Source organism: Carassius auratus, chromosome 32 (assembly GCF_003368295.1).
Source record: "Carassius auratus strain Wakin chromosome 32, ASM336829v1, whole genome shotgun sequence".
Lineage (NCBI taxonomy): Eukaryota > Metazoa > Chordata > Actinopteri > Cypriniformes > Cyprinidae > Carassius > Carassius auratus.
In genome coordinates, this window is record NC_039274.1 from 19,992,786 (window position 1) to 20,064,874 (window position 72,089).

Here is a 72,089-nt window from a genome sequence, read left to right on the forward strand (position 1 = left end):
CAGCCTACTTAATGCCCTGTCCTTCGTCTCTTGTTTGTCAGATCGTTGTTTGAGGTCCTCCGTGCTTCTTGTCTGTGTTCCCCCAGCTCTGCTTCATTTGTGTCTTGTTCCTGTTCGGTCGCTATTGGATTTACCAGTCATCACACGGATTCCTCACCACCACCACCTGTGCACTCAATCACCTCCTCAACTGTCGGTGCTGCCATCGAGGTCCCTGCGTCACCCACCATCATCCAGCCTGACGATACTTCTCTTAATAAACATCAATTACTTGCAACTGTCCTTACTACTGCCGTGACAGAAAGATCTGACCACCCATGGAAGCAGCGAGTAACCCATCATCGGCATTGGAAGAGTTCCTCAGTGCCAGTGCTCGAAGGATGGACTCCCAGGATGGAATCTTAACAACACTGGTCGCACTGTTCAGGTTTTGGTGGCGCAGGTGTCCGAGCTCACCCAGCAACTACAGCTTCTGCAAGCTCCCACTGCGGCGCTCACACCGCCCGTTCCTCCCTCACCACTGGAGACCCCCTCTCATCCGGAACCACACCTTCCCATTCCGGAGACCTACTCGGGTGAGCCAAATTTCTGTAGAGCTTTCTTAACACGATGCAATGTGCACTTCTCTCTTCAACCCAGGACTTTCTCCAATGAACAAGCCAAGGTGGCATTTGTGTTAACCCGGCTCACTGGGAGGGCGGCATAATGGGGAACAGCGGTGTGGGAGAATCAAGATCCATGCTGTGCCTCGTTCCAGACACTCTCCGGCGAAATGAAGTGGGTCTTTGATCAGGCCGTCACCGGGAGAGAGGTGGCTAGGATGCTAGCTGAATTACGTCAGGGAGAGAGATCCGTTTCAGATTTTTCCATCGAGTTCCGCACCCTGGCAGTAGAGTGTCGATGGAACGAGGAGGCGCAGTGGGACATGTTCCTGCATGGGCTGGCTGACCGTGTCCAGAAGGAGATCTATGCCTTGGACCTTCTGACCTCACTCAATGGGCTCATTGAGCTGGCAGTGAGGGTAGATGCACGACTGACATGAGTAGATCGACGGAACCTGCCCAATTCCACACCAAGAGCTCATACGGACATTCGAGTCAGCGGCGGGGATGCGGCCAGCCCCTCCTACGATCACGAGCCCATGCAGGTAGGGAGAGCTCAGCTGGGAGGAGAAGGAGAGGCGGAGGTCCCTGGGTCTGTTCCTCTACTGCGGGGGGACCGATCATCACGCCTACATCTGTCCAGTAAAAGGCCAAGCCCGGTAGTAAGTATGAGGCTACAATCGGGTGGGATCTCCGACGAGAAGACCTCATCATCATCTACGCTCCTCCCGGTAAGACTAAGATGGTCAGCACAAGTTCACGACTGTCAAGCACTAATTTCATGGACTATGCACTAGCACGCAGACTTCAAATTCCCCTCAGACCCCTCACTCACCACATCACGGTTCACGCCCTCAATGGACAGAGACTGCCGGTCATCTCACACATCACTGAAAATATAACCCTCATCACATCAGGCAACCACTCAGAAATCATCTCCTTCTACATCCTTGACTCTCCTCTTGCACCCATACTCGCTCATCCCTGGCTCCTCCTGCACAACCCCAAAATAGACTGGCAATTAAATTCCATCCTGGCCTGGAGTAACAAGTGTCAGGAGTTGTGTCTAGTGTCTGCTTGTCCGTCTGTTTCTATGTCTGTGTTTCAGGAGGAGGCAGTGAATTTGTCTAACATGGCCGCGGAGTACATCCACCTGAAGGAAGTGTTCAGTAAGTCTCGTGCTGCTTCTCTTCCTCCGCATCGTCCCTATGACTGTGCCATAGATTTACTGTCAGGTAAGTCTCCGCCTAAAGGCAAATTATATTCACTTTCTGTCCCAGAAAGGGAGGCTATGGAGAAATATATTTCTGATTCTCTAGCTTCGAAGTTCATCCGCCCTTCCTCTTCTCCTGCGGGGGTGGGGTTCTTTTTTGTGGGGAAGAAGGACAGATCGCTGTGACCTTGTATTGATTAGCGGGGACTGAACAACATCACTGTAAAGAATACTTACCCTTTGCCGTTGAAGTCTTCAGCCTTCGAGAGGTTGCAGGGAGAGTTGATTTTCACGAAATTGGACTTACGTAATGCTTATCACTTGGTCCGTATCAGGGTGGCGGATGAATGGAAGACCGCTTTTAACACCCCCAGGGGGCACTTTGAATACTTGATCATGCCCTTTGGGCTGTCCAACTCCCCAGCGGTCTTCCAGGCATTCGGCAATGACATGCTGCGAGATATGACCGTATCAATTTATATGTCTACCTGGACGACATATTGATTTTTTTCCTCCTCTCTCCAGGAACACGTGCAGTACGTTCGACGAGGGCTTCAGAGGTTGCTAGAGAATGGGCTTTTTGTCAAGGTGGAGAAATGCATGTTTCATGCACCATCTGTTCCATTTCTTGGGTATATTGTGTCGACTGAGGGAATACGCATGGATCCCGAGAGAGCCAACCAAGATTTGGAAAGGGTGTTACGATGTTTGGTTTCCAAGAATCCTTCCTCCTGGAGCCAACAACTGTCAATGGTGGAGTACGCCCATAATACATTACCAATATCAGCTACGGGCCTATCTCCGTTTGAGTGTAGTGTAGGTTACCAGCCACCTATTTTTCCCAGTCTGGAATCCGAAGTCGCGGTCCCCTTCTTTCACGCCTTTGTCCAGAGGTATCACCGCACATGGACTAGAGCCCACGAGACTTTACTCCAAGTGGGGGCGCGCACCAAGGCTAAAGCCGATCGCCACCGGTCTAGGCCTCCCGTATACGTAGTGGGTCAAAAAGTGTGGCTTTCTACCAAGAACGTTCCTCTCCATTCCATCTCTAATAAACTGGCTCCCAAATTTATTGGCCCGTTCACTGTCACCAAGATCATTCGTCCGGTGGCAGTCAGCCTTAAACTTCCTCCAGCGTACAGGAGAATTCATCCCGCCTTTCATGTAGCTAAAATAAAGCCTGTATTTCATTCTCCGATTAATCCGCCTGCCCCGGCTCCCCATACACCGCGACTCGTAGAAGGGGAACCCACGTATTCGGTCAATCGTATTCTGGACTCAAGACGGAGGATTTCAGTACTTGGTGGACTGGGAGGGTTATGGTCCAGAGGAGAGAAGTTGGGAGCCTGCTAGAGACATCCTGGATCACTCCCTTATTGATGATTACAATCGACAGGTAAGGGAGTCTGGGGATGCCAGGAGGCGTGTTTAGGAGGAGGGGTACTATCACGGTTCATGAATGCACCGTCTCCTGCTCGTCTCATGTTACGTCATGTTGATTGTTCCATGTGGGTGTTAACACTGATCATCTGATCAGTGGCAGCTGCAGCTCATTCCACCAGCCTACTTAATGCCCTGTCTTTTGTCTCTTGTTTTTCAGATCGTTGTTCGAGGTCCTCCGTGCTTCTTATCTGTGTTCCCCCAGCTCTGCTTCATTTGTGTCTCGCTATTGAATTTTCCAGTCATCACAGATTCTTCACCACCACCACCTGTGCACCTCCTCACCTGTCGGTGCTGCCATCAAGGTCCCAACGTCACCCATCATCATCCAGCCTGACAATACTTCTTTTAATAAACATCAATTACTTGCAACTGCTTCCTGTCCTTACTACTGCCGTGACAAAACCCTGACAAATTTATGGAGTGTTTTAAACTGCACGTTTATGTAAAAATGCTAAATGAAACAGTAGGGAAGAAACATTATTCAGCATTGAAAGATTAAGCCATTAAAGACTGTTTTGAAAAAAAAGATATATATATATATATATTTATATATATATATATATATATATATATATATATATATATATATATATATATATATATGCAGCTATGTATGTATGATATGTATTAGTCATAATGGATGGTCGAGTATGTGCTTTGCATTTTAGGATAAAATACCCAGTGCATTGTAGCAAATAATTGTCCCGATCATTAGATGGAGTGCCCATGAACTTCAGTAGAGGGCACTCCACTCAGGACCATTCCACCCATCAACCACCAGAGGTCACTTGGACACTATCACCTCTCATACTGTTGCACCACACCCGAACTACATTCCCCATGAGTCACTGCACCACAATCACCCTGCCACACCTGCACCTCATTCATCAGCCAATTTCCTTGCAACACCTGCACCTCATTTACACACACATAAAAGCAGCACTCTCACTCACTGCAAAGTCTTGTATAGCCTGTCTAGCATTTCCGAGTGTTTTCCCTTGTGTTTGTTTTTCCCATGTCTGATCTTGGATTGTGTAACCGACTCTGATTCTCTGCTGCCTGCCCCGATCTCTCCTTGTTACCGTTAATGATTCTGGATATCCGTAACACACCTGACACCGTTCCTGATTTCTGCCTGTATGACCATTCTCTTAAAAAAATTCTGCACATGGATCTGACCAGCCTCTGACTCCTCGTTACAGAAGACTTCGCCAAACCAGGATCCAGCAGCCCGGTATACTCTCGTTACTGAGATGTCTGTTCCCACTTCAAGGTCAGCATATCAACTCTCCCACTCTATCGTTGACCCAGTAGATCAGCTATTGCACCTTTGTCAAGGAGCCCTATCTACTGAAGATTATGTTCAACAGTTCTGTGAGCTATCATATCAAGTACAGTACTATGATGAAGTTTTGTTTAAGGACCGTTTTGGACTCAGTAAACCAACTAAATCATTGTTACCTGGAGGGGATTTTAAGGGCAGTTTAAGGGACATCATGGACTATACACTGATATTATGTGACTATCCGTTCACTGTGGGAGAGGCGGAGGACACCATTGAAGGCCCAAAGTCTCTACACAAGATGGCCGCCAGCCCAGCGCCGCTGCACAAGATGGCCACCAGCCCAGCCGCAGTTGATCTTCCAGAGTCAAGTCAGGTCCCCCTCGACCTTCCAGAGTCTAGTCAGGTCACCATTGATCAGGTCCCTGTTGATTTCCCGGAGTCTAGTCAGGTCACCGTTGACCATCCAGAGTCAGGTCAAGTCTCCGCTGACCATCCAGAGTCAGGTCAAGTCACCATTAACACCCAAGAGTCAAGTGAAACAACAGTTAAACTTCATGAGTCTAGTCAGGTCACCGTTGATCAGGTCCCTGTTGATTTCCCTGAGTCTAGTCAGGTCACCGTTGACCATTCAGAGTCAGGTCAAGTCTCCGCTGACCATCCAAAGTCAGGTCAAGTCACCATTAACACCCATGAGTCAAGTAAAACCACAGTTAAACTTCATGAGTCAAAGCAAGTCACTGATGATCATCATGGGCAAAGTCAAGTCACCATTAACCTATGTGAACTAAGTAAAGTCACAGTTGATCTTCAGGAAACAAGTCAAGTCATAGTTGAACTTCAGGAACCAAGTCAAGTCACAGTTGATCCTCAGGAACCAAGTCAAGTCCCAGTTGATTCTCATGAGCACAGTCAAGTCACCAATGATCTTCATGAGCAAAGTCAAGTCACCAATGATCTTTATGAGCAAAGTCAAGTTATCATTAACCTCTGTGAACTAAGTCAAGTCACACTTGATCCTCAGGAACCAAGTCAAGTCACCAACGATCTTCATGAGGACAGTCAAGTCACCAATGATCTTCATGAGCAAATTCAAGTCACCAATAATCTTCATGAGCAAAGTCAAGTCACCATTAACCTCCGTGAACTTAGTCAAGTCACAGTTGATCCTCAGGAACCATGTCAAGTCACCAACGATCTTCATGAGCACAGTCAAGTCACAGTTGATCTTCATAAACTTAGTCAATTCACAGTTGATCTTCATGAACCCAGTCAAATCACCACAGATCTACCAGAGCCTCATCACATCTCAGCCAAACTCCCATAGCCTCGTCACATCTCAGAGCTCTCGTCCTATCCTGTCACGGCCATGGAGGCCGTCTATGAGATCTCATTCATTCCGGACAGGGCTACGTATACCATCCACCAACTCTCTGTCTGTCCTGTCATTGCCACGGAGGTCCTCCATGAACTCACCGCCTACCCTGTCATGCCCACGGAGGCCAGCTACGATCTCATCAAGGCCAAGGAGGCCGCTATTAACCTGTTTATGTTCTCTTTTTCAGTCCCACCTCAGCAGACTTGCTCTCCTGTGCCATCGACTCCACTGTGGTGGTCCTCTGCTCCGCCCTGGTGGGCTTCTGTCCCCTCTGCTCAGCTGTGGTGGTCCTCTGCACCGCCCTGGTGGGCTTCTGTCTCATCTGCTCAACTATGGTGGTCCTCTGCTCCACCCTGGTAGGATTCTGTCCGGTCTTCTCGGCTATAGTGGTCCTCTGCTCCACCCTGGTGGGCTTCTGTCCCATCATCTCGGCTGTGGTGGTCCTCTACTACTCCCTGGTGGGCTACAGCTCCACCTGCTCCACTCTGGTGGGCTCCCACGCCACCTGCTCTGCCTTGGTGGACCCTTGTTCCCGAGTTAGGCCCATGACAGGCCCCTGTTTCCAAGTTAGGCCCATGGCGTCCCCTGTTCCCGAGTTAGTATGTCACGATCATTAGATGGAATGCCCATGAACTTCAGTAGAGGGCACTCCACTGAGGACCATTCCACCCATCAACCACCAGATGACACTTGGACACTAGCAGCTCTCATACTGTTGCACCACACCCGAACTACATTGCCCATGAGTCACTGCACCACAATCACCCTGCCACACCTGCACCTCATTCATCAGCCAATTTCCTTGCCACACCTGCACCTCATTTACACACACATAAAAGAAGCACTCTCGCTCACTGTGAAGTCTTGTATAGCCTGTCTAGCATTTCCGAGTGTTTTCCCTTGTGTTTGTTTTTTCCCGTGTCTGATCTTGGATTGTGTAACTGACTCTGATTCTCTGCTGCCTGCCCCGATCTCTGCTTGTTACTGTTAATGATTCTGGATATCCGTAACACACCTGACGCCGTTCCTGATTTCTGCCTGTATGACCATTCTCTTAATAAAATTCTGCACATGGATCCAAACGCCTCCGACTCCTCGTTACAATAATAGGTCTTCCAGATAATTTATGCATATAGATAATGTGCACAATACGCACAGTATACATACCATATGCTTCAAATGGAGTAAGAATAGTATGGTAGTATGCTATTCTGCACAAAGCAAAACTCACAGCTCACCTGCTGACAACAATTTGGAGTTCAGAATGAATTCATCTAATTTAGAAATTCCTTTTGGCAGGCAGCAAACTCTAGCATGCTGTCACTTTGCCACATGGCGATAAATAGTCGCCCTTGCCACCCATCCCTTCCACCCCTTCAGTGTTTTCTTCATATCCTCTATATGACCCTATTCATGAGGCCTTGTTTTTTCTTGCCCATAGCGGAGTGACCCTCTCAATCTGCTTTCACAAATGAAATAGGGACTCTAATGTGATTGAGTGAGCTGCTCTCTCTCTCTCTCTTTGTGTCCTGGTGGAAGAGGAGGCATCCATAGACTGCCTTGGCTAATTTAATAGAAACCCTATCAGGCTAATGGAGCTATGTGGCCTGATCACCTTCCTCTCCACCTCATTCCACTATCTCCAGTGCATTGTGGGAATCCATTCACATTTATCAGCCTTTTTACTCTCTGCAAACTTATCAAACGTGCCAGAACAGAGAGGGATGGACAGAGTAAGATGTGAAAAACCACACAGAATGACAGTATTTCATAAGCATAGTACCATACTCTGTTTAGAATGCTATGCCGTATACTGTGCATAGTATGTGAATTATCAATATGCTGCCCACATTTCAGAATGATCATATTTATGAGATGGGCACACATGAATACCATCACAATGTTGTAATTACAATACCTGGAGAAAGCTATCCATTAGCATTCACATTCATCTCAATGGCAGTTGGTTGGCTGCTGCATGCAACTCTAGAATTATACATATGCTGCCCTCTGCTTCATGTACATTAAGTTGACATTAATTTCCAGACAATATTTTTTTTAAGGCTGAGCTGCAACTACCAATCTACCAAAAGCTTACCAGTCAAACATTCACTCTTAAAAATAAAGGTTATTTATTGCTATCTGGTTCTATGAAGAACCTTAGATAAAAGAGGTATAGTTAACCCATAAATAAAAAAATTTCATTAAAAAAAAAACAACAACAACAACAACAACAAAAAAAAACCTTAGAAGTACTTATCCTCAGTCCACCCAAGATGTAGATGGGTTTGTATTTTTTACATCAAAACAGATTTGCCGAAATGTAGTGTTACATCGTTCACTAATGGATTCTCTGAAGTGAATGGGTGCCATTTGAATCAGAATCCAAACAGCTGATAAAAAACATTACAATAATCTAGTAATGCACACAACTCCAGTCATTAATTAACAGTAGACTGTCAATTAACAGAATTACATTAGAATGCTAGTATTAGTATTCCAAAAACAAAACAAAACGTTAGCTTTTGGAGTAAATTTTTCCAATGAAATTTAAAGAAAACAAACAAGTCTAATGAGAAAGCATATCTATTTCACATTTGGTGTATTGGTGTTGAATTCAGATGATTTGATCCATACACAAATCTTCTCTACTTCTGTACTTTCACAATCACATGGTAAAAAGATGTGGTGAAATTTGAGCTACTGCAAAGATGTGAATTGAGGACATCTCCTTGGACAGCTTTATGCAGTTGTTTCAGGTTTCAGTTTTCCTCTTTAGCATCAGAGTCTCTCAAATTACAAGAATGTTTATCTTATTTTGGTTTCCTTCCCTGGTCTATACTTTGTACAGTTCTTGCATAAAATTGTGGTATCTTTACTGTAGGTTATTATGACGAGTCTGTGTGGTAAATGATCCTAATGGATCACTGACTGAACTATAATGAGATAAGAATAAATGCAGTGAAGTCAGAGCAAATGTCCTGAATGTTACTGCTGTGCAGCTTGTCATGAAGAGCAGGTTGGGGTAGTGAAGTGCTCGGATCTACAGGTCAGCTTAACCAGTAGGTGAGATCTTGTCTTTTCCATGTGGATAAAGGGTAGAAGGTTAATTCTGCCCTTTAAGGAGGTCATGTCCTACATTTTATACCATTTTATTGTGTCCCTTAAGTCCACTTATAATAAGCCATGGTTTCATGCACAAAGATCAGTAATAATTTAGTTTTATATTAACACCATACCCCAACTAAACCTAAGATTTAAAGGGCTAGTTCACCCAAAACTAAAATACAAATATACATACATACATACATATATATATATATATATACACACACACACACACACACACACACACACACACACACACACACACACATATATATATATATATAACAAAAATATTAAAGAAATATCAGGAATGAAAATTAAAACAAAAATGTGTCAAACATAAAAATAAAAACTAATTCAAAATATTGAAGTGGGAACAGTTTCTTTGAAACCACAATCAATATGACCTTCCCCTGTCCCTGACATTTTGGAGTGGCCAAATAATACTCAGATTTTGCAAACTGCATGAAATAATTTCTTGTTGGTCTCGTGGAATTAAACCCACTGTTTAAAGCAAAGCAAGGCAAGGCAAGTTTATTTATATAGCACATTTCGTACACAATGGTAATTCAAAGTGCTTTACATAAAAGAAAGTAAAATAATCAAAGATTATTTTTAAGATTATGTGGAAAGAGCTGAGTCTTTACAAATATTATATGCAGCTGAATGAGGGGAACACAAAACAACATGGAGAAAGTGAATGCTGGCCACACAGGTGACAGACAGACAGCCTCCCCCTGCTGCTGGTGACCAGAGCAACATTCAGCTGTATCTCCACCCTGCAGTACATTTCCATTGCCTTTTTGTGCCTGAGAGCCTCTTCACTGGTCATTATTGCACGAATTTGTTTGTTAGGATATGAGTGACCCTGGTAACAATCTGTCCTGGTTACAGCAAACTCGCTGCCAGGATTTGAGCAAACTAAGCAGCACAAAGACAGTTACTTAGCATATCATATGCTATGCCCATGAAATGTCCTAGATTCTGCCTAGGAAATGTCATACATACATTTTTATTGTTTTTATATACCCTAGCAAAAATAAGTAATTATTAGGGAAATTATGAATGTGAATGGCAAAAGTGTGAACGGAATGTAATGTTTTCAGATGCATACAAGTATTTTAATTGCAATGTCTTATAGTTTGTATTATATTAGATTCAAAAAGCTGAACTTAAGAGTGCTTTTTTGACTTACATAAGTTGACAAGCATTTACAGTAAATTGAACAAAAAATACTTTAATATAAAAATATCATTTTAATATTTTTTCTATTTAATATTCTATTTCTTTTAAACTCGCATGTCATATATTTAAATATATTTGCAATAACAATTTAGTACACTAATAGTAATCATTTTAAATCTAAATACATACTACAGTTAAAATTATAGTTAAGTGCTTCACTTAACACAAGTCAAAACAACAAAATAAGTGTACTTATTTAAAACATTACAAAAGATTTTTAAAACAATAATTTAAAATGTACTTTAAACTTTACTCAAGTGACCTTTTATTTTATTATTTTATAACAAAATAATATATTTAAAACAAATAATATATATCTTATAAGATTTGAAGTACTACACTTTAGTGCACATTTAATACAATTAAGTCCACCTTTTATAACAAGGGCAACGTTATTATATTGTACTATGTAATTTGAATAGGCTAAAAGGTGAAAAAAATAAGAATTGTTTTTCCAAATGAGGATATCCTTGAATTTTGTGCAAATTATAGCTAAATATATGCCTAACACAAAGACAAATCCACACCTCCCTATCCTCTCTGCTTGGCTTATTGTTGGTAATAGAGGTAACTAGTAAACAGACTGAGAGATGCCACAATAGCAACTGTCAAAGCCTCACGTGGAACACATTTTACAGCAATAAAAATACTCCATTGGAACTCAGAGTGATGGAACACAAAGCTTATAACTTCCACACTGTACAGTATGCAATATACATGTAGCCTATAATACAGTGCTATGCTAGAGCTGTTATGTAAAGAAAGAAAGTGAAGTGACATTCAGCCAAGTATGGTGACCCATACTCGGAATTTGTGCTCTGCATTTAACCCATCCGAAATGCACACACACAGAACAGTGAACACACACACACACACGGAGCAGTGGGCAGCCATTTATGCTGCGGCGCCCAGGGAGCAGTTGGGGGTTCGATGCCTTGCTCAAGGGCACCTAAGTCATGGTATTGAAGGTGGAGAGAGAACTGTTCATACACTCCCCCCACCCACAATTCCGTCCGGTCCGAGACTAGAACCCACAACCCTTCGATTGGGAGTCCAACCCTCTAACCATTAGGCCACGACTAAACAGGTTGCATACTGTGTTCATCCAATCAGTGTCATGGACACTATAAATTTAAAGGCAAATATTTAAACCTCGAAAATAAATAGTTACTTTCCTTAAACTCTTGTTATTTTCCATTCTTTTATTGGTCACTTGTTATCTGTAAAATTATTATATAATTTTAACTTTAGATGATTCTAAGCATTTATTAATGTTGATCCAAACCAGAGCAAGGATTGAGACCACTAAGCCAGTCATTTTGAAATCTATTTAGATCCTCTAACTACTTTACTTCAATATGTTTCCTGCCCCTCATTCACACATGTAAACCCATGGGTACTGAGCTCACTCAGTCAAGAGTCACCATGGCAACTGAAGAGGAAGCCAGGCCTGTATAAAGCACTGATGTAGGTGATGATGACAATGGCGAGGAAGGTTTGTGTGAACGGAGAAGGCTGAGTCAGGAGAATAAGGCTAGGGTGGGAGGAGGGGTTTAGTCCAGGTTATGGATTTGTAATGGGCCCCTAGCATGTAAGTTTTATTGGTTTGGCTTAAGTCAAAGAGCGTTAAGCAAATGGGACTTTACAGCATGAACGTCATTGTTTTAACAGCATTTTCTCTTATAGTACTCTCTGGGTAATGGGCAGACATGATTAGGTTTGCAATTATTGATGCTGATTGTACAAATCTTTCTGCGGTGCATTTAAGTTTATTTGATTGTTAACTTGGATTCCATTTATGTTTTATTCTGGGTTAAAAAGAATGTGTCTTTGTAATTTTGTGCCCATTTGTGACTACATGTGCACTTTTTCTTTTATATTTTTAGGGTGGACTTTATCTCTAGTTGGGAATAGTAATAGTTCTTATTCAGGGAAAAAGTAAATGGAATTAAATGGTGTTTAGGTTTCTGTTAATGATTTTGGCATCTTTTTTTGCTGACAGAACGTTCTATTAAAACACTCTGAACACTGTTATAGTACAACATTACCAGAGCAACTGATTCTTACGAACTGTTTTATTTCATAATTAAAAAACACAAAGTAACCATACTAGTTTGACTCCTTTAGTGTCATTTTGACAATTTGTAGTGAATAAAAAAGCTATTCCTGTGAGTCGGTTTGTTATAGTGAATTAAAACAAGTGGTTGCAAAATGATCTCTAGGGTTTTCTAGGTTTCATTTAACACTAGGCTTTCAATAATGATCAAGTATAACTAAATTATCTGATTCAACTGAACTTTGAAAGAGTCAGAGACATCAGAGAACCTTCCCTTTTATGCAATGCTTTAACCCTATTATGGACTGCTCTGTGTTCCTATGGACACAGTTTGGATCACAGCCAAAGTTTGCTATTCTGGGATGTGAGGTTTAAAGACAAGCCCAACTGACCTTTCTGTCTGCTTTCCTTGCCAACCGCGACAAGCGGTTGGCCTCAGTCTGAGCTACATTTTCTCTTGCCAGCCCATGCGGACAGCTGACCATTGGCATTACACCCACACAACCCTTCCCAACAGCCCCCTTTCATTCCTGTGCAAACATGTCTATCAGTCACCATCGCAACTGCCAGCCCATGTCCCTCAGGAATCTCTCCACCTGTTCCCATCAGAGAGAGAAAGAGCGATCGATGGGGTGTGAGATATAGAAGGAATGATAAAGTGTGTGCGGTATGGAAAAAGACAGAAATACTCCAACTCCCACTGACCGCACCCTGAACGTGACCCTCTGTTTAATGCAAAAATGAATGTCAAGAGTAACTCCTTCATATCCAGACATGCCCCACACATACATCCATATTAGAATCAGCGGTGCTTGAATGTGTCGTTTACAAAGGGTTACAGAGGGAACATTTTATATGAACATATGTTATGGAATGTGTGTGGTGTATATGAATGTCAATTACAATATGTACCATTATGTTTTTTTGGACATAACAACATGGCAATACCAGTTTGGACAGAACCATGATTTATTTGCTCTTATGATAGCCATATGAAACTAATTTTTTAAATAATAGATTACAATATTTTGTTGGCTGCTTATCTATCTATCTTATACATAAATATTTATATACATGCATATCATGTCCTCTGTTGCAGTAATCTAAATATGTGTGTGTGTGTGTGTGTGTGTTTATGTACATTTTGTGTGACAGCGAATTACAAGATTTTTTTTTTTTTATTAGGATTAAATATGACATGTATTACTCCACCATGGTGAAAGAAGCTTACAGTCACCTGTTTGCATGATTTATTTCCACAGATGAGGGTGACAGTGCATCAGCCAAAAGTGTGATCCACTGTATCCTACAATCCTCGAAGATAGAGCCAGAGTCTTTATCCAAGGACCGCTCAACAGATTCCGCATTCCTCACAGATACCATCTATTATCGTCTGACATCATCTCTGGTTTACTGACCCACTAACATTCCATGCTAAATGCCTCTGACATAAAACACTCGACTAGTTACTGGTCATCTAGCAGATGCTTTTTCATGCAGAATTTTTTTCAGTGAACTATTTGTAGGGACAGTCTGCCTGGAGCAACTCAGGGGGTTAAGAGCCTCACTCATTACACATAATGAGGTCTCAGGAACTCTCCTATTCTTGGGAAACACCAGATTAAATGAGCAATCAATATATATATAATGTAGTACAGTAGACCGAAGACAAATTTATAAAATGTCCTCCCAGATGTGGAACTGGTAGCATGACAATACAAATACAAAATGAATGTGAATCATACACTGAATACATATAAAAATTTCATGAACTGAAAATGCTTTTACCATAGAGCATAATTTGTAGACTAGTAATACATTTTGATGTACATCACATAACCAGCTCCATATATGGATTTTCTGATGGAGTAAACTTTCTGAGCACCTAATCTGGTAGCTACAGAATTGCACTTGCGATGCACTGAAAGAAAGTGTGTTGGATTTACATGATTTAAACTTGTAGCCTATGCATCAGTTAAGTAAAACAAACATAATTTGTTCACGAAACTTCAACTTCGCTTGACCAAATTAAGTAGTCTCAATGTGATTTTGCATGGATCCCAGGATTTAATTCATTCAATTTTGTATGCATTTTGTCACATAACTGAATTATAATACTAGCTAACAAACTGTTTGTGAGCAACAGCACTAATTAGCATGCTAAATGCTAAGTCTGCTCCCTAAGTAAAGCAGCAAAACACCAGTCCTCCACCAGTGCAATACAAGTCCTCACTCTACACAAAAGCTCCACTCTTCATCACAACGGTTTGGGAACTATAGGGAACTATAATTTCAGGGAACTAGTTAGAGCTAGATTTAGAGCTAGAGCTAGTTGCTTAGAACCAGTACACGCTGTGCAACATACAGTACAACTAATGTAAAAAACAAAACAACCTTTCCAGATTCACGTTCATCTGTTTCAGATGAAATTGAAAATGCTTTTAGTGCACTCACTGGGCATTTCAATTTGAAAATATCATGAAATGTGGAAAATTGGTTTTGAAGAGAAATCAAACAGTTTGATTAGGTAAGTTTGAGTTCATATTGAAATATCGGATGTTTGATGACAAGACTCTAGTATCTTTAATTTCATAGCCATCAATGAGAAGCAGTAGAGATGTTACACATAGACTGTCCTCTGCTGTCCACGGGGCCTATAGGGTCTCATTGTGATGTGTATTATTGTTTAATACAGGGCAGCACAGCTCTATTGACCTTTGGGGGTCATGGTGTCAGGATTGTTTAGTCTGCCTTTTTCTAACCATCCATCAAGAGCCAGACGCAGAACTCGCAACTGACAAAAGCACAGAGAGACAGAGGACAAAGCATGATGGAAAAGTGGGAGCATGTAAACGCCACTTGTCAGCCTTCGAGTAAGGCTTTGTCACACATGAATACTGCAGTGGTGAAGATGGAGGATGTGTTGACATCTCAAGGTTACATAAAAGCCACCACACAATGCTTTCTCTTACAGCTATCTGTGTGGGAAAATTTCTAAAGCGTGTACACAAAACAATTTTTATTGATCACTTCTTTCTTCTATTTCTCCCTGAAATTAAGCTAACCCACTCATAAGGAAACTCCCACACACGGAGAACCCAACCCTAGTTTTCTCCCTTTTCTTTATTTGCTTTCTAAAAGATAACCTTTGCTCAATGCAATTTGTAGGTCAGATAGAAACAATGAAATGAAGTTCAATGTAAGACAGTGAATCTTCTGTAGTATTGATGGTAACTGCATTCTCATTTGGTCAGTCATATATTTATTGCATTTCATCTGAAAATGTCTAGGGTAGTACAATTCCAGAATCCAGATAAACACTAGGCAGTTCATGCTATGTGGTTGTTATAGTGTTATGGGTGTCAAGTTCTTATGATAATCTGAACTCTATGAATCAGGAACCTCCTTCAAATATGGCATATGTCTTCAAGAAGGTTCAGAATTGTTCAAATCCTTAAAGATGAAGCTTGCATTAGACAGCACCACTCAGTGCTCAGTTATGTGTGCTTTTGTCCATGTATACTAATGTCCTCTGCTCATCAAAGACATCCAGCAATCACCGCAAGCAATACAAAAACGGACATCTACTTCACTGAATAGTTTCTGTCTTCCCTTCTCTCCGAAGCCCATTCATTAACCTCTTGACAGCCATTTTGCATTCTGTAATGGCTTCTTTATTGTTCTGCATTAGCTGTGTAATTAAAACAAAAGTGGGAAATCAATGCAAATCTAATTACCTTAACTTGTTTATGTCCATTATAGTCAGTGTGAAGAATCTCATCATGTGGCTTAGTCCTTTTATATTCCACAAGTGAACATTAAAACACTGAATTTATGACATGTACCACAGCTCAGTATTTTGATATGCCCAGCTTATGTGATTTCTTGCCACATATACATTAGGACATTTACATATAGTTCAATGTTTAAATGGACATTATTCGAGTAACTGTGCTGTACTGCTCACACTGTTCTTAACTGAAAGAAAGCTTAAGGTTCATTATCCAAATCATCATGTTTAGCAGAAGAAATGTGGTTTATATAGGAGAGAATGGAACAATGCACATTTACTCTATGCATCTTGGTGTGTGTTTTATCCATGTAAATGCAGGTGGAATGTTGTTTTTGGGATAATAACCCTCAAACAAGGAATTATCAAGCTCAAGATGATGGTTCAGCAAACAAAATTGATAATTTGCTTGCGAAAGATTTCAGTGGAACAGTATATGTGTACTTGTTTCATGTATATTTATGTAAAAACAATAGGCAAGATCAACTAAATACTTGTGTTTTTATGTGTTCTTATGCTAGGCTGGTTACTGTTCTAAATGAAAAACTCTTACTCCACCTGCTGCTGGTGGTGTAACATTATCCTTTAACTGAGGATGTGTACTTTAGCACAGTATTTGGTAGTTTTTTTTTTTTTTTTTTTTTTTTTGCACATTTCCTTCCTTTACTTTATTTAATTAAATAATTAACTTGAATTATATTATACAATTAATTTGATTTAAGTCAAATTTATGTCCCAAAGAGATTAAACTACTGTACCACAAAAAAGTTTTTCTTGCATTACAAATATTTTAACGATTTTTAGCTTTACATACCTTAATATCGCCAGGAGAACAAGAAGAGACAAAGTGGGAAACTTTTATTTCAGTAGTTTGGCTGGTAGAAAAATATAAATATGATAAGCTGTATTCTGAGCAATTCTGGATTTACAGACGTTTTTCTGTGTACATCCTGAACAATAATGAGTGATATTCTCTATACAATAAGATTTCCTGCCTATTGAAAACAACAACAACAACAAACAGATTTAGGCAGAAACATTAAGACTTGAGTTCATCACAGTATCTTAGCTTTTTTAATGTCCTTATGTAGTGCTGTGCACTGTGTCACCTTAATAAGCTTGTATTTATATATTAATGTAAAGTACATCTACCCTCACACTTGCTAAAAGGAAAGATAATCTTTGTAAAGGGTGCCATTCACACACCCATAGAAGATTAAAAGACAACTGTGTGTGTGTATGTATGTATATATATATATATATATATATATATATATATAGCAGCCACAAAAAAATATATAAAAGGTAGACTGCTTTTCTATATATGACTGAAAAGCAGTCTGGAATTTGGTGGAAACCTCTAGAAGATGTTAGGTAGCAAACGGTAGGGCACGGCTGTGGTGTATCGCTCCCAGTCCTTGCCGTACTTGTTGCTACAGCGGTGCTCATCACGAATGCAGCGGTGCACCAGCAGGATGGTCATGTAGACGATGTAAAAATAAGGCAGCAAGTGCCCACCACAGCAGGCCAAGCAGTACGCCAGAGAGCCCATCAGGTCGCCCGTGTAGTTCATGTGACGAGCCACCCCCCAAAACCCAGAGGTCATCAGTTTGCTCTTGTGAATCCCGCCATCGGCCGATCGGTATGAACACTCGATGAAGGTGGGCTTCTTACCCCAGATTTTGCAGTTACCCTCTGTACGACGGAAAAAGTCTTTCTGGTAGTTGGTTGAGCGGAAGATGTAGTAGCCCACCAGACCCAGGATGAGGACACCTGCAGCATGAGGTGTAGAAAGCTGGATGGGGTTGTAAACCAAGTAAAGGCCCTAAAGAACAAGAACATGACATCAACAGCATTTCTCCTACTGAAATCAATGAAGCTGTGTATGCGGTAAAATAGTGAGTCCAGGACTGTAGATGCCACATCCAACACAAATCAAGGCCAGGAAATACTGCTCAGATACACACCTGTAGTGTGTAGAGGAAAGGAAGCCACACACAGTCTCCCCAGCCCAGGTACCAGCCAAAGTGATCATGGCAGATGTCTATAGTCTTGAGGTACCAGGCTTCGTTCCAGAAGAAGTCTAACACATAGATGGCCTTAGAGAAGAAAAGGGTCAAAGTTGTGATAAGAAGTAGTGATGGAAATAATATGGATGAAATGAAAAACACTATATGAATTAAATACAGTTGCTGAATCTAGACAGTATGAGCAATAGCACTAATAAGCTGTTTTATAGTGCCACCAAGTGACTACATGACTCACTTGCAAAACATTGACCAGGATCATAGAGTTTGTCACATATCCATACAACTCCTGCTGTTTAGCAGCGTAGGATAAGTTAATCAGGGTCCACTGTCAGGGTTTGGTAAGGGAGGAACTCAAGTGCAGACAGGAATCGGGTTACACAGAGGGTTTATTTACACAAAGGGGAAAACAAAACCCACGAGGGGGAAAACACTGACTAAGGTAGCTACAAAATAACCAAACAGGACTGGGCTGACAAGATAAAGACTCTAAACACTAACTATAAACAAACACTCACGGTAATACAAAGACTTCTTCAGGGATGACAAGGATTAACTCTCTCACGAGGCTGACAGGTAGAAACAATATATGTGAACACTCACAAGTAGGAACAATCACAAATGTGGAACAATGAACCGACGAAAGACAGAGCACACTAGGAGATCTAAATAGGGGAACTAATTAAGACACGACAGGTGGCACAGATAGGACACTCACGACAAGACTAGGATAAGGGGGGGCGGGGCAAGGGAACGAGACAACACAAACACATGACCCAAAGACAAGGCCATGTGCTTGCACACAAAACACGGGTCTGTCATGATCCTGCCTCAAGACTAGGGAAAAATCAAGGACACGAGGGCAGAATCATGACATCCACGCCACGATACCCGGCCGGCCGTTGAAGAAAAGCTTAAAGTCAAATAATTTTCCTATACGAGGGTTGAACTCAATTCCCATCATGTAGTTGTAGAAGATGTTGCCTGTGAATTTGCTGCAAATAAAGCAAGAGTAAGACAGAACCTATTTAGTGTGTGCATGTTTTTTTGTTGTTGTACGCCCTTCACCAACCCTAACCCTAACCCTCACAGGAAACTTTGTGCATTTTTAATTTCTAAAAAAAAAAAACTAATTCTCTATGATTTATAAGCGTTTTGAAAAATGGGGACATGGGTTATGTCTCATAAGTCACCCTCTCCTTGTAATACCTGTGTCATACCCATGTCATTATACAGAGTTGTGTCCTGATATGTCACAAAAACAAGAGCACACACACACACACACAAACACACGCACACACACATATAGTTTTCCAACACACCTCTTCCAACTCAAAACCAAGTTTGAGATGTAAATTGAATGGGCCTTACCTCTGTTATTACTATAGTGGGTATTTAAAGTGAACATTCTCCTATTACAATTAAACCATTTTGAGATGCAAAAAAATATATCTCGTCAGATCTTTTCCACATTTAAAGTAACATTGAAACCAGAAAAATGTATGTAATAAACAGATTTTCTTTAGAAAAAAGAAAATAAAAACCTAAAATTACCTGGTTGCATAAGTGTTTATGTAGCATGGTACTCTGTTTTTGAATTAATCAATCACATTGATTAATAATTGAACACAAAAATAATTGAAATCCTGTGTTTTTTTTTTGGGATGAAGCCATGGGGTGCACAGAGCTTATAAAGGATGTGTGTGTTGGTCTTGTTTGAATTCTGTTGATTTCAATATTACATTCAATATTACATTTCAAAGCTTCAGTTAAACAGAGATGTGAAGACTTTTTTATGTACCCATACGCACAGTAAATAATACAAATATGTTTTCGTACCAATCCTCTGGGTTGGTAGGGAACAAATGCGCCTTAATGAAAGCCAAAGTGGACACAGCATAGCCGAGGATGTTGGTGCACCATAAGAGAGGGATCCAGTTATCAATGATGACGGTTGGTGAAAACCAGCGGAATTATTGAGCATTAGCCACTCATAAAACATGAGTGATTATCCAGCACTGCAGACCGTTGACTTCATACTTATTAATAAGACCTGAGAGAAAGCAACATTATAAGCACATTATATTAGATGAATTTAATATGGTACATTTTACCACGCAAACCAATAGCGAAGGAGTCAATTACATGAATACATATGCATCTCGTAAAATATATATATATATATATATATATATATATATATATATATATATATATTACAACTTTGGAACATAATATATGCAAATTTATCATTATGGCAAATGACTGATGTCTTTTTTTACCTGCTACACATGGTGTGTTCGAGCACCATCCTGCACTCCTCCCACATAACCTGGAAGAATCTTATGCATGATATCTGGCACACACATGTACAGCACCACCTAGTGTAGACACAACCAAATCACACAAAATTCTAGTCCAAAACCATTCAAATATGTCTCACTACAAATGTTATTTCGTATTTATTCTTATGCAGTTCTGCACCTTAAATGTGACCCAGATTGCGTAGATCTCGGCAGCAGCTCATGTGAAAGAAGGGGCACGGTTCCAGATGGTGAGCAGGGTGGTGTCGCCGTTGTAGAGGTCCAGTAACGGGTGGCTGATGGAGCACTGGTACGTCACATGCCATGATGAAGAAAAAGACGATGAAGGGGGCAAAGCACAGCAGCAGAATCACACCTGTCAGAGAGAACCAATCCACCTCCCTACACAGATCAACAGATTGGTAATATGAGTCAAAATAGGATATTTGGAGTTGCAAATGGCTGTTGTCATTCTTAACTGTCATTAGATTACAACTTTGGAACATAATTTATGCATCTTATTTCTGTTTTTCAATTATTACAAAATAAAATAAGAAACACAATTAATAAATACCATTAACAAAGATTCTTGCATTATTCGTTAGTTTACTAATTATTATACAGTTAATTAATTAATTTATATACTATTTGTCACGAAACTTTGATACATATAATTTTGTATGTGAATCTACAGTTCATGTGTGCCTGGTCTGTTTAGCAATAGCTCATAAAAAAATAATAATATTAATAATTTACGAATGTCTTTTAAAATCTGTACAACTTTGCTCCCTCTTTGCAACACAAAAGGATGTATTTACAGCAGAATGTCCAAGGAGCTTTTTGTCAAAACAGTAAAAGTGAATGATGAGAACAGCTGTCAATCAAGATTTTTCATGAATACTGTCTTCGTTTCTGTTTATTCTTCACACAAAGCTATTTTATAGTTTTAGAAAACTTGGAATAATGTCATATGGACTACTTTCTACTTTCACAACTTTGGATTTTTTATTTTTTGGTTGGAGTGGGGGCTTCTTAATGATGCTATACATCACTTTATTTTTAAAGTGTCGAAAGCAAGACCCATTTCAGATGGTTTATATATAACAAAATAATAACAGTGGTTATATATAAACATATTTTGAATGTATAATCACAATTATTGTTAGTGGCTGTACAGTCAGAGCAGATGTTTACCATGCTCTTCCCCACTGCACTGGCTCCTCTGCATGGTCTTTCACCCCAGCCCGGGCTCCATTGGAGCTGCCCTTATGGTGTTTTCTCACAGCGTCGGCTGCTTCATGATGTCTGAGGGAGTGAGATTTAAAAAGCACAGAGAAAGAGAAAAAGAGCATAAAAATAACCCCTGAGATGGTAAACAAGTCTCTAGCATGAGCGTATAAGAGGAGAAGAAAGTGCACTGCAGATAACAGATAACAAACAGAAGATCTAGGTGTTATATAAGTTCATGGTTTTAATTAATGATTATAACATAACTTATCACATATAATCTCAGAACCAGGCCTGGGTTGTTTCCTTAAGTATGATGTTAAGTATGAAGTATATAATGTTATCTTTCCAACTGTGAGGTTGTTAATTTTGTGCTTATGTTATGCAAGCAAAGACAGATGCTCTGCATGAATCTATTTTCAGTTTATGGATTTTCAGTCCACTGAAAACTCTTCTTGTCTCTTATTATAGGCACATTAACAAATATGCATATGAATAACACCAAGATACAGTAAATGTTCCACTCAGCATTATATGGTTTAAAATATGCAATATCATAATAATTTATGCAACAAAAGAGCATACAGTATAACAGCATCAATAATAAGGTGCATAGGACAATGCTGACTAAACATGCTGAAAAAAATGATGATCTAAACAAAATCTATTTCAGTTACAACATAATTTTCACTAGAAAAATTATCCTAATATATATTTTTAAAAAGTGTCCTTGTTTACCAAGAAGACAACATTATCACTAAAGATAGTGTTTGAGATGAAATATCAGGCACCAAGGTAAATATTCTTATCGTACTTCATTAACAATCAAGCTCTAATTTTATCAAATCCAAATAAAATTTTATTTGAAGGTATTTAGGGTACATTAAATGCTAGTTAGTTATGCAATATATATATATATATATATATATATATATATATATATATATATATATATATATATATATATATATATATATATATATATATATATATATATTACACAATACATATACAATACATTACTTGATAAAAAAAGTAGTATTTAGTAGTAAAAAAAAATTCGAAATGGTGTGTGTACATACAGCGCTCGAGAAAATATGTGTATAGTTCACAATGCCGTCATGCCACACTTCAAATCATCATTATATTCAGTTGATAAAGCTGCATCTTGTAGGGAAGTGCACAATAATTGCATAGGTTTTAATAAACTGCACATGCAATGCATAATGCTGGAAATATTCACTTAAAATAAATGTAACATTATAATAAGTGATAAAAAGTAATGCATAAAAGCAACTGTATCTAAAAAGTGAGATATCACAAAACGCTTACAGTTATAGAGGCTGATGCTGCGCCGCTTCACGCTGCCCAGGTGTTCACAGTGACGTAACGCGCAAAGTGGAGCTCTGGCCGAGCTCTAACTCCACCCACAAGTTACGTAATGACCATACATCCAATCAGAGACAGAAGGAATCCATACTCGTGTCTGGACTGGACTTTGAAGGCAACTTGACAAGAATACTTAAAAGTAGGTTCGGTTTCTTCACCTGCGATTTGTAAACAGTAAATAACATTACTAAAAGTTTTATGATCTTAAAGTGATCTCGTATCATTTTAGTTCTACTTTATTGTCCAAAACAGGCATTGAGATTGCCAAACGGAGAGGAGCCAAGTAAAGACTGGGACCAGAGCTAGAAATCTGGTAATGTCACTCACAGACTAGATATTTAACGAATATGACATGCATTTGTACAATGGAGAATGCATGCATGCATATATATATATATATATATATATATATATATATATATATATATATATATATATATATATATATATATATATATATATATAATATAATATAATATTTATATTTGTATTTATATTTATATTTATATTTATATTTATATTTATATTGATTTATATATAATAATTTTTTGTGTTCCTTCACAAATCTTTCATATATATCAGTGGTTATGGCTGTGCAGATCATTTCTACGAGTCCGACACCCTGCTCCATTGTCGCTCTTGGAGTCTCCTTTGACCTAAGACATCATCTGTGATTTGGGAATGTAGGTGAAATTGTTTAAAACATTAGGAAATATAAAAAAAGTATATGGTTTCTAATGCATGTAACTTCACTTTCATTTGCTCTTTCCACAGGCCTGTTATGCAATGTTCGATACAACTGCAGAGTCATTTTCTTGAACAAGTAAGATATTACTGTAGTACAGCATTAAAAAGCATTTGCATTACTGCTTATGATCAGATAATTACAATAATGCAATATATATAATTATATCTTATATATATTTTTATATTTGACAGAAAGATACTGTTAATTCGTCCTAAAATGCTCTTAATGCTAATAATGGCAACAACAGGGAATTTCGATGGTTTTCACCTTGGAGTCGACCCAGGTGTATTCCATGATATATTGGTTAAATCTTCGGGTCATTTGCCTTGCAACATCTTTAATAATCTTTGATAAATGATAGATCACAAATGAAATAAATTGCGTTGCAGATATGTTGAGGAGCACTTTTTACCCAGAATGATACAAGATCTGACAGGGCAGGTATTAATAATATTTTCTTGTATTCTCTAATTATAAAGCTCAATTATTATTGGTATTTAATTTTTAATAATGGTTCTTAATATTAACTTGCTGATTTGGTGCTCATGAAACCAGCTAAACAAACTATATCTAAAAAAATTATTTTAATTGTGATGATTTTGGCTAACATTTAACAAAATCCCATCAATCTCAACAAATTAGAATACTTCATTAGACCAATAAAATAATAATAAGTTTGTCCTTCCACTCAACTTTTTGTTAACATGTTTAGATACAGCACTCTGTGAACAGCCAGTCAGCTTCTTTGGCAGTGAATGTTTGTGTCTTACCCTCCTTGTGAAGGGTGTCAATGATTGTCTTCTGGACAACTGTCAGATCAGCAGTCTTCTCCATGATTGTGTAGCCTAGTGAACCAAACTGAGAGACCATTTTGAAGGCTCAGGAAACTTTTACAGGTGTTTTGAGTTGATTAGCCGATTGGCATGTGACCATACTCTAAATTATTGAGATCATTATTATTGAGTGAATTGGTGGGTTTTTGTCACATGTGAGCCAAAATCATCACAATTCAAATGACTTCAACTACTTCAGTCTGTGTGCATTGAATTTATCTAATACACGAGTTTCATAATTTGAATTACTGAAATAAATGAACTTTTCTACGACATTCTAATTTATTGAGAAGCACCTGCACAGCCATTCAAAAGTTTGGCAAAAGAATGGGGCAGCAGTGACTCAGTGGTTCATGTAGGTTGTCTACAAACCGGAAGGTTGGTGTTTGTATCCCCGGCTCAACCTGACTAAGTGTTGAGGTGTCCTTGAGCAAGACACCTAACCCCAACTGATCCCGACGAGCTGGATGGCGCCTTGAATGGCTGACACTGCAGTCGGTGTGTGAATTAATGTGTGAATGGGTGAATGTGAGGCAAATTGTAAAGCGCTTTGGATGGCCATGTGGTCTGTTGAAAGCGCTATATAAATGCAGTCCATTCCATTCCATTCCATTCCATAAGTAAGATAGAAATAAGGAATAAAATAATAAAATAAATAAATGAATACTTTTATTCAGAAAGGATGCGTTACACTGATCAAAAGTAACAGTAAATACATTTTTGTAATGTTAGAAAAGACTTTATTTCAAATAAATTTTGTTCTTTTACATTTCTGTTCATGAAAGAATCCTAACAGAGAAGGAATCCAGAAATATTTAGCAACAAAAACTGTTTTCAATATTGATAAAAATAAGAACAATTATTAATAACTACGTACCAGAAATAGTCATACTCTTAATTATTCTTATTCTATATATGTATATTTGCAACAACACATTATTTGCCATAAATGGTAATCTCAGCTGTCCTCACTGATAGACCACAGTGCCGTTTGGAGATGTGATACTGTGCAAACAATGATCTCATCAATACTGTATGAATGCCAGATTATTATTTTTTAATTAATTACTACTATACTGTTCTTTAAATCCTTTCTTAACCTCCTGCAGAGAACATTTAGACATGTTTTTTTATGTTGTGCTATAATCTGGTGAAATAAAACATGCATGCAGTTCCATAATTGCTTTTCTTTTAAAAGTTTAACTAACTTTTACTTCTTCCTTTAGTCCACATGTTGACATGGGTTTAGATGGTATTGAGATCTTTACCAATTCCTCTGCAAGCTACCATGAGCTACGTAAGGCCTGACCACAGGGTGAATTTGGTCAAATCTGCCACCACTAAGGTAAACTGATTATATATATGTATATTAATATTTCAGAATGACTTAAATCATGTTAACATGTAATAACATTTTACAATACCACTGTAAGTACTGTATTTATGATCAAATAAATAGGCTACAGCGGTTTTTCAAAAACATCTTTCAACAACTTCAGTACATATTATTAATGAATCCAATTATAAGTGGCCTTTGGAAAGCTAGTGTTGACAATGAGCCTTATATATAGAATGTGTTTGTTTCAGAGTGGAGGGATCTATCCATTTGCCAATCAGAAGGGCTGTGATGGAGACCGTCTGTACTACGACGGGTGTGCTATGATTGCCATCAATGGAGATATTGTTGCCAGAGGAGCGCAGTTCTCACTTGAGGATGTAGTATGTGGCAGTTCACACTTACTTGAATACTGAGACTCACCCAAGTGACTGTGATTGATCAGATAGATTTCTTCTGACTTGCAGGAGTTTGTCACAGCCACTCTTGATCTGGAAGATGTTTGCAGCTATCGAGGAGAGAGGTGTCACCCACACATGGTGAGCAACATTAAAAGACATCAGAGTCTAAAGTGACAAAACATGCTTTAAATATTTTTCTTACTGCGCAGGAATATGAGCACAGTGTAATGATAAACTTCCTAATCATCCGGAAGAAGGAGGTGGGAACCGGTGCACAATCAAAATGAAACTTTAATATTCAAAATAAACACAAAACAGCGCGTCAGCCCCTCACGGACGACTGGTGCGCATAAATAAAAAGCAAAACATAAAATATGGTCCAGGCCTGGTCCTCTCTCGTCCTTCACTATAGTCGCTCCAGTTTTATATCCTTCCATCTCCTACGTGGGACTCGTTACCGGCAGTGGGGCGCAGGTGCAGCTCATCTCCAATCACTACACTTGGCCTCACTCCTCGTTCCCACGCCTCTCGGCCCCGCCCCACTCGCCACACACAGACCTTATCAGAGGATCAAAACGGACTTCTCTCTGTCTGATTGTGGTGACGGGTGTCTTCCCACACACCAGCCTGTGGAGTGGATTTTCCACACGCCAGAAGAAGAGATCAGGTAACTTAAATGGGGGGTTCACCAACACAAAACCTAGATGGATACACTTAAAGGAATAGTTCACCCAGAAATTCTTATTTGCTGACAAGTTACTCTCCCTCAGGACATCCAAGATGTAGATGAGTTTGTTTCTTCATTAGAACAGATTTGAAGAAATGTTGCATTACATCACTTGCTCATCAAAGGATCCTCTGGAGTGAATGGGTGCCGTCAGATTAAGAGTTCAATCATCTTATAAAAGCATCACAATAATCCACAAGTAATCCACACAACTCCAGTCCATCAGTTAATGCGTTGTGAAGTGAAAAACTGCATGTTTGTAATAAACAAATCCAACATTAAGGCCTTTTAACTTTCAAACATTTAACTGTAAATACTTAAAGTTTACACTTCCTCCAATTAAAAAAGTCTGTTACTATTAAAAAAGCTGTATGGATTCTTATTCTGATGGCACACATTGGTGAGCAAGAGATGTAATGCTTAATTTCTCCAAATCTGTAACGATGAAGAATCAAATCAAAATTTTCAGAAATTCTACTTTCATATAAAAAACCTTTGTAAATGTGCACACATAATGGGGTACAAATGACGAAGACCACACTTAAATGTTTTATGTTTTTGTCCCCCTGAAATAAACAGAACGTTTAATGATTTTTGAACACTTTAAAACATTATATAGTATAGATATATAAAGAATAAAAATCTTTTTTTATATATATATATATATATATATATATTTTAATTTTAATTTCACTTTTTTTTTTTCAAATTGTTCCATGAATATAATTTGCTGTAAGTTTTTTTAAATAATTACTTAAAAAAAAAAAAAATACAAACTAGAAGCATTTTCACTTGTGGATAACTCTTTATTTTCATATTGCAGTAACAAATATGTTTTGCTTCTCTCTAGTGGAGCTGTACAGTAATACACCATCAAACGCCCATTTGTGTAAACATTAATCGCATAAACCCAATTATGACTTAAAGCGCAGTCAGTTATTACAACTGCAAATATATTTACTTTTTGGTATATTTTATTGGTGCAGCATTCATAAAATCAATTATTACATGTTTATTTTGGGTGTTCTTTCAGTCTTGGTCCTGCCTGTTGGTTATGGGACTACTTAAGAAGGAGTGGACAGGTGTGTTTTTTTATTCTATTGTGCAGGTAAATATCATATAATATAATAATATGTTCATATTGTGCTGAATTATTGCAATTTAATAAAACTTGGTGCTTGTTTTCTTACCATTCTTCTTAGCTAATATCTTTATTTGAACGTTTATGCTTATGGTCATAAATGTGACGATATAGGACATCTTTAGCTAATGAGATTTGTGTGTTTTGTTGTTTTCAGGCTGGGTTCCTCCTTCCTCTTAGTGGTGGTGTGGACAGTTCATCCACTGCCTGCATTGTGTATTCCATGTGTGTGCAAATCTGCCAAGCTGTCAAAGATGGAAGTAAGTCAAACAAACACACACACACACAAACACACTCACACACACACCAGCTCTTCAGAACATAAGAACCAGCTAATTTAAAGCTTACCCTCTAAAAATGTTTCCCATTCTTGTCAGATTATCAGGTGCTGGAGGATGTGCAGCGGGTGGTCAGTGATTCGTCCTACAGGCCCGAGGACCCACAAGAGCTGTGTGGACGCCTGTGGAGGACATGAAATCTAGTCAAAAGTCAATTAAGACTTGTTTAATTTGTCTTTAAGTCTCTGGTGCTCACCAAGGCTGTGTTTATTTGATGGAAATTACAGTAAAAATAGTAATGTTGTGGAATATTATTGCAGTTCAAAAAGAGCTGTTTTTTTTTTTTTTTAATACATATTTTTTAAATGCAATTTATTTCTGTGATGGCAAAACTGAATTTTCAGCATCATTACTCTAGTCTTCAGTGTCACATGATCCTTCAGAAATAATTCTGATATGCTGATTTGGTGCTCAAGACACCAGTGCTCTTCTTATTATTACTAGTGCTGAAAACAGTTTTGGTGCTTAAAATTATTGTTGAAACTGTTATATATAACACCATCCAAAATTATGGATAAAAAAATTTAATTAATACTTCTATTCAGTAAGTCTGCATTAAAAATATTTCTAATATTACAAAATATTTATATTTGAAATAAATGTTGTTTTGAACTGCTCATCAAAGAAACCTGCAAAAGACTTTTCAAAGTTTCCATAAAGATATTGAGCAGCAAAAACGGTTTACAACATCGATTATAATAAGAACCATGATTAATAATTGCACAACAGTAATTTATAATTAAGCACCAAATCAGCATATAAGAATGATTTGACTCTGAAGACTGGAGTAATGGCTGCTGAAAATTCAGTTTTACCAACACATTAATAATAATAATGAATATAATATAATTATTCCAATTATAAATTAATTGTAATAATATGACAGTATTATTTGATTATTATAAAAAGTAATTTATTTATATAAAAAAATTACATTTAAAATTACAAATTTTATCTGTACTCCGCTCAGCAATCACCTAAATATCAATATTGACATGGCAGTAAAAGGCATGCTGGGAATCTTTTTTATGGTCACAGGGAAGGAAGTGCCAGAGAGAACCTGGCACTGCAGAACGTCCAGGTACAGCCCCTATCAGACACTGATGCTATTAATAAATGTAGGATTTTTTTATTAGTGACTTTTAACATATTTGTCTGCAAAGAATACATTGAATACTTTGGTTGACCACCATGAGAGTCTCAGAAATACTAATACTTTGGAAACCTATTACCTACTCAACAACATTTCTTGCATGTACAGTACTAAGATTGTTACATATGGTTGCTGGTGGACATTTTAATATGTTGATCATTTCATGTTGATCATTTCAGATCATTTTATATGGTTCTTATATGATCCATGACATCACAAAAGCGCGGGCTTGACTATGCAGTTTCTGTCGAAGTAATGCTGATTTGCTGTTTTTTTTATTATGCAATTTGCTTGCACTGTAACACAACCACCACCATTTTCACAGAAAAAATATAGCAGTTAGTCACCCCAAGCGTCAAACGACCTGCAAATTTGCTGAGTTAAGGTTCTACCTTCTGTTGCGTCCCCATTTCTCAAACAGAACTAGCATAGTAACATTATGCAACTCTTTCCGGGAAATGGCTTGTGCTTTAGATTGACAAAGTAATGCTTGATTAGAACCTATTTAAGACAATTAGATATACTGTGCATGATGTCACAGCTTTGAAAGTACTATGATGTGTGCTCTTAAAAGTAATGTAATCACTTAAAAGTTTGCAAAGAAGTAAATAGCAGTTTGACTGCTCTGATAATATATACTCACACAAGATAGAGACCCTAGTCATATCAGTAGCCTAGAAAAAGTCTAAACCAGTATAAGCAATTATAAAGGGAACATTTTCGGTTCAATTAAAAACAAAAAAATCAGAATAGTGCTTTTCACACACACACAAAAGAAAATACTGCAACTGTTCCTTAACAGCATAATTGCCCTAAGACAGTGGTGAGCAGAAACTAGGGGCAAATAATAAAAAAGCATCCTCAAATTATATGTGCATATTTTATTTTATTTTATTTTATTTTATTTTATTTGATCAAAAACTAGGCCCATTAAAAGAATCAAATAATCATGATTAGTCTTGGGATTTCCAGCTTGTCTTTATAAAGCAAAATTAAATGGTAATAATATTGAATATATTAACATGTTATTTTTGACAAGACACTACGATTTTTGTTTTAATAATTATCTTTTATTTTTTTCACAAACTCCCTAATGCACCCTTGCAAACCCCAGAGGATATGTGCTAAGTTTACATTTTTTAACATTTCACTACATTAGTTAACATGAACAATTAACTAAAATGTGTTAATGCACTGTGAACTAATATGAACTTTTACATTTTTATTTTAATAAAGGTAATAAATGCTCAAATAAATTACTACTGTAGTTCATTTTAGTTGATGCATTAACTAATGTTAACAAATGAGATCCTTTTGAATCTGCAAGTCTGATGCATGTGTGTGTATGTTTACTCCAATACAGGCTCGTATCAGGATGATTTTGGCCTACCTCTTTGCTCAGCTGTGTCTGTGGGCTCCGGGAAAACCTGGTGGTCTCTTAGTTCTTCACTCAGCTAACGTGGATGAGAGGTGTGTCTTTATGCTGTTCTTTCTTTTAGTATCCAACTGTCAGTACTAAAAGAGGTTGCTTAAAAGAAAGTATCATTTGTCTTTGGCATTTGGCATTTGGCTTGACTGGATACTTCACAAAGTACGACTGCTCCAGCGCTGATATCAATCCCATTGGAGGTGTTAGTAAGATGGACCTGAAGTGCTTTTTGCAGTATTGTATTCAAAGCTTCCAGCTCACTGCCCTCATAAGGTGTGAAATATTACCTTTTGTCACACATTTGCTGATCAAATCACTGGTGTAGTTGCATAATCTTGATTGTAATTACATTACAAGAATTACATTGAGTGAAATTAAAAAAATGGACAGTTTAGGGGGAGTCAGACCACTCATAGAAATATAAATAGGAGAAAATGCTTTTTGAACTGAAATACAGTGCCAGTCCTTCCAGAATCATTTGAATATGTTGATTTGATACCCATCTTCTGTACAGCATTTGGGATGCTCCACCTACTGCAGAGCTTGAGCCACTGACTGATGGGAAGGTCGTCCAGACTGATGAGGTAAACATAGTCAACCTCATTCAGTCAGGGGCGTAGCAAGCTTTTCAAAAGTGTGGGGGATGGATGTGGTTTGTTTATAAACAATAAAAAAAACGCTGAATACAGTGACAGAGGGGTACAAAATGCAGGGCTTAAAGTTTGGCTGGGGGAAAAAAATTATCCTACATTAAAAAAAAAAAAATTAGAAAAGGGGAGAGAAAAAAAAAACGCCCACACAGAGCTTTTTCTCTGGTGGTATAAATAATGTAACAATTTACTGTTTTTAAACATTAAAATAATATAAATTTTTCTTTCATAATTCTTCAACAGGTAGGCAAACAATGTCATCATTTCTCACTTTTTTCTCCTCAACAGGTAACGTTACAATCAAACACTCAGTAAGTATCCACAAAAGTATTCAGCTAATCAACAAACAATGCTCAAAATATCAAAATCAGTTGCACTGGCAATGAACCCATAAATACACTGCTTAACAATGCCAGTTTGTCCACCCTCCTTGGCAATTCCCTGCCTTCTTCGTCACAGTTGTTATACATTGCATGCCACATAACGTTACATAACCGAATTTAGCTAGCTGCTGAACAATATCCCAATAATATAAATAAGCATTAGTCTAAAAAACGAAATATAATACCGAAAACACTCGACATGTCAACAAAAACGATAACAGAACATCTTCCCAAACTCTTCCCGCCTAGGTGCCCGCCTCCTCAGCACGAGCTGACCAATAACACCCCAAGAGAGGCGGGACTTAAGGCAGAACAGCCAATAATCAGCCGGTCAGGCTCAAAGCAGGTGTCATGAGAGGGAGGCAGCCGCGGAGAGCGCAGACACAGAGCGGCCAGAGAAACGGAGGAGCGACTGTAGTAAAGCGTTTGTGCAAAACTGCGGAAAAACTGCAGAAAACGTGTGGGTGTTGAACCCTCTCACCGGGAAAAGTGTGGGTGTTAAAACACCCACATCCCCCACGGGTGCGACGCCCCTGCATTCAGTGACAACAATGAGGTCTTGAATGCTACCACATTGACAAGTCATTGTGATTGAGGCAGGATGCGCGATGGACAACTGTTTGCCAGTGGTTGTACAGTACTGTCTTAAATATATTTCAACTGGCAAATGTACCATTTGACAGCCATATGACTCCTGCAAAGAAAATATTTTCTTTGCACTCGTGTGATTTCTGCTATTTAAAACACAAAGTAGAATTAACACAAGCAATTCTTGTCACTAAACATTAAAATCTAGCATGTTATAGGAAAACTTAATCCAAAATACCTGCATGCATTACTGATAATTCAATTTACAACTTGAAATTGTGTTTTTTTTTTTTTTTTTTTTCATGTTTATGCAATGGCTTCTTGTGGTATATTTTATCGGAATGTACAAATAAATAAGCATTCTGTTTACTTCATCATTTTAATCACACCAATAAAAAGTGTGTATACATCGTCCAGAGTTTGTAGACTGAAAGCACATGATGTATATATTACAAACAATGACGGATTGGAGATGATAATTATATGTTGTATGCCTATGTGGCTTGAGCAAGCAATTATTTTAGAGGCTTTAAAAAAGTGGGAATCAAGTGGTCAAATAGCAATTATGGCTTTTTAATTTGTTTTTCAATTTAATAAGTGTTATTTCTCTGATATTTTTTTTTCCTTAATATTTTAGATTATTTCTATTTTAGATTAGATTCCATCACATTAAAACTAGTTTTTAGTGGAATGAAAATATAAAACACATTATATTTATACATTTATTATTCTATACATACAATGTATAATATCTTGTAGTAAATAAATCAGTGTTGGATTTGTAACTGAGTGAAAGGAGAACCTGTTTGACGTCTGATGTTTTTGCAAAGTACTGTGTACATTTATGTTTTAAAATTTATGTATGATTAAAATTTGTATTTATTTATTTCTTCTTTTTTTAAATGTTAAATGTGTATACAGTATATTATAAGTTATCCTTATTTTATAGGGTGTGTTTACTTTGCTTCTGTGCCTTTTGTTCCATCACTATGTGCATGCAGACAGATTTTACAGCTTTGAGACCTTATACATGTGTCTCTGTGTTTCCTTCCCACAGGCCGACATGGGAATGACTTACTCAGAGCTGTCTGTGATTGGCAGACTCAGGAAGATCTCTAAGTGTGGCCCATACAGCATGTTTTGCAAGCTGATTCACTCATGGAAAGAGACCTTCTCTCCCTCACAGGTCAAACATACCCTAACCTTACAGTACTCATACTGCCTGATACTTTTAAAAGCAGTAAAAATACTAATATTTGACCTACATTATTTTATGACCAGTAGGGTAACTTTGTCCCATGCTTTTTGCAAATGCAATTTTTTGGTATTTTGGCTAATAAAGTGAAACATTGCTTTAGAATGTACTCAATCAACAGACATAAGATGACAACAGTAACACCCTATTATCATGCTGAAAACTATAGTCCTGATGACAACCGCTTTGACCTCCGTCCTTTCCTTTACTACACGCAGTGGCGCTGGCAGTTCCGCTGCATCGACAATGAGGTCAGCAGACAGAACAATGTCTATGTCTATGTACATGTTTGTCTGAAGATGTCTGTAAATTGTTTTAATATTTGTATGAAATCCATTCTTTTTTCTTTTGTACAGGTGGCTATGATGGAGTGATATGGAAGGTCTAAGCACAACTGATATCAGAGCCATTGATTCTTCCTTGGTCCAAAGATTCATCTCGGCCACTGATGTGATATTAGACTCTCAGCAGTTCTCTACACTCTCTCTGTGTAGCTGCACATGCACTGCAGCTTGATACACTTACTAATATTCTTGTTTTTAGTAGGATGTATAAATCCTAAACAATGTCTTCAGTTACGTATGTTCACATTATAATGCAAATATTCAAGTTCATGATTATTGATATACTGTATGGTAATGGTTATTTGAAAATAAAACAATATATATGAAATGTTCATATGCAGTAACTGATAAATTATTTTAGAATCTTAGTGCTAGATGTCCTGTGAACTGTAAGTGAAGAATTTGTCAAGAAACAACCATAATAGTCCAGATCAGCTCAAGTGTGTATAGTGTAAATGACTGCAGCATTTTTATCAAGAACATAAATGCATTTGCCAATGCAACATTATGATTACTGGGCTGTTCCTTGCAGTACCTCTTGAACTCTGTAATACAATTAATATTTCTACAGAAATTAATATGGCATTTAATGTTTCTAAATTGTAGCTTGATTATCTGTAGAGTCACAAGAAAACAGAAATGGACAGTTCACCCCAAAATTTAAATTCTATTATTATTTACTCACCCATGTTCATGTTCCAAACCTGTATGAATTTTTTTTCTTTTGTGGAACACAAAATAAGTATTTTTATTTTAAGAATGTTGGTAAGCAAACCTTTGGTTACCATTGACTACCAGTGTTATGCTTTTAACTTGAGGGTAATTTTTGAAATGATCAAAACAATTAAAAATTGCTTTCATGAAAAACAGAATGGAACGTTTTAAAGTGATATAAACAATCTAATGCAGCAAATCATCAAAAATGTTAAGCTTAATTTCTTTGCTAATGCTACTGATATCAGTGTTATTATGCATAGCTGCTGGTTACGGTTTTCCCGCCAAACATGTCACTTCCTGGAGAATGATTTTGGAAGTGGCTTTTTGTTTAGATTATAGTTTCAAAAGACTAAAAGGATATAATGCAGTGTTGATAACAAAACGACGATTAGTTTACCAATTAAAAACTAAATAAATAAAAGTGCTTTTTTTTCTTTTTCTTTTTTTTTACTAGAGGGCGGATGTGGACGAGTTGGGTGTTAGAGAACTGACTTCCTCTTCGTATGTGTAAAACGGTCTGAACACACAAAAGTGTTGGTACAATATTATACACACAGGCGCACATACGTTTTATGTACATGTAAATAAAATACCTTATTCCAGGGCGATACATTAATCTATTATTTAACTGTTTTATAACCCATTTTAAGAGTGTCGCCAGTAAATTCCCACGCTTGCTCAATCCAAATGAACTCTAATGAAAACTTAGAACAGGCTGAACTCTAGGCTCATAATTCTCCACCGTTCAGCTAGATTAAAATGACCCTACATTTAAAAACATCGCGGGTCTTTATTTGAGCGACAGAACGCTAGATAACACCAGTAGAGGATAGTGCACTTTCTTCAAATGAGTTGTTATATACTTGAGTGATTCTTTTGAACCGATTCTTCTGAACGAGTGGATTTTTGGAGAGCGAACTGGTTCATTGTAAAGAATCATTCGAACCGATTCGCCAAAGTGAAACTTACCTAGTGACGTGAGTGAGCGGAAAGTTTCCTTTGAGTGAGCGAGTAGAGGATATGGGAGGAGTTGACGTCTCCTGAAAACATACTGTTGCTCTCTCTGAAATGTTACTTAATGTAACACCGACTCAGTGCAGTGGGAATGTCTACTAGAGAGACTGTCACTTTATTTACAAACATGGACAGAAGCCTCGTTTAGGTGTGTCCTTCGTCACTACCGATATCTTTAACCCTGTTTGGGATTTATTTGGAATATTTGGAGACTTGAAGCCATTGTCTAGATGGAAGAAGAAGAGGCGCCGCTACTGACGAGCAGCATTAAGCGGAGCTCAGGTGATTATGGATCTCACGATGAAGGTCAACATGATCAACATGAAGAATCACCAGGATCAAGGCGACTGTCTTATTCAGCTACTGACGACTCGTACCATGTGCACGAGGGTACGTATGTATTCAGGAATCAGATTGTCCTGGGTCAAGTGTCCCGACTCTCCTTGTTCTGCTGTCTTGTAGTTTATTATATCTTATTCCTCACTTTTATTACATAGAAGTTTAAAAGGCTGTCCTCCGTCTTCTGGTGTCATATTCACCTTGGTTTCTGCCTTTGCTGTCAGACAAACAAACCTTGTCTTCTTATTGGCTCCGCAGGTCGTCTACTTTAACTTCATAGTTGTTTTTACTGCTTTCTAGAATTATGTATCAAATTACAATTGGAGATAGGTAGACATACTGAAAATCTTTTTTATTTATTTTTCATGTCCTCTAAGGGTAATTGATTTTACAGCAAGACCAGCACCCAAAAAGACAATTTACAATACATTAAAAATTACTAAATAAATAAATACACAGGACAACACAAAACCAAACAACTACCTGCTTCCACCTACTCCCCACCTGCCCAAATTTAGCAAAGAGATAATTTACCAAAGTAGGAATAAATGAATGTTTGTACCTGTCACAAATCTAAATCTTCTCCACATTTACATTAAAATTCAGTATGTTATCAGTCACACATCCCAAATACTTAAATGATTCCACAACCTCAACCTCCTGATCTTTAATAGTTGTTTTTTTATATCACTTTGATTACGCCTAAAATCAATATGCATGTCTTTTAGTTTTTAACACATTTATTTGCAGGAATGCATTATCACACCACTGAACACAATCGGCCATGGTTATTTTCATCTGCATGGAGGAGGCTGACAAAAGCTCAATCATCTTCATATTTTACAATAAGTCTATTCTCATGACTACTCCTGCAATCGTCAGTGTATAAAATATACAGAAGTGGAGAAAGCACACATCCCTGAGGGGACCCTGGGGATGAAGACAGTACCTCTGACAAACACCCATTGATCAATTATACAGAAATCCAAACCAAAGCTCAGAAGTTTCTCTATTAAAATGTGAGGTCGAATCGTATTAAAAGCAGATAAAAAATTATAATAAATACAATTCTGGAATGAGTCTTAATTCCCTCTAAATGCTTACGTACCAAATTCAAATGTATTGTTTAAAGTTAATCTGATACTTGTAAAATAATTTGTTTCACATTTTTAGCAGAAATTTGGGGTAGCAAAAGGTGTTTTGGGTGAATTTTGTTAAAATCTCGTCCATAGGCTACTTATTATAAAAATACAAAATACAATTCAGACATTATGTCAAGGTAATCTGAATGTTAAGTGGACAAGTTTGTTTTATTCTGTGATTTTGGCATATTTAGAAAATGTTTTTATCTTTGAAACATTAGTAAGCTAAATCAGTTATCATGAACTATCAATTAGCAGTACTTCTACAGCATGTATTAATCTAAGTTCGTTATAATCTCAACATTTATGAAAATTAAGATAACAACAGATACACTGTGAACTAACATCAACAATGACTTTTTTTTTTTATTAACATCAAAAAGGGAAATAAATGCCGAGAAAATACATTGCTGTTAATATATATAGTAATATGGTAAATATTTATTAATGCTATTCTATATCTCCAGTACGAAGTCAAATGAAAGTTTCAGTGGCTCTTTGCTCTTCTACGTGGTGTTATCACTCAAGCATGGTTTGGATTTGCTGGCTCATATCCTGTTGAGAAGTTTAGGTTTGGCATCTCCTGAATATCCTGTGACACTTAAAAATATGCTGATATTGGAGCCTGAAACATCTGCCTGTGCATAGTTTTACAATCAGAACATTTTTTCAAATCTGTGTAGAGGTCCAGGTCATTGAATGGTCCAGTAAATTTTGCACCAGATTTTGCTCTGCGACTACGAAGTGTAATATGGGAATGATTTTTGTGACATAAAAAAAAAAAAAAAAAAAAAAATCACTATTGTTGTGAAAACTACTATATTGTGTCTAGATTACAGAGAATGTAATAGTTTAACTTTGTTTAATATTACGAGATCTCCCATGCAAAATCTTTAAGGGAACTTTTTGCAAAATAAAATTAAAACATTTGAAAGAAAAAATCATGAAAAAAATGCACAACTAAAAATGTACTGTTTAACTTTTTGTAAAAAAAAAAAATAAAATTTTCATTTGACACAGATGCAGATGCAGACCTCTATATCCAGCAAGCCGCTGTATTTATTGAAGATGCAATTCAGGTTAATTAAAAATTTTTCATAATTTCTGTATTTTTATATTGATTGAATGTATATCTAATTTCTCTGTTTGTGCTCTTTCCCATAGTATCGATCCATTAATCACAGGGTAGATTCTGGGTCCTTACGGTTGTATAGATGTTATTATTCCAAAATATGTCAGTGGTAAGCAAGCAGAAATTGATGCTTTTTATCAAAATATTTATTTATTTATTTTTATTTTTTGTCATGTGCCATACAAAGCCTGAGCATTTGAGAAACGGAGTTGGGACACTCCCATAGGCTTCCACAGGAACTGAGGAATGTGGAAGTAAAGCGTGTCATGGAGCAACCAATAGTTCCAAACAACCAATAGTTTCAGTATTGAAGCACATACATTTCAGTGCTTCTCAAGCACATTCGCCAGAAAGTTGAGGCATATTAACGCATTAGTTTACCTCTCGGAAATCTGGCCAGTAGGTGTATTTTATGAAACGCATTATTCTTAAAGTTTAGTTTTAGATAATAGGGAGTTGTGCTATATTTGCAGTTAGATAACATGAGAAACACCTTAATAGACTGCCCATTAAATACAAATGCCCATTAAATAAAAAAAAAAAAAATACAAGAAAGAGTTTCCCTGAATGCAGTTGGTTGTCTTGTTTAACTTTAACTAACTGTTTAACTTCGCATTTAAACAGTTAATAGCAAACACTTAAACTAATGACAAAACACACATACAGTAGCTGATTCAGAAGTGGCAGATTGTCGTAGCAAAGTCAGAATGACTTCCTCTCCTAGGTTCACGAAACGGTCGTCCGCAAATGAGTTGCATTTCTGTTGTAACTAATCTTAAATAATCCTAAATGCATCTACTTTCTGAAGGCCAAATAAAGTGCTTTTGCTCTTAGGATTTGAGACTTTAGTTAACTTTTCAGATCTTCTTTATGCCCCAAGAGCTTGTAACACTCCATAGAGAAAGGAAAAAATTAAATCGCTTCATATGGCCCCTTTAAACAGCTATACGGGCGTCTAGTGGTTAAATCATGGTATTACATAGAAAATATAATTTTTCTGGATACCTTGCTAATTTGCCACTTTGCACTGGAATTTAAATTTTTTTTCTCTATTTTAACCTTAAATACTACAATATTTGTTATATAAATAATAAGCATCTTAGAAAAAGAAAAAAGTAATGCTGTCTCTTCATCACTCCCCAGAACAAAATGTGATTGTAAAATGTAGTCAGCATGTATCGATACACAATAAATGCACATGATGCGTTGAAAATATAGTGAAACTTCTGTCTATCCTTCTTAAACCCATTCAAACATATTGACAGCATGGAGTTGTTTGGAACTATTGAGAGCTCCATGAACCATGTGACTATGTGGCAGCAAGACCAAAGCGTGTCGCAACTCGTTTCTCAACGGCTCTGACAAATGCAAAACAAAGTAACTATGGCAATACTGGAATTGTGAAAAATTGCTTCATAGACTTGTATAGACATTGGTAATTGGATTTCAGTTGATATCAGTATTTGTTTTCTAAATCTTGATATTGTTGATCAAACCCGGCAGTAACAGGACAGATCATAGTTTAAGAGCCTTGATTTAAGTCATTACTCAATTTTGACCAAATGTGTGAGCACTTTGTTTTTCTTTTTTATTGTGTAGTTGAGTAATGACTGAAAATCAAAGCTCTTAAACTATGATCTGTCCTGTTACTGCTGGATGTATACTGTACTACAGTATATTGTAGCTTTATTGTTTTTTTAACTGGTGAAAACTATATTTATTAGGTTGTGGACAGATGGTCTAACTGGTTCACTTTAAAGTTAAAAAAATGTATCTTTTAGCAAATATATACATGCGCATATATATATATATATATATATATATATATATATATATATATATATATATATATATATATATACAAACACAAACACACACACACACACACACACACATTGTGTAAAGAAAGTATTCAGACCCCCTTAAATTTTTCACTCTTTATTATATTGCAGCCATTTGCTAAAATAATTTTATCATCACATTAATGTACACACAGCATTCCATATTGACAGAAAGACACAGAATTGTTGACATTTGGGCTGCTGTAACTACATAAATGAGGGGAAAAAATGAACTTAAATGATTTTAGCAAATGGCTGCAATATAACATTAATATAAAATTTAAGGGGGTCTGAATACTTTCTGTACCCACTGTACACACACACACACACACACACACACCTTTTTTCTTTTTTTTTCTGGAAAAACAAATACAAATGAACCAGTCAGTTCCAGTGGACCACATCGAGTCTCACTCCCACATTTTTTTTGTCATTCAAGAAGTCTCTTCTTTACTTTGATATGTCACAGTAAGGAAGAAAAAGTAATTTTATGTGCAATATATTTGTTTTGGATATTAGAAGTTCTAAATGGCCTATAATTTACTTTACTATTGAGTGAAAAAGTTCATTCAAACCTTGTGTGTCATGACAAGACATGTCACATGTATTGTGCAAGTTATTTTCTTGATAGCATGACACATACTGCATTATACTGGACAGACAACTTTCCTGTAATTATATTGACCTACGTATGGCCTCTAGCTGTTTATGTGGTATGTTTCTCTCTGTCAATATCAGTTACGCACTGTTATTTGATCTGCTTTCCCACACTCTCTTTCTTGAAGGGCATTGGGGTTCACGATTGCTGTTGTACTGGCACTGGCTTTCATTGAGAGACCCTCCTCTCTGACTTACACCTCGGACATTCGTTTCAAACCCAAACCCTGGGAGCCACCCTGTGGACTGACGGAGGGGATCGAGATGGTCTGCCTTTGTATCTTCATCTTAGATTTCACTGTGAAGGTAGGAATCTAAAAATAGATTCAGTTCACTTTTGGGATATCACTAACCATAATCTTTACCTAATATGTCTGTCATTATTTGTCATTCAGACCTGTATGACTTTCTTTTTTGTATGGAATACAATGTCCAAATGGTTCTTTTCCATTTTTGGTGAACTATCCCTTTAACCGTTGAACTGACCTATCACAGTACCCTAACTGTTAACATTTGTTTTGTAATGTTTAAGTTCTTTAATATGATATTAAGAAATATACCAGATATATTGTTTGTTTTGCAGAGTTATCTGATAGGATGGGAGGAGTTTCGTATGAACAAATGGCTGATTGGTTATGTAGTAGTGATTACAGCATCAGTTATTGATTGGATGTTGAGTGTTAGCATGCTGTGCAATGAGGTGAGTTCATGAAAACTGTATTACAGAGTTGCTTATTTACTGTGACTCTTTACACCATAACAGTATTTACACTATAGAAAATCGTGTATACCTCAACCTGTTGTGTGCTTTATTGATACATTGATAATTGATTTCTTTATTTTATTTTTAATTAGCATTTACAGTCTTCATTACACTTATAATAAAACTCATAATTTACTTGCCCTCATTTGAAAAACAGACCTAAATTGAAGTTGTATTTGAAATCTTTGCCTCCATTGTCACTCAAATCTCATTCGCATAAGCACATCAAATACAACCTTAGGAAAATTAAATGTTCATGTTTGGACAATCTATTCCTTCATAATATTAAATATAATAAGTAAATACTGATAATGTATCAGGCAGCTGTCAGCGTCAGGTCCGTTGATTGTAATGTTGTCATTCTTCCCACAGAATTTAAGAGTCAGGAGACTAATTCGACCATTTTTCCTCTTGCAAAACTCTTCCCTTATGAAGAAAACTCTAAAATGTATCAAAAGGACTCTTCCAGAAATAGCAAGGTAATAAAAAAAAATTCTGCATTTAATTCCTTATTTTCACTTTACAATTTGTATGCAGTTCATTCTAATATTATAATAAAAAAAATGATGATCGTAAATGTTATCATTTATTTATTTATTTTTTTCTCTGTTTCAGTGTTATCCTGCTTTTGGCATTACACATCTGCTTATTCACCATGATTGGAATGCTGATCTTTTCCAAATCAGATGTAAGAAGTGATCACATCTCTATCGTATAATTTCTGTCATGCTTACATGGGCCCACTTTTTGATTTAAACAAACCCCTACATTCTGCCACATAACTCATCCCTAGAATTTGGGCTTTGGACATAAATGACCTGAGTCATATTTAGAGATCGCAATATAAAGGCTTGGGTGTGGGATCTGTGACATTGGCCAGTTTAGATATATCTTCCTCAATATATTTGTTTTCCAGTACGAACATCTAAACATCTTCAAAATCAAGATTGAAAAATGTAACAAAATTGAGTGAATTTATACTTAAAGCAAGAACAAATATTTGTCAGTGGGGTATGAAACCTGTTTCCCTTTGAATTAAGTGCTTTTTTTATTTTTATTTTCACTTTTATCCAAAGTGAATTGCTACAGTTGAGTGAATGGATATGTTTCTGCAGGACCCTAAGAAGAATGGAGAATGGGAAACCTACTTCAAAAACATGCCAAAGGCCCTGTCTTCTCTGCTAGTGCTGCTAACAACAGCCAATAACCCAGACGGTACGTCTTCATTTGACTGTAAATGTTATTAAAGTCTCTCATTAGGTGCAAATCTCTGAAAGATAAGGTTTTAGATGGTCAGTGACACAGATGACATTTTGACACCGCTGTGTTGAATTCTCAGTCATCTCTGGCTAATTGCAGTAACCACATGACACGATGTCTTGTGAACTTTCACAGGTGTCTGTATTTGTTACAAATTTGAAATTGCCTACAATGGCCTACAACGTCTCTTGTAGTCTGTGTTCATTACAACATGTTTTCTCCCTCTCTCAACAGTCATGATTCCAGCATACTCTCTGAACCGTGCCTATTCTATCTTCTTTATACTCTTTAGTGTGTTTGGTAAGTTTTAATGGCATATCAGATCAGTCACTCACACACACACACACATTCATACATGCATACATACACTACTGGTCAAAACTTTGGAATAATATAAGATTTGTTAATATTTCAGAAATAAGTCTCTGAAAACTCTTTTCTGTTACAGGAATAAATTGCATAAAATTTGCATAAAATTTAAATTGGTTTAAAATATTTACTCTGTTTTTTATCAGCTTTGATGAGCATAAGACTTAAGACTCATGGATTAATTTACACACACTGCAGTTAATATTAATTGCATTCGAAACTTTCCACCAGCATTAAACACTGACATTCTATTTTTTTTTTTTTTTTCAGGAACATATTTGTTAATGAATCTAATGACGGCAATTATTTATAACCAGTTCAGGGGATATTTACTGGTGAGTGACAATTACGTGACTTACAATTACTTAGACATTGTTTTAGGAATTAGGTGCTTGTTGGCTAAAGGAATAATTTAGCAATCTATATTCTGTTATTATTTCCAAACTTTTTTTTTTTTTTTTTGCTTCTCCTTGGAGCACAGAATGTCTTTTTATAATTTCCAAGCTTCTTCTTTCCATACAACAAAACTGACCAGGGGCCATCAAGCTCCAAAAAATAAATAAATAAAATAAAATAATGATAGTTATTATAATTTACACATATGCACACATATGATACACTGTTTTTCAAGTCTTCTTAAGACATTTGTTTTTTGTATGGAAAAGAGTCTGATTTTATTTTATTTTTTAATTATTGATGTTATCATCTGTGTGTTTAGATGTCGATTCAGACGTCTATAATCAGGAGGCGTCTGGGTATTCGGGCTGCATTCGAGGTGCTGTGTTGTCCAGGCCGAGGGCACACCAGCACTCAGTCTGAAGGCCATGTGTAAGATCAAGTCCTCTCCAACATTGAAGTCTTTCTTCCTAATAGCAAGCATTCACTCGTATTCGTGTCTCTGATGTGGTGTTTTATGTCTTGTCACGTGACTTTTCCTGTTGCTGTTTAGGGAGCAAGTGGCGGTGAACATGTTTCTGCAGGTCATGGATAGAGTCCACATGAAGTCTTACTGCAGACAGGCTATCATTAAGGTCAACACAGATAGCAAATGGTTTCTTCAAGTAAAAAGTGTGTGCCATGGTTAATTGTTTGACCTATCTTTTGTTTCCTCCAGGCGGCTCAGGAATTCCCAGATGGCTTCATTAATGGCGAGACCTTCCAGAGGCTTTTTACTGAGCTGGATAAAGATTTTATGAAAGAGGTCTGATCATTTATGTTTGTGGATCAGTCTTAATTCAGGAAGTCACTGTTTTTAAATATTTTTTAGAAGTCGGCTTAAAATAGTATTAGATTTATTAGGGTACGGTGCATGGCTGGGTTGGCCAAGTAGAGATTTGGTTCCCTTGCATATTATGAGTTTATGAGAATTTGTATCTGAATGACACAAAGAGAATTAGCTGTATGGCAATTCACAGAAACTCAACACAGTCACAGAATGAGGAACCTGATTAGTCCAATGCGACAACAAAACATGCAAGAATAGATAGCTGTTTAAAGTTTGCATCTCGGAAGTTTGCTGCATTTTGTTTAGCTCCTTTTAAATAAATACAATTAATAGTGCGTTCTTGAAAATAATGTGTTCTTCAACCATAGTCCAGACAAATGAGTTAAATTGTTTTACTAAATAAAATAATGTATAATAACACATAATATAATATCATTTTCACACCGAAAATTAACACTGTAGTTTTTTAAAGGAAATGCCCCATTTTTTTTTCATGTTTCATTGTGTTAATGAGTAATTCATCTTCAAAAATGGAGTGTACAATTAAACCAGACTTAGATCGGACTTTCTTTGAATTTCATTTAATTCTTTTACTTAATTTAAATTGAATAAGTTGAACTGGAATTTTAAAAAGTGGTTTCACTCTTGGTTTAATTCTGAATTTAACTTTGGTGTCAACAGACACAGTGACTGTTCTGTTTTTGTCTTTTCCCTGCAGCATCCACCAAAACCGGAGTACAGTTCTCCTATCCTGCAGCAGATCCAGTATATGTTCGGTCACTTTTATATTGTTGTACTGGGGAACGTTGTCGCTCTTGCAAATGTCATTTGTATTTGTGTAAGAAATCGTTTTTCCTCTGACTTGATTTGATTATTGCATACATCACCCTACATAAAGAACATTACATACATTTCCAGATTTCAGGAGATCAAAACCAAATTAGTTGTTCACCACCTAGTGGTTCATGATGGTGCTGCAAAGGGCTCTTGAGAGAGAAATGCCAAATTAAATGGAATTTCATTTAAATGTATATATATATATATATATATATATATATATATATATATATATATAAATAATAGAACATTATTTGAAATCAAATCAGAAAATCATTTTAATCATTTTGTTCACAAAAATAGATTGCAACGACTATAATATACATCAAAATGGTGCCAACCTGTGTATATGTATAGTATATGCAAAAAGCATTATTTCAAATCTTTGAATCTTGGAAGTTTATGTTTAATATGTGTTATTGTTTTTCTGCAGACTGTCTTGGTTCTGAATTCAGAGAAATCTGCCTCAGAGAAAAATAACTTCTATATGGAGGTGACTGTTTCATGCATTGAATACATACAATTCATGTTGCTGTAATAATTTAATTTCATATAGAAATATTAGTGGTTGGTTGGTAAAAAAAAAATTTCCTTGTGTTTTGCTAGATTTTTAGACCATGCCCTGGTGTTTTCCCAGCAATAGTTGATATATATGTTTTCTAAATTTGAGTATGGTTCTAAAAAAATGAATGTACTGTAAATATATTTTCTGTCTTTTAGATCCTGAACTGTATTTTCATCCTCTACTATTTAATTGAGATGCTGCTGAAAATAGTGGCTTTTGGTTGGAAAGGTTACCTGTCTTACAGGAATAACATTTTTGATGGATTCCTCACTGTTCTTCTTCTGGTAACATTTTCGTTATTATTTATTTATTTACTGCTATTTCAAATTATCATTAGGAATTTTGTGGCATGCATAGCGGTTTAGGTGGTGAAGGCAGTAATCGCAGGCATATGTTTTTCATTTATTCTCAACAGGCAATTCAGATCGCCATATTCATCACCTACAGGATTCCAAATGAGGACATGTAAGTGAGCTCAGTTTGAAGAACAAATAATCTGATCTCTTAATCTGACATTTTACTCTTACCTTAACAGGGATCCGGATCAAGGACGTGTGATAGTTTTGTGGGAGATGGTGCGACTGGTCAACATGTTGATTGTTTTCCGTTTCCTCAGGATCATTCCAGAAATCAAGGTTGGTCATGGGCTTCTCACATTAATCATCACGTTAATCTCATAAATGCACACAAGGTGTGTCGATACTACAGCTATGCTAAACATACTGGCACCATTTACATACCCTAAAGTCTTTTTTTTGTGTGTGTGTGCACGCTTTAGTTGATGGCCGTGGTGGCCAGCACTCTTGTGGACCTGGTGAAAAACTTACGGGCATTTGCTGGCATTCTACTGGTGAGTGAATAGACTCGGACAGCTTCATCAGGTTGAGGTTGGTCTCTTCACTTGTTCATTTCTCTGATGCAGGTGGTGTACTATGTGTTTGCAGTTCTTGGCATCTGGCTTTTCAAGGGAGCCATAACACCTCCATTAAACATGAGGTACTGTTCATCAACTGCACATTTAAGAGGAAACATAAACATACACGAAAAACTGTATTGTGAGCTAATCTTACAGTTTAAAAGAACGGTTTTCTTTTTGTGCGTCATTTAGAATGTACTTTATTCATCTGATTCCATAACAGTCTTCAGTTTCACTTGATCCTTCAGAAATCAAATCATTATTATCATATGGCGATTATGCTCAAAAAACATTTCTTATTATCTGAACTGTGGCAAAACTCTGATACCCGTCTTCTAAGCAAAAACTGTAGAAAAGCAAATGGACAGGCTACATATCGCTCTTCAAATGTTTAAAGGCTCTCTTACATCTTACCAAACTGCTGTTAAGTGTGTGCGAAAACTGCATATTTTTGACCCTGGACCACAAAATAAGTCTTAAGTGTCCGTTTTTCGAAATTGGGATTTATGAATAATATGAAAGCTGACAATATTTGGCCGAGGTTACAACTATTAGAAAATCTGAGGGTGGAAAAAATACTGAGAAAATCACCTTTGAAGTTCTCCAAATAAATTCTTAGCAATGTATATTACTAATAAAAAATTAAGTTTTCATATATTTACAAATTATTTAAAAATGTACTAAATATCTTCATTGAACATGATCTTTAATTCATATCCTAATGATTTTTTGCCATAAAATAAAAATTTATCATTTTGACCCCATACAATGTTTTTTTGGCTATTGCTAGTTTTTTTCAGTTCAATACTTTTTTCAATAATTTGAGATTTCTCAGTATATACGCCCTAATTTGGACAGTTTTTATTAATTTTCAGATCTTCACAGGTGCGGAACCTAGGTGTTCTTGTCAACCAGCATTTAAAATTCGATAAACATATCTCCTCCGCAATCGGATCCAGTTTCTACCAACTTCATCTCTTGTGTAAAATCAGAGACTTTCTCACTCCCGAAACTCTAGAAATGGCTGTTCATGCGAATGCTACATCTCGACTAGATTACTGCAGTTCCTTATATTGCAGTATATCTAAATCTCAGATTGCGTGGTCCAAAGCGCACGCTGCAGCTAGGCTTCTTGTGAAGTGTCGCAAACACGAACACATCACTCCAATTCTCAGATCTCTACACTGGTTGCCGGTTCATAAGAGAACAGACTTCAAAATTTGTTAATAAATCTTTACATAACCTAGCTCCTGTCTACTTCTCTGAACTCCTTCATTCATACACTCCATCTAGAAGCCTGAATCTTGCGACCAGAGTTTGTTGGTAGTTCCACACACTAGAATTAAGTGTAGAGGGGAGCATGCATTTGCGGTGGCAGGACCATGACTTTGGAATACCCTGCCTTTTACAAATTAGAATGGCCCCTTCTCTGTTTTTAAGTCCCTGATAAAAATCGATATGTTTTCCTCAGTGTACTAATTACCATTAGTCTTTTTTTTTTGTTTGGTTGTTTTTTTAAACAGGTTGTTCATATTTTTTTTATCTGGTTTGCTTTCTGTGTATGTTTTTTTTTTTTTTTTACTCTCTTTTCTGTAAAGTACGTTGGTCAGCCTATTGGCTATACAAATAAAATGAAATTGAAATATTATTTTCATAGTTTTTAGATCTGAGCCTCTTCTTTCTCTATGCTCTCCTTTCAGTCTAATCTCCAACTACAGCATAGAAAACAAAACGGATGGCCCCTTCAGCATGGATTGTGGCACTTTTGAACAGCTGGAGTACTGGCCCAACAACTTCGATGATTTCGCTGTAAGTTGCACAGAGGACTACTATAATAAGCATGTATGAGGAATACGTAGTCAGTGGATTTGACCAAATTTGCTAGGTTTATAGTTTTAAATTGTGTTAATGTTAGGTTTAAATAGGTTCATGTTTTCAGAATTGTTTTTAAAATATTATTCATGACTATATATCTGTTTAGTTTTTAAATAATTTAGGTTTAAACCTACATAACATTTTGGAACAATGTAAATGTATTCTTCCCGTCATATTTTTCCAGTCCTCTCTGGTTCTGCTCTATAACATCATGGTAGTGAATAACTGGCACGTTTTCACGGATGCATACAGCAGATACACTACAGAGTAAGCTAGACATCCTACACACACACACACACACACACACACACTGTCTCTGTCTTCAACATATTTGCTTTACCTTAACAGAGTTTTTTTTAATTTGTACCCATAATTCTTCTTGTCAGGTGGTCCTTAGTGTACTTTGTGGCCTGGTGGTTGACATCTTCAGTCATGTGGGTCAACCTATTTGTGGCACTCATTTTGGAGGTATGTAGACTGACCATAATAACGTTATTGAAAGACATTCCTAGTCTTAATGTGAACAATTTTTATGACTGAAATCTGATGAACTACGTAACAAATTATCAATAGCTTATTATTATTATTTTTTATTAATTTTCTTCTTTTTCAAACCAGTAAAGCACACACCTTTCCCACAGCTGGTCACAGTGCTGATTGCTTATACAACACTGAAACCAATACTAACCTCCAAACCTAATCTTAATAACAGTAGTAACACATCCTGTTAGTTTGCACTACTGTTTAGCACGCTCAGATCATGAACTGAATCAGTGAATTCAGACCTTTTCTTGACAGAGCAGTTAATTTGTTTCTAAGCATGCTAGTTATATGTTGTTTTTCTTCCCTCCTTTGTTCAGAACTTCACCTATAAGTGGGACCGCAGCAATGCTCTCTCTGTCGAGGATGTGGAGAGAATTGCCTATCAAAGCACTGTACAGCTTATTTTCAGGTATGAATGAAGATATTCGGAAAGTTCTTATCATTGATTTTAGAGACCTGGGAGAAAACAAGTAGTAGGATTTTACTGACCATTAGCTCTAAAAACAGCAAAAATGTCCACTTTAATATGAATCTGTGAGAATAGGCAGAATAGGATCAATAGAACTGTTTCAGATTTGATTGTTAAATATTTTGTGAACACCATCAAGTCAGCCCTGTCAGAATGTTTGTCTCACTGGTGATAATTCAAGAGATAAATTTGAAAGGAAGTGAATTATTATTATTATTATTATTTTAATAATCGGTTCTTTTTGAATCTCACAGTGTTGATCTTAATTGAGTTATACAGTATGGAATGGAAAAAAAAAATGTTGTAGACAAAATGGAAGCATGAATGAATGGTAATGGAATGAATATGTTAAACAAATTATTACAAAAACACTTTGTATTTAAGCATGTATTTTTGTCCTTTGCAGTCCTATAGCCTGTCAGTGATTTATAGTTGTATTTTGATTGTATGTGATTTTATGGGCACAAACGAGTATACCTTAGCTCCAGTACTTGACCGAATTTTCCTGAGGCTCCTCTGCTCAGTATTTCAGGCTGCGTTGTGCTCTTTCCTCACAGCTTTCCCTCACATTCCTCTCTGATTAAATAAGGCTAATGATTTAATTTAGTGGAATGTGGTGTGGTATATCCTGATGTTTATCACTCTTAACCATTCTAGAAATCATAGTACAATAAAAAGATAATTGTGCTAAAAACCATAAATCTTTATTTTGAAATAATGTAAGTAGTTTTTTTCTTCCTGTGGCTGGGTGGCCCAGAGGGAACTTACTTACTAACTAACTTAAAAAAAAAAAAAAAAAGATTTGTAAACAAGCCCTCCATGACTTTTATTTAGAAATACTACAGTCTACTGAAATGAAATGAAAATGAAACCTTCTGTCATTATTTACTTATACAGGTTTGGAACAACTTGAGATTACGTTTCTTCCTTTTTCTCTTCTATTGAACACACGCACACAAAATATATTTTGAAGAATGCTGATAACCAAACAGTTGACGGTAGCATCTGACTTTCATAGTATGAAGAAGAAGAAAAAAAAAAAAAAAAAACCTTGGCTTCTGTCAACTGATCGATTTTCAACATTCTGCAAAATATATCATGAAGAAATTAACCCTTACAGACTTTGAACAAGTTGGAAAGTGAGTAAATGATGAGAGAGAAATTATAGTTTGGTTGTTTAAATACCTGATTTTGCCCATCCTCTGTTTTCAGAGAGCATGTCCAAGAGCCAACAGAAGAAGAGTTACTAACTCAACTTCAACAACATCCTCATCTGCACCTCTCCCGGTGACCCTAAACTCACCCCCCTCACCTCCAAACTCACAGGACGCCTTTAATTCATAATTACACCAAAACACCCAGAATCCTTCACGACTGCATCTTGTCTGTGTAGGCCTTATGTTTACATATCCATCCATTTTGGAGGGCCTGTTTCCCATTATAGGAGCTGTGTTGCTTCAGGTCAGCCTGGGAAAGGATGTATGTGTTTTTAACAGAGCGTCACACAGTTAATGTTTGGAGGAACTTTGATTTATAAAGAGGCTTTAGCTCAAGTCACTCCTGCTGCTGGAGTCCCAGAGTTTTTATTGTATGTTGAAGACAACCTGTAAATTACAGTAGTGTTCATGACCTAATGTCTGGAAGGAATTCATTCTTTATTTCTTTTTTTTTCTTTTTTGAGAAACCAAACACATTTTTTCCTGAATTTTATGATATTAATATTTTTATTTATTTTTGTAAGCCTACTACAATCACCAAAAAAAAAGAAAAGAAAAAAAAAATCTATAGATTGTTTTAAAAATAGTGGAAACAAAGGGACATAACTCATTACGGTGTTAAATATTTTTAGCTGTTTTATTAATTTGTAGATTCTGTATTTTTGACTGTGCCATTATGTTTGTTCAGTGCTTTTATTTATATTAGATTTTACTGTATATTTTACAGAAATCGGTATGGGTAAATCTCTCAAAAACTGTTAAGAAATGTTTTCAGATCATATTTCACCCACCAAAAAATAAACTAGGAAGGGAAATTGATTAATTTTACTGTAATGTGATATGATATGGGCAGACTGGTTAGAGATGACAGAAAGGCAACAGTAACTCAAACACTCGTTACAACCAAGGTATGCAGAATACCATCTCTGAATGCACAACACGTCGAACCCTGAAGGAGATGGTCTGGAGCAGCAGAAGACCACACCTGGGGGGCCGCTCCTGTCAGCTAAGAACAGGAAACGGAGACTACAATTACAACAGACCTGTTTAAAGTTTGCCAATGAACATCTTAATGATTCTCGGCTTGGGAGAAAGTGCTGTGGTCAGATGAGACCAAAAATTAGTTCTTTGCCATTAACTCGACTTTTCGTGTTTGGAGGGAGAGAAATGCTGACTTTGACCCCAAGAACACCATCCCTGCAGTCAAGCAAGGGTCAAATGGATGGGGCCATGTACTGTTAAATCTTGGATGAGAACCTCCTTCCCTCAGCCAGAACAATGAAGATGGGCCATGGATAGTCTTCAAGGATTACAATGACCCTAAACATACCACCAAGGCAACGAAGGAGTGAATCATGAAGAAGCACATTAAGGTCATGGAGTGGTCTAGCCGGACCTCAATCCTATAGAAAATCTGTGGAAGGAGCTGAAACTTACCAAATGACAACCAAGAAACCTTAAGGATTTAGAGAGAATCTGGAAAGAGGAGTGAACCAAAATCCCTCTTGAGATGCGTGCAATCCTGGTGACAAAAAAAAAAAGAAGAAAAAAACGTCTTAACTCTGTGCTTGCCAACAAGGGTTTCTGCACCAAGTACTACAGTAAGTTATGTTTTGCTCGGGGATCAAATACTTATTTCACTCACTGAAATGCAAATAAATTTCTAACCTTCATATAATGTGTTTTTTCTGGATCTTTTGTTTTATATTCTGCCTCCATATATGTTAAAATATACCTACTATAAAAAAAAATTGTATGATTATTTTTTGTAAGTGGGCAAACTTGCAAAATTAGCCAGGGACCAAATAAATATTTTCCCCAATGTATAGTTATATATAATCAATTATTAGATTAAGCCATTTGTAATATGTGTGTGCGACGTGCTTCAGGGTGAACTGTATCAGTGGCTTAATGGGTAGTGGTAAACTTAATTCAAATTCAGGAACCACTATTACAAAATGTTGGAAATTGCTTTAATACATTCAAATAGTCTGAATGTTTAACCTTTTGCAGCTTATGTGAAAATTTTTTGAATAGTGTGCAATAAAAAAAAAATGCTAAAAAAAAGCATAATTTTTTTTTCTAATTTGTTTATATTATCATTAAAATGCAAAAAAAAAAAAAAAGCATAAAAAAAGTTTTTTTATGTTTATATTATGCTTATAATGCAAAAAAAAAAAAAAAAAAAAGCATAATCTTTTTTTCTAATTTATGTTTATACTTTTAATTTAAAAATAAATATTGTTCACATATTCATCATTTTAACAAGATTTTTGACTTACATGTGGCAAGTTGTGTCACTGGATAGGTCATATTTCCAAGGCCCTGTGTTATAGGCATGCACTTTTAAGTTGTATTTGATTTCCAAATTGTCTTTGCCTACAGAGGAGAACTTGAAAAGCACCGCTTACCTCACTCTGCCCTGTATAACATTAAGGTATATTAGTGCCCTACCTTATTTTGCTAGCCATGTCAATAACTATGGTCATATTGTTTGTAAATTATTTAACATGTTTACTCAGTATTATTCATTCATCTTGTATTTCAGTTACAATGTCAAACTTAAACCATGCAGGACTGACATGGTCAGAATTGCTTGGCAGCGATAAATGGCTTTAAACATTCAAATCTAGATTATTGATCTTTTTAAAGTGTAGTTTACACAGTCTGATTGTGAAGGCTTTAAATAATAAACAAGCTGTTCTTCTGAGGAATGCCTTTTTCAGCTGTGAGGAGATCCATATTGCTCTGGAATGTGTGGAGCTGCCAAAGAGATTTTAAACTCGGTTGTCATATATTATTATTATTATTATTTATTTTATTAATATTTTTATTTTTTTGTGACAGAACTTTTTGCTTAAGTACTAATTTCAGTTTTAAATGAACCGCTAAAGTAAGAAAAGTACTTATGTCAAATATATTTATTATGCAATATAAAGACTTTTAGGGGTCTAAGCTGTTTTTCCATTTAGGTGACAGATATTGTGAATTACCCCTAACTTTTGACATACATGCTCAGGGCAAGTCCTGCAATCTTACCGTATGTGTACAGTATACTGAGCACTGCTGTTCGGTTGGATTGCTTGGGGCCAAATTTCTTTATTTCTTTATTTTTTTTTATACATTTATATAATTTTTTTTTATTTTATTTGGAAGAATTTGTCTGACTTTCATCAGATTTACCAAATGTTATTATACCATCTGTAGTCCTTTCCTTGGTTTCAGGTAGTCAATGCTAAGTTAAAGCTTCTGGTAAAAATTTGTCTAAATTCCCTAACATCAACTCTCACTATCTTTGATCATGGTCAAGTGATTTCATCCAGGAATTTTAATTCCCTGTATTATATGGGGAAACTATGTGAAAACTGTCTAAATTCTTACAATTCATAAAACATTAGTCAAAATGTACCTCTGGATGACTGACTTCCACCTAGATTCTGAAGTGCACCTGCAATGGACACCTTGCTGTCGCATGAGGCCAGGAGAGAGAATTTGTGAAATCTGTGAAGTGATGCAGCTGATGCTGGTAGGTCACATGACAATGAGAACATGTGGATTACAACATCTGGATTACATCTTTAAAAATTTACCTTTTCAGAGATAACAATGATTAGTTGATTTTGGATGTAGTTTGTGTTTGTGTAACTTAAAGTTTAGGAAGAGGAATCCGTTGTACAAAATAATGCAAACTAAGATCTGGTGATTTTTTTTTTTTTTAATTGGTTTGGAGGGAGAGGGGTACTTTTTACATTACCAGTTGTACCGAGTCAGTCCCGTACCCGCTCAAACTCACCCGCTTTCAAATGCTCCTGTGTGTTTTTGTGCATACACTGGTTTCAAAGCAGCTTCTAGTTAATGATAAAACTTAAAGCACTCTTTTTGTTGTGTTCTATTAAAGGCAATGTTTAAAAAATTTTGTTAAATTAAATAAAAAATGTTATATAAGATCTTTAAATAAGATATTTAATGCTTAGTATTTATTTTATTGTACTTGCTGTACTTCATACTTCAGTACAGTAAAAGTACTAAAGGATGTGAAAAAAAAAATAAGCGTGAAAATGATAACTGAGCTTATAAGTAATCCTTTGCTGCCTTCTACTGGTTATTATGTCAATTTCATGATATTTTCATTTTAAAAGTCTTTATTTCCAACAAAGATTTTTGGCAGATTTCATGTCATAGTCATAGTCAGAATAAAAAATTCCTGATATTTTACCCCATGCCATCCAAGATGTTCATGTCTCTCTGTCTTCAAAAAATTACCTGTAAGAAGAATTTTGGTCAGTTTTCAGGCCCCACCATAGCCTAGAAACTGCAGTTTTCAAAAACACAAAATGACTTGCTTCTTGCGTCATACCAAGGCTGCATATCATTGCTAGTTTTACTTGTGTGATGCGTAACTTTACTTTAGTGATGCGCTCGACACCATAGATCATGATATACTCGTAGATCGATTACAAAACTATACAGGTATTCAAGGGCAGGCTTTAAGATGGTTTAGATCCTACTTGTCCGATCGCTACAGCTTTGTTTATTTAAATGGAAGTCTTTTCATTTATCACCAGTAAAATATGAAGTGCCACAAGGATCTGTCCTAGGTCCTCTGCTATTTTTAATACACATGTTGCCCCTTTGTAATATTATTAGAAAATACGGGATTAGTTTCCACTGTTATGCTGATGATACTCAACTATATATCTCAATGAGACCAGTTGAAACTTCAAAATTATCTAAGCTAACAGAGTGTGTTAAAAATGTAGAAGATTGGATGACCAATAATTTTCTCTTATTAAATTCAGATAAAACAGTACACAGAATCTCATAGATTACAATTTGCAACTAGAGCGATGTATTTCCTCTACAGTCAAAAATCTGGGTGTTATAATAGACAGCAACTTGTCTTTTGAAAACCATATTTCCCATATTACAAAAACAGCATTCTTTCATCTTAGAAACATGTTGCCTGTTTCTGATGCAGAAAAGCTAGTTTGTGCATTCATGACCTCTAGAATGGACTATTGTAATGCACTGCTAGGTGGTTGTCCTGCATCTTTAATAAACAAGCTACAGGTAGTCCAAAATTCAATGGCAAGAGTTCCGAATCAGTTACATAATATCATTACTTACCTATAAGACCCTTAATGATTTAGCTCCTGCATACCTAATAGCCTTCTACCACGCTATAATCTGTCATGCTCCCTAAGTTCACAAAACGCTTGACTTTTGGTAGTACCTAGGATAGCAAAGTCCACTATAACAGGTAGATCTTTGTCGCATTTGGCTCCCAAACTCTGGAATAACCTTCCTGATAAGGTTCGGGGTTCAGACACACTCTCTCTGCTTAAATCTAGAATAAAAACACATCTCTTTTGCCAAGCATTCAAATAATGCATTTGATTGCATCATATAATAATTGCTGTTAATAGTGTTTATCGTCTGTTTGATTATGTCTTTAATTGATTTTTCCATACATTTCTGGCATATGTATTAAACTAACAGTCATCACTGATAAGCTACTAGCTACTAAATATTGTAGAAACTTAATTTTTTGTAGTTGCTTTGCAATGATTTGTATAGGAGCTTTCGTGCTCCTGTCGGATTGAGATAAAAATATGTACAATCCTTTCAAAATCTTCAAAAGATCTCGGAGAACTGCCTCAACAGAAAAAAAAAAAAAAAAAAAAACTAAGTTTTTTTACAGAGGGCTTCACAAGAGGTTTCAAAGCACCTATATCCAAATCAGGGCACTCACAACATGACTTCTGTTTAGTACACTACATGCAGATGCTTGTCATCCATCTTAATAACTGGTTACACTATTGCATTTTTAAAAGACTAAGGTACAACTCCTGAGGCAAGACAACTATTAATAATGGATTGAATTTTGGGACCGATGATGAAAAGTGTTTTTTAAAAGATGTGGAGAGACAACATCTATACAATAATGATTTTATTTTACTAATAATCTCTTTCAAAGACACAGGATCAAACTGATTAAAGACAGCAGAACACACAGTGTTGATAGATGGAGCAGCAGAAGGAAGAAAGATGTTTGCTCTGACCGCTTGCGGTATGCTGTATAAAGTATACACTACATAGTTTCTAGGAAACAGTACGGAGTTTGTCCATTCTGAACATAACAGGTGAACATAACACGCTCAACAGGTGGCAGTATTTTATTCAGGAAGCAGTGTTGTCTTGTGTTTTATTTTTTCACTTGTTTCGTTCAGTGTACCTCTTAAACAGAGCCACAGGTTTAGGTCCCCCATCATATGCCGGAATACAGGTCTGAACAAAAGTGATGTCAGGCACATTGGTATGTGAGCAGAGCCACTGTCTGTTAGTTATCCCATGCTTATCTTGTCTTTGCAACCTGCTTGTTTGATGATTGATCAATCTGGGTCGTTGTCAGAAAGATATTGAATTGGGGCTTGGGCATGTGTTGATCTCATAGGTTGAATGCTTTAAACTTTCAGTTGTCAGACAGCCTTGCTGGCATTACTGTACTTCAACTTTATCCTGTGGCTGTTGATGTTAGCTAGGTCAGCAGATTTATATTGGGCCTTCAGCAGGTACATCTCCCCTTCTTCTGAGTACAGAGAAGGGTCATTTTTTTTTCTTTTATGTGTATATACGTTCTATTTTTTTGTGTGGGTTTGTGTGTTTCTGTATGTATATACACACACACACACAGACACACATACTTGGTTGTATTGGAGTGAACTCAAGTTCAATTCATTGTTTTGTTTGCTTTTGGAATGCATAATAAGTGTGAACAGGAAGGTGCAAAGATACAAATGATATGCCATCAAATAGGGGTTCACTTTCATGATTTAGGGTAAATTGTGTTTATAGCAATGGCGAATTGTTTAAAGATATGAAATGTACTCCAGACCACCTTTTTAAACAAAACTTGACACCAACCAAACTAAATCTAATATGGATTCTGAAAGAACATATTCAAAATCAAATGTCTTTCAAAGGCTTGGTTCAGATGGGCAGCTTTTATATGTTATATGCCGTATAAAAAGGTACGCATAAACACACACAAATCAAGTACATACGGAGGGTGGGGTTCTAGCAGACCAATATCATCACTTGTGGTCCGCGTAGAATTGATGCGCTGTTAGATTTTTGGAACGGTGCACATCAGGCTACAGTGTACTAAACATAGACAACGGTGAAGCTATGGCATAGGTTCGACGAAGAAGTATAAATTGGGCTCAAACCATAGCCTACGCCGTAGCTTGACGTGCACCTCTCCAAAAATCTAAGCGCGTCAATTCTACGTGGACCGCAAGTGCTGTGATTGGTCTGCCTGTGCTTTTAATTTTAATGTTACACCTTCTTATATAAAATAAAACAAAGCAAAGAACAAGTGTCTTATCATTTATTATAGGTACTGCAGGTTACACCAGCAACATGCCCGTGGACACTGCAGACTAGCGGTTTGGATGTGTACTGGACGTCGATGCGAACAACAGCGCATACTTTAAGTATAAATGAAAACTGATGCTGATGTTGGCTGCTGGTGTAGAATCCATTGTTTAGGGACATTTGACAGTTCTGTTGTCTTTGGTAGGTTCAGCTAAACACTTCTTTAAGCACTAATGATGCTCCTCTGTCTGGCCTCTCTCTATTTCTGCTCGCTCCACTCACCCGCCCAGCACCTGGACCCCATGCCCAAATCCCGCACCTGAAAACCTGTTCTTGACATTTTTTTTTCAAGCTGTAATTAAGGAAATGGCTAGCCAGGCTCTGCTGTAATAGGAGTGAAAGAAATATCCAACTTCACCCTCTGGCAGGGCATGGCAAAGAAAAGGAGAAGGTGTCACTGCACCTACACAATGCAGTTGGATCAAGGAGGGTCCGCGATTTGACATGTAGAGACTGGACCATCCACTCCTCTCGCTCCTCCTCTATTCTCCTCAACTGCTGCAATTCAACGCCCTCTCCACACACCTCCCAATTAGGTGGCTGTCCCTGCTGCTCGGTGCCCTTTTGACTTTCGCTGTGTGCGGAAGTCCCAGCAGATGCAGCTGCCCGCCGTCTTCCTCTGCTCAGGTGAGCGAGGGCAGTTAATCTTCTGCAAACCCCTGGCAGACTCTCTCAGACACCTGTCTGCCAGGTGCCACTTTATCACCTGGCCGCTCCCTGTTCTGGAAAACAAAGAAAGTTCAGCACTCTTCAGCTCTAGCTCAACCCACACCTTTCTCCTGCTGCCTTGTATTTGTGAACAGCAGCTGCTTAGGTGTGTGTGTGTGTGTATGTGTGTGTGTGTATGTCCTTGTGTTTCAGATCAAAATGTATTGCGTGATAAGAATAGTTTAGAATAGTTCTTCTAACAAGGCATTTGGAAAGACTTTGTTAAGTTACCACTAGCAGAACTTCTCATTAAGTTGTAGCACCCTACTGATGACTTGTCCGACCACTTTATAATTACTTTGTTAATCTGTGATGCCTACCTGATCTCACGGCAATTCGTACATTTTTCACAAGGTAGCTTATTCGTACGAATTCGTACGACCACACTCGTACAAAATCATACGATTGTTGCCAAATGGTACGTATTTTACGATTTGCACAATTCGTATGAATTTGAATGAGTGACCTACACCTAACCCCGCCCCTAAACCTAACCGTCACTGGGATCGTATAAAATCATATGAGTGAGGTCGTACAAATTCGTACGAATAAGCAACCTCGTAAAATAAGTACGAATTGGTCATTAGATAGCGTTGGTGATGCTCTGGTTAAACAAGGCACTATACTGTGAACATAATCATGGCTGAATGTTTAAAAAAGTTCTAACTTCTGATTATGCGCCACCGACCATGAAATCTTTCTAACGTTCTGCATCCAAATATGTATGTGTATATATTAGCTGAAAAACAATTCATACAAAAAGGAGGGTATGTTCAAAATTCATAGTATTCATAAACCTGTATGCAAAAAGTAACTTGATAACCTACTATTTCTGCAGTGATATATTATTGACGCTTTACTATCCCAAGAGGCCATGGGAGTGTAGTTAATCGATGCAACTGCAGCTGTGAGTAAAAATATAATGATAACACGGTGGGATGTACGTAGAATGTCTAGATTTCCTTAATACTATGCACATTTATACTTTATAGAACATACTTTTTTTTTTTTTAATGGTTGCAAAGTAAGTTCTCTTTTTCAAATCTAGCATCTACAAGAGTATGCGATTTTAGACGCAGCTAAATAGTACAGTAAAGTGTCTATTGGATGCACAGTTTAGAATTGTGGTGAAGTCATTCAGGTGCTTTTCACCTACTGTTTTATGAATACTGCATATTCGGATGCAGGGTTAGTCCATAAAATGACAGAACGGTGCTGTGTAGTGATGCTGTAAATGTGCGATTTGTTGGATTTCAACACCACTGAAACGCACATCCAGATCCACACAGATCCACATCCACACATCCGAAGCCAGGAATGCACTTATCCACTTAACAAAATCCAGCTAACTCACCTATCAAGAAGAAACAAAGCAACCTCAGCATCTGATTGCCTTCCGATCCTCGAGTTCTCTCTCCATTACGGGAAGCTTTTCCGATATTTACGCGGCTTCTACCTCTTGCCTGATTGTAACCCTTCTTTTTAATGATTTGTTCACCCTAAATGCCATCTCTCTGTCTATAGTCAATCTACTAACATCCGTCCTGTGCTCTCACTGAGAGCTCTCTTCTCCCTAACATTACTAGACACACTCCTTACGGCTGATCGGCTGCAAGTTTGTTTTGGGACTAGGTCCGACACTCTGGTCAAAAGCGTTTTTTCAAAAATCGCTTAGTGCACCTTTAAAGCTGTGACGTGAGAAAGCATGTTGATATATTGATTCAGCGGAAATAAATCCTGCCACGCCACAGATCACCACTCACACAGTTTTCCATAAAATTACATTATATTTGTCCTAAGTCGTTCTTTATGTACATAATGACCTTACACTAGGCTCTAAAATTGTTTAATGTGCATTTGTCAGTGAAATGTTTGGCTCTTTGTGGATCTTATAAAGTATGCATGCTTCATATAGAGAGCTATAATATAGATTGTGCTTTTTCTTTTCTTTCTAACTTTAATGCTCAATATATAATATAATATATTATAATATATTTAAAGTGATCATGAATTGAGAAATCAACTTTTTTTTTTAGGTTTCTGAAGAGTGTTTCTGAAACTCTAAGTGGGCAGAGTGGGCCGTTGCCATCTTGGCAGAGTGTCACCGCACGTCACTACCAGATAATCGAAAATGGGCAAAGAGGCGTGAACTGATTGCCAAAACCATGCCCACCTAGCTCGACGGCTGTGAGAACAGCGGCAATTCACTTGTCACTCAAGTGGCCACGGCCTTAATTATACAGAACTTTAAGGCTTAATATAATTTAAACTGATGAGTTATATAAAAAAAATCACCCCCTCACAGTTGTCAATAAGGGCAAAATTAGCTATCTAGGTCAAAGTCTTTTTTTATTATTATTATTTTATCCAGGCTGTAAAGGTTTTTTTTTTTTTTTTTTTTTTTCTGCTGTAAAGTTTAAAGCATTTTAACATAGGGGGTCTATAGGATTAAATCCCTTTGCAGCCAGCCTCTAGTGGCCAGTTGACGAATTACAGTTTAAGTCACTTCCCATGTTGGCCTCACGAGAGAGAGCTGGAGGTTGCTGTTTGAGTCCAACTAGCTATTGGTATCGGTAAGATCCACTATTGGTCAACATCTAGTAAATTGAGTGAAGTGATATATGGACAAGTATGGTGGCATATACTCTGAATTTGTGCTCTGCATTTAACCCATCTGAGTGCACACACAACCGGAGCAGTGGGCAGCAATATTGCTGCAGGACCCGGAGAGCAGTTGGGGGTTCAGTGCTTCGCTCATGGGTCCTGAGACTTGAACCCACAACATTCAGGTTAGAAGTCAGACTCTCGAACCATTAGGACACAACTCCCAAATAACAATTTTAGTGTGTAGCCCATCAGTCATTACTGCAAAATGAACCCCCTTCAGAGTAATATAAGACCCCTCAACTTGGCGTTCCCTAATAACCCTTTTTGCAAAATACACCCTTTCTTTTTTTCTTTCTTTCTTTCTTTCTTTCTTTCTTTCTTTCTTTCTTTCTTTCTTTCTTTCTTTCTTTCTTTCTTTCTTTCTTTCTTTCTTTCCACTCCGTCTATGTGTCTCTCTTTCTCAAGAACTGCCCCTTTGCTTCGTTCCTCAGGTTGCTTGCATTCTCTGAATGGACACTCTTTAGAGGCAATAGCTGGGGTTCAAAGCGCTGTGCTCTGGCCGACTGAATGGAGAGAAAAGGATCCTTAACAAACATCCCCTGTGCGCCAGGCGCTCCAAACCCTCCAGTAATAAATTAACTTGTGGCCAAAGTGCGGCGAACATTCTGTGGCAGCGGAAGCAATCTGCTGCTATCTCACCCTACCTCTCCCAGATTAATGAAGCAGAATGCTGGCCAATTTGCATACAGGTGAGAAGAAGAAAAAGCCAAAAGAAGCAGGTCTAGATAAAGAAAGTGAATGGGGTGATGAGCTTTGAATAGCAAAAGAGGGATACTTTCAAGCACAGGGACGGGAGAGAGAGAGAAAGAAAAAATAAGAAAGAGAGAGTTTTTTTCCCTCATCCTCAAAGGCTGGGGTCAGTGCTGGCATTTGAAGAGACTGCACAGCAGCTGTCTACATAGCTCCATCATTAGCTGCAAAGGGGGCCATTAGTCCTTGTCAACACTGTTCTGGCTCACACAAGCACAGTGCTGTTGCTTCGGCCACCACTAGAGGTCAGTATGCACCATCCCAGGAGCAACAAGTGTGCGCCAATCAGCCCATGCTCCCTTTGTTCTAAATAAACTGAGAAGTTTTAGTTCTTGTGGTGGCAGTTGATTAATTGAGCAAGAGCTACATGTCCAAAGAGTTAGAACAATCTCTTTGACTTCTCTCTGCTTTGTTTTGCAAGTGCACACCCTGTTATGTAACAACCCACTGGTGCAGTTCGTATTTGACTCGTGTCCTGGCTAAACAAGCAATTTAGCCATACCATACTGCAAATACATCATGTTTGAGAGAAAAAGATGCACAGCTGCATAATCTCCTTTGTGTAGTAAGATAACAGTGACCTTTTTCCTTTGCATCTTCCTTTGGCCCTATCAGAAGAAGAAAGTGACATGACAGCCAAGTATGGTGATCCATACTCAGGATTTGTGCTCTGCTTTTAACCCATCCAAAGTGCACCCACACACACACACACACACAGCCAGAGCAGTGGGCAGCCATTTATGCTGCGGCACCCAGGCAGCAGTTGGGGGTTCGATGCCTTGCTCAAGGGCACCGCAGTCGTGGTATTGAAGGTGGAGAGAGCGCTGTACATTCACTCCCCCCACCTACAATTCCTGCCAGCCTGAGACTCGAACTTGCAACCCTTGGATTGCAAGTCCAACACTCTAACCGTTAGGCCACGACTGCCCCACGACTTACGTAGCTGTCTCACAGCCGAGAAACAACAGGTCACATCTGTAGGCCACACTGAGAAAATTGATGTTCACACCTAGGCCAAGCAATAAAGCACAGTTAGGCCCAATCTCAATTCTATTTTATACCCCTAAATGATTACTTTTCGGGAAAATCTTTATTAATGCCCCAAATGCCCACATTTATGTGTCTTTTTGTTCGTTCAGGCAGCCATGTTGCCGAGATAATTCATACCCCTTCGTTTGAAATGTGGTCCCGATAAATCTTCGTTTGAAGGGCTGTCTGGCCCTTCCCCTTTCCCTACCCCTCCAACCAAAAGAGAATCAAGACACCACTACCCCTTCACGTGAACGCGCGAAAAGGAGAGGTAGGGGAAAGGGAAGGGCTAAGGGGTAAAATTGGGATTGGGCCTTAGTCTTCATCAGTTCTGTGTATGTGCCCTTCAGTGCATGTGTGTAGAAATGAGGGGCAGATTTCTGTGCTCTTGCGGCAAACATGAGAAGCGTCACTGATACAGCATCTTAAGTTTCCTGGTAATCGCCCTTGAAGGAAGTAATGTGGCTTTCCCACAGGGACAGGACAATAAGCCCAGTCTTGTGCGGTGAAACTCCGCTACCTGCACCTCTACACACTTGCATGGCCCATCCAGGCTGTCCTGATGTATGGAATGCATGTGTCAGCTTAAATTTAAACACTTGTACTGTATCCAGTGGTGCATAAAGATGCTATATCAAGCATGTTTGTTTAAATGTGCTCTGGAAACATATTGGCTAAGGTTACTATTCCTGAAACTTGTGTAAAGCAAATATCAGAACATTATAAGTCTGTTAGTGGTTTAGTTGTGTCAGGTCAGTCTAAGCTCATTACATTATTTTGAGGCACACTGTGGTGGCTAGCCTAGTGACCCTGAAGGGTCAGAGGGGTTATTCTTTTGGGTCAGAGGAAGACTTTGCTGCTGTTAAGACCACGAGGCAAGAGATCGTTGTCTGATCACACAGGAACAAATGTAAACCTTGCTGCTTTCCAGATGAGGATACCACCACAGGTAGCAGTTTTCAGATTGTTCCCATTCGTTTTGCAATGAGTCAGCCACCATTTATCAATTATTTTGGCCATTCATGCCATATCTTTATCATCCTGTCATTCACTGGTGCTATGCCCCATTGATGAGACACAGTAAGTCTAGCTGTATGTGACATCAGCCTGTCTACTGATAACTTTAACAAAGTTTAACCCCCCTCCACCCCCCATGTAGAGGCCATATCATTGCATTGGGAATAAGTAGTTTTTTTGGGGATGGCTGTGAGGATATGGAGTGAAGTTATTGAGGAAAAGATTTGAGAAGGAGAGAAGATATTGCTGGTGAAACAAATGGGCCAAGTAAATAGAGAGAAGAAAGACAAATAATCTCATAGGAATAGGAACCCCTTGGACTTGACAGGGCGAGAGAGAAGCCGCTCTATTTCCCACTTGCATGCTCCATTAGCATGATGCCCCCTGCACCCCCCAACATGACACATGCATACCTCACACAGTTGCCATCGTTAGTGACCGAAGCCTGTCAGCCACTGCCTCGTTGTACTGGGCCGTGTTGGGCAGCGCTGGGCCAGGCAGGGGCCCCTTTGTGCTGGATAAGGGAGGAGGGGGTGAGTGGGCCTGAAGGCAGGGCCTTGCAGCTGTCGCGAGGGTCGAGCCATGGACGCCTGTGATCACCCAGCCGTGAAATCTGCCCTGAACAGAACTGCATTCAGAGCCTGACCCTCTCACACACACTCCCAAACACACACACACACTCGCTGCGACACTCCGCTCTCTTTGGTGCTAAATCTTCCCCAGGCTTGTGGAGCTCGTCTGGCGCCAGCTATTCGTTGCGCCCTGCCTGTCGATAACCCTTGCTTCCCCATAACCCCCACTCATGCCTCCTTGCTCTCCTCTCACACAAACAGACACTTAACCCCCACCTTTTTCTGTGCCAATCCCTACAGTAATTTTAAACGAATCGATCAACACATATTTAGAATGATGATTTGCCTTCAAAATACATTAAGTGCAAACAGTGTGAGATGAAGGCTTCAACTGATTGATGCTCAGAAGTTTCTTTTGGAACCTATAATCTATTATGTATTTTTAATGACTATTGATACTTTGAGGAGAGTACTAAAAGCTAATTTTCTTGTACCTTCATTGTACATAAAGGTGTTTTATGTTTTTTTCCTACATCAATAGAACCTAAAAAAAATGGTTGAAGACTCTGTTTACAAAACTAGCCCCCAAAAAGTTTTATTTCACAAAGAGTGGGTTGCTTCATGGGGACGGACAGGTTGACATCACATAACCAGCTGAAAATGTTCATTTTATCTCAATAACCACCTAGTTATTGGATACTTTCATTCATGGAATAAATCATGGATGATTGCAAATAGAGCATTTCGGCTGTGAAACTGGTAAATGAAAACTAATGCTTTTGTGTGATGCAGCATCCACACCACTAAGTGTCAGCATTAATTCCAAGATGAATGTCATATCAGTCAGCATCGGATTAACAAAAATGTTGTGCCCCTCTGAAGAACTATGCAATTTCAGTGCAATTACAGTAACCAAACAGAGTGTTTTCAAAAAGGGTTCCCGAACTCTTCTCCCATCTGCCATTGCAAGGCAAGGCAAGGCAAGTTTATTTATATAGAACATTTCATACACAATGCTATTTCAAAGTGCTTTAAATAAAAGGAAGTAAAATAATTATAGATATATAAAAAAATCACAACAGTAAAGTAAGGAATTTAAAAACTTTTAAAATTAATTTCAAACAGTTTAAGATAGAAAATTATCAGTGCAATCAGTTTGGACGTAGCACAGTGCTCATTCAATAAATGCACAGCTAAACACATGGGTGTTGAGTCTGGATTTAAATCTAGTTAATTTTTCAGCTAATGTATTACACATTCAACAGGTAGTTTTACCCTAAAATCACATAGATTTCCCTGTGTATTAAGTTGGGACAGTTGGGTATGTATCAACTTTTAAAATTGATAAAATTACATATCTTACATTTGACCCTGATTAAATTTAGCTGGGTATTTTGTTCTTTGGGGAACTTTTATACAATAACTACTGTATCAAGGTGTCTGATCTGTTTGTAAACCTTGCTGCCCCTGAAGAAAAAACCCATAGGCTTAGAAATGATTTTCATATAGCAAGGCACTTAATGATAAATGTCAACATTCCATCTTATCTTCTTATTACCCAAATAAAAATTATTTTATTTTATTTTTTGTGAGAAATTTTGTTTTGAACAAGCAAAACACAATTAAAGATCCATACCCAAAGATTAATGCAGTTGTTACTGTTTATTTGTATTTTTATTGTAACTGATAATTATCACATTTTACTGTAATTAAATTATGATTTAGCAGGTTTCATTTAATCTTTTGTCAAATTTCCTGGATTTCTTTGTTTTGTACCAGTTAATTTGGTGCTGTACCTGTACTGACTAGACTGGCATGAAACTGAAGCCTTTAGAATGTGTGATATGAGAAGTTCTTGAATTGACGTTACACTTCCTGGTCAACTGAGCTGAACATTAGTGTGCTACTTGCCTTGTAATTTGTTCCAATTATTCCTCGGTTTAAAAGCATACACTGATATTAGCGCAACAGAGTAGCATCTGGCTGCTGAACTGCCTGGCCATGAGAAAGTAGCATGGTGTTTATTGCCAGGAAAGCAGTTAAATGGGATACATTTCTGCAAGTTAGGGATATATTACTTACTGAACCCAATGTTTAGTAAGTAAACTGCGAAGTAAGCACTACTTCTTACTCATCCAAGTAAGTAAGCACAGAAGTAAAATTGGTAATTTTTTTATTCTACTGAATTCTTTGAAGATTGTTTCCAACAGTTACATTGCATGCTATACATATTTAATTAATTATAACCAGTATTGAATAATAAACAAAATACTTAATAAAGTATTTTATTTGAAGAAAATGCTAACTTGCAATAAGTCAATGGAAGTTAAGTGTTGATAGATCAAGATAGATATGCCCTGATGCCCATTTATCCACAGGGGCCATGGCATATGGAGAGGCTGGGTCAGCCCACCCATGCTGCTGAGTCAGCCCACATCCTGGGTTCTGTGCCCTCATATCTTTGCACTTGTTTGTGGCTTGGAAAGAAACCAAGATGGCTTCTGCATGTAGGGTCACAGTGGTCTTTTACTGTCAAGTTCTGCCAGTCAAACTCAAGTTTTTTTCCCCACTTCCTCTTCTTTTATCTTTTCCTGTCAGACTAAGTTCCGTCTCGCCCTGCCCCACAAGTCTACATTTATTGAGCTATAATATGAATATATTGCAAACATGATTTTTTTCTTTTTATGTGGTCACTTGGCAAATAAAGCTTGTGGGTGTGTGATGACTGAAGATCACATCCGAAATAGCTGCCATTTTAGAAAAAGAGGTAAGCCTCTTTGGATTAGTCTTTGTTTATGCTGATTCTCAGTGCCGGTTAGAGTAAAGTGTATACTGTATTATGGGAAGATGTGGAGGAGGATATGAAGCTTCTGAATAGGTTGGGTGTGTGAAGATCAGTGATTGATAATAGAACATGCCACTGCAGGCAACCTCACCCTGCTTTGTGCTTCACTTGGAAACCGACTGTACCTCTGGAATGCAATATTATTTCATTTGGCTACTGGAAAATACCTGAAGGGCTTAAGTTATAATATTTCAAAAAACATCTAAGGGTTCAACATTAATGCTTGTCCGCTTGTCCTGAACAAGTGGATTTAGTGGAGGGGGAAGTAACAGCATTAAAATGTCAATAACAAGCATTAACTAGGGCAGCACGGAAACTTTGACTTTGATGATTGTGATTTTATTACTTTCAAATGGTGACTGATAATGGATAATGTATTGACAGTATCGAGGTCGTGTCAGTTGAGGCTCACGCAGCCTGTATGACTTGCGGAGATATCAAAACTAATCATAAATATTCCTTATAATATATGACTTAGGTAAGCAACATCACACGACCAAGAGTGATGTTTTCCTGACTATCAGCATGATTGCAAATGTGACATTGATGTGTAGCGATTCACCACAAGCTGGTTGAAAATCTATACAAATATTTGATGATTCAAATTGGTTGAGATGTTAAAACGAATCAAGATAATTTTTGGAGTGTGAGTTTATATGAATATATCTGACTGTCTTTAGAAAAGTTTAGATTATATTTTCTTTTCATCTCATCTCTGTATAATGCATATTAAAGTAGTGTTTGTAAGTGCTGCACTGCTTTTTTTACAGCCAAGGAAATGCTGTAGCTATTGTTGCTGATGTTCCATAAGTGCCACCTGCTTGTCTGCTGTCTTTGTTTTGTGCAGATGCTTAATGTAGTTAAGTTTCACAAAACTAAAGTCAGAGATTTCTGTTTGTGTTTGAAAATTTCAAATTATACAATAAATTTTAGATTTAAAACACTGCTCATGCTGCATGTATTCAGAATCTTTGTTTGTATTGTGATTCAAATGCAGTGGTTGCCTCTAATTTTGAAGGGAAATAGCACCGGCAAAGCCTTTAAAACATTTTTTTTTTGATTTGGGGTTTGTTTTAAAATTTTAAAATGTACAATTTTTAAAAAGTACCAACACATCAATCAATTCACCAAGTTTTATATTTAAAAATCAACAAGCATCAAATAAAATAACTTATTGTTTGCATAATCACTTAAACAATAACAATGATGTTAGGATTTTAAATGACAACTTGACTAACAACAGTTTAATGCTGGTGTTTAGCTTAGTACCATTCATTTCTTAGGGATGAATTTAGAAGCCACCAAACACTTCCATCTTTTCTCTATTTAAGACGGTTACATGAATAGTTACACGAGTAAGTATAGGGACACAAAATAAAACGTGATGATTTTCTAAGCAGATAAAAAGTGATAACTAACTAATATATGGCAGAAGAGCACTTCGCAGCACTTCGGTGCAGTAATATCATCACTTCTGAAAACTCTTCATGTTGGTTGTACTGACTGAAGTTAGAGGGAGAGGGGGATGGGGACTTTTCAGGAGTGATGGTATTACTGTGCCGAGGTCAAAGTGCTGCGAAGTGCACTCCGGCCATACGTTATATTTATCACTTTTTATCCATCTAGAAAATCGCCACATTTTATTTTGTGTCACCATACAACATCTCATGTAACATCTTTAAATAGGGAAAACATGGAAATGTTTGGTGGCTTTTAAATTCATCCCTGTTTGGATCCTAAGGAATGAATGACACTAAGCTAAACGCTAGCATAGTGGTGCCACGCGCTACAGCGATTGAGTGCATGCACTGAGATGGAAGAGACACGTATCAACTAATCTAAGTTGAGGGAAGAACATCGTGGAATATGGAAAGACGGTGGCATTTTCCTTTTTGAACACTTCCTTTAGGTATTACATGGAGCGAAGATGAAAACAAAATGCCATCAAACCTTCAGAGGTACATTTATATAATTACTTCATTCATATATTCATTTGATTAATTCCCTTAGCACTCTTTTTAAAACTCCAAGCTTTTTCGCCCTGTTTTCACTCAAAATGAAACTACTCTGCAGGCTGTGCGCACATGAGACTGAGTTACTAAAAACTGTGCTTTATGATGGACAGTATTTATTTATTGTGAGTTGTTCAAATTGTGGTAATCTAATACGGTTTTAATGATAATTAAAAGTTAAAATGGTAATACTAACCGTGGGGAATTTTATATTGATTTATCATCAAACAGGTAATCGTTACATCGCTAATCGTGAGTTTAGTGAATCATTACATCCCTAATTGACATTGATTTTATACAACAGTAGTTCAATAAACAAGTAGTTATTAACTGACTTTTGCTCCATTTCATGAACAAAAATACTTCTAAGCAAAGCCACAGCAGTACAGTCACACATCTCCAAACAACACACAAAAGTGTATTGCTACTAATTGATTCAGCAATTAGTCAATAGCCGCTTTCGAACAGTAATTGCAGTAAATTACTGTAATATTACTGGGACAACTTTACTGGTAAATACAAAAATGCACTGTTGACACAGGCAACGATGTTCCGTCTTTTCACCAGTAATGCTCCAATCATACATCAACTGCTGCTAAATTCTGTGACATTAACTGAAAATGACCTCAAGATGGCTGAGCGACCTGTTGTTGTGTTTGCAAATATGGAGGAGTATACATGGTCAGTGTTTTTGTTGATGTTTTAATTTTTGCATCAAACATTCACATTCGTACAGCTGTTTTTTTTTTGGCCCAGAGACATCGTATTAGACAACTTCAAACCAAACTATACAGCGCAGAGTAAATACATTATCTGTGTCCGAATGTTATGATCAGTGAACTTGAACTTGTCCAGAACTTGTACAATCTCATACCGGTAATATTTATTCTACGTTCACACAGAACAGATTACTGATAATTTAGTAATAATATTGTAATTTCTCATACCCGTAAATTTCCGGCATAAATTTACTGTTATTTTATGTAAAGGTCCTGTTCACATGTGATCTCTTAATGGTAATTTACCAGTAAAGTCTGTATGTGTGAAAGGGTTAATGATTCACTGAGCCATGTATAAAGACAGAACAATTCCTTGAATCAATGACTCACTCAATAAGACAGTGACTTACTGCCACCTACTGGTGGTTTGGTTTCACATTTAAAAGTATCATTGCATTTTTCCAACATTTCATATTTGTATGTTTAAAAAAGTAAAACATTTCTCCTATTACATTATTTATGCATTTGCAGTTTTACTGTGTAAATGCATTTATGGAAACCAATTATCTTCTTTAAAAAAAAATTAAAAGAGTTGATACATCTAAATAGCACTTTTAATGCAGCTTCTGTGTTTCTTCTGCAGTTTGTTGATTATGATTTCATTTGAATGGTAACAAACATACAGTGGTTTATTATTTTAGATCAATTTATTGATAAAAAGTTAAGAGTTTGACATGAATAATGACACAAGCCTGTACATTTAATAAGGTTATGAAAATATTGCCCTTCATAACCTTAAAATGTGCCCTAGAAATCAATTTAAGGCAAACATCACAAATATGCTGATTAAAGTAAGACCTGATTAAGAACTGATGAGACTATTACTTCAGAATAAATAACATGTATGCCTAAAAAAAGACAAATATAATTTTTACTCAGACAACTGAATGACTCACAAGCACATGTCAAGGCTTAATGTCAAGCCCTGCATCTGGTTCTATCCAACAACAAGGCAAAACCTGACACTCTGGTTGTATAAAAAAACATTTAGGCTTCAAAGTAT

At 37.2% G+C, this 72,089-nt stretch overlaps 2 protein-coding genes and 1 pseudogene across 2 annotated transcripts; 2 read left to right on the forward strand and 1 right to left on the reverse strand.

Moving 5' to 3' along the window:
• Window positions 1-17,477: 17,477 nt before the first annotated feature.
• On the reverse strand, window positions 17,478-22,493 carry LOC113052398 (7-dehydrocholesterol reductase-like). Its single transcript, XM_026216844.1, has 6 exons — window positions 22,489-22,493; window positions 21,642-21,752; window positions 20,688-20,849; window positions 19,031-19,139; window positions 18,085-18,216; window positions 17,478-17,942 (listed from the first exon to the last, which is right to left on the reverse strand). The coding sequence occupies exons 1-6, from the start codon at window positions 22,491-22,493 to the stop codon at window positions 17,478-17,480; spliced, it is 984 nt and encodes a 327-aa protein (XP_026072629.1).
• A 246-nt stretch (window positions 22,494-22,739) lies between these two features.
• LOC113052399 (glutamine-dependent NAD(+) synthetase-like) lies at window positions 22,740-34,776 on the forward strand (annotated as a pseudogene).
• A 1,304-nt stretch (window positions 34,777-36,080) lies between these two features.
• On the forward strand, window positions 36,081-52,942 carry LOC113051787 (two pore calcium channel protein 2-like). Its single transcript, XM_026215858.1, has 25 exons — window positions 36,081-36,510; window positions 38,622-38,680; window positions 38,766-38,842; window positions 41,360-41,537; window positions 41,815-41,931; window positions 42,367-42,473; window positions 42,610-42,682; window positions 43,110-43,209; window positions 43,489-43,554; window positions 43,894-43,958; window positions 44,342-44,451; window positions 44,573-44,654; window positions 44,738-44,824; window positions 45,567-45,686; window positions 46,119-46,178; window positions 46,406-46,534; window positions 46,666-46,715; window positions 46,786-46,885; window positions 47,029-47,100; window positions 47,173-47,246; window positions 48,867-48,975; window positions 49,226-49,308; window positions 49,428-49,509; window positions 49,902-49,993; window positions 51,266-52,942. Exons 1-25 carry the CDS (start codon window positions 36,351-36,353, stop codon window positions 51,342-51,344), a joined length of 2,331 nt encoding a protein of 776 aa, XP_026071643.1. The 5' UTR covers window positions 36,081-36,350; the 3' UTR covers window positions 51,345-52,942.
• Window positions 52,943-72,089: the final 19,147 nt, after the last annotated feature.

Excerpts from the sequence above, each read along its gene's own strand:
- LOC113052398 (XM_026216844.1), bottom strand. Across the intron at positions 20,850-21,641 it reads GTGCAGTGGGGAAGAGCATG|GGAGGTGGATTGGTTCTCTC; the intron begins GTAAACATCTGC and ends TGATCTGTGTAG. Across the intron at positions 17,943-18,084 it reads CTTTCCTCTACACACTACAG|GGCCTTTACTTGGTTTACAA; the intron begins GTGTGTATCTGA and ends CTTGTTCTTTAG.
- LOC113051787 (XM_026215858.1), top strand. The coding sequence starts at position 36,351 with ATGGAAGAAGAAGAGGCGCCGCTACTGACGAGCAGCATTAAGCGGAGC. Across the intron at positions 43,555-43,893 it reads TATACTCTTTAGTGTGTTTG|GAACATATTTGTTAATGAAT; the intron begins GTAAGTTTTAAT and ends TTTTTTTTTCAG. Across the intron at positions 44,655-44,737 it reads GCAGACAGGCTATCATTAAG|GCGGCTCAGGAATTCCCAGA; the intron begins GTCAACACAGAT and ends TGTTTCCTCCAG.